The sequence below is a fragment of the Lathamus discolor genome, chromosome 16, assembly GCF_037157495.1.
Source record: "Lathamus discolor isolate bLatDis1 chromosome 16, bLatDis1.hap1, whole genome shotgun sequence".
NCBI classification, from domain to species: domain Eukaryota; kingdom Metazoa; phylum Chordata; class Aves; order Psittaciformes; family Psittacidae; genus Lathamus; species Lathamus discolor.
This window is the reverse complement of record NC_088899.1, coordinates 2,766,809-2,834,412: the sequence shown is the minus strand read 5'-3', so window position 1 is coordinate 2,834,412 and position 67,604 is coordinate 2,766,809. Positions and strand designations below refer to the sequence as shown.

The 67,604-nt window shown below is 53.3% G+C and overlaps 6 protein-coding genes across 13 annotated transcripts in view; 3 read left to right on the top strand and 3 right to left on the bottom strand.

Moving 5' to 3' along the window:
• Nucleotides 1-9,552: 9,552 nt before the first annotated feature.
• On the bottom strand, nt 9,553-36,423 carry CDC42 (cell division cycle 42). Of its 3 annotated transcripts, none has more exons than XM_065696212.1 (6): nt 36,342-36,423; nt 22,823-22,963; nt 18,701-18,773; nt 16,713-16,822; nt 16,409-16,606; nt 9,553-10,967 (listed from the first exon to the last, which is right to left on the bottom strand). In XM_065696212.1, the coding sequence occupies exons 2-6, from the start codon at nt 22,925-22,927 to the stop codon at nt 10,878-10,880; spliced, it is 576 nt and encodes a 191-aa protein (XP_065552284.1). In that variant the 5' UTR covers nt 22,928-22,963; nt 36,342-36,423; the 3' UTR covers nt 9,553-10,877. The 3 variants fall into 3 exon arrangements, with proteins under 3 accessions (XP_065552284.1, XP_065552285.1, XP_065552286.1); XM_065696213.1 differs by lacking the exon at nt 36,342-36,423 and adding an exon at nt 36,229-36,320; XM_065696214.1 differs by lacking the exon at nt 9,553-10,967 and adding an exon at nt 12,332-12,510.
• Nucleotides 36,424-39,006: 2,583 nt separating this feature from the next.
• Nucleotides 39,007-42,878, bottom strand: C16H1orf50 (chromosome 16 C1orf50 homolog). The gene is made up of 4 exons (XM_065696304.1): nt 42,704-42,878; nt 41,867-41,953; nt 40,660-40,791; nt 39,007-39,982 (listed from the first exon to the last, which is right to left on the bottom strand). Exons 1-4 carry the CDS (start codon nt 42,848-42,850, stop codon nt 39,800-39,802), a joined length of 549 nt encoding a protein of 182 aa, XP_065552376.1. The 5' UTR covers nt 42,851-42,878; the 3' UTR covers nt 39,007-39,799.
• Nucleotides 42,879-42,979: 101 nt separating this feature from the next.
• On the top strand, nt 42,980-50,588 carry P3H1 (prolyl 3-hydroxylase 1). Its single transcript, XM_065696560.1, has 15 exons — nt 42,980-43,487; nt 43,950-44,102; nt 44,266-44,455; nt 44,883-45,014; nt 46,693-46,832; nt 47,496-47,585; nt 47,702-47,754; nt 48,081-48,202; nt 48,339-48,466; nt 48,558-48,653; nt 48,766-48,916; nt 49,352-49,469; nt 49,649-49,724; nt 49,897-50,037; nt 50,127-50,588. The coding sequence occupies exons 1-15, from the start codon at nt 43,011-43,013 to the stop codon at nt 50,244-50,246; spliced, it is 2,187 nt and encodes a 728-aa protein (XP_065552632.1). The 5' UTR covers nt 42,980-43,010; the 3' UTR covers nt 50,247-50,588.
• Nucleotides 50,589-51,364: 776 nt separating this feature from the next.
• On the top strand, nt 51,365-56,632 carry CLDN19 (claudin 19). 4 transcript variants are annotated; one of them, XM_065696332.1, is made up of 5 exons: nt 51,365-52,342; nt 53,742-53,906; nt 54,115-54,202; nt 54,610-54,756; nt 56,245-56,632. In XM_065696332.1, exons 1-5 carry the CDS (start codon nt 51,619-51,621, stop codon nt 56,294-56,296), a joined length of 1,176 nt encoding a protein of 391 aa, XP_065552404.1. In that variant the 5' UTR covers nt 51,365-51,618; the 3' UTR covers nt 56,297-56,632. The 4 variants fall into 4 exon arrangements, with proteins under 4 accessions (XP_065552404.1, XP_065552400.1, XP_065552402.1 ...); XM_065696328.1 differs by lacking the exon at nt 56,245-56,632 and adding an exon at nt 55,690-55,955 and having other exon boundaries at nt 51,604-52,342; XM_065696330.1 differs by lacking the exon at nt 54,610-54,756 and having other exon boundaries at nt 51,604-52,342.
• Nucleotides 56,633-60,018: 3,386 nt separating this feature from the next.
• Nucleotides 60,019-62,041, top strand: LOC136022818 (claudin-16-like). The gene is made up of 5 exons (XM_065696606.1): nt 60,019-60,132; nt 60,292-60,394; nt 60,985-61,149; nt 61,271-61,462; nt 61,950-62,041. Exons 1-5 carry the CDS (start codon nt 60,019-60,021, stop codon nt 62,039-62,041), a joined length of 666 nt encoding a protein of 221 aa, XP_065552678.1.
• A 2,397-nt stretch (nt 62,042-64,438) lies between these two features.
• Nucleotides 64,439-67,604, bottom strand: part of YBX1 (Y-box binding protein 1) — a 10,069-nt gene continuing 6,903 nt past the window's right edge. Inside the window, exons 5-8 of one of the 3 annotated variants that reach the window (XM_065696339.1) lie at nt 67,269-67,571; nt 66,643-66,725; nt 66,270-66,547; nt 64,439-64,818 (exon numbers count right to left, since the gene is read on the bottom strand). In XM_065696339.1, the coding sequence (XP_065552411.1) occupies nt 66,301-66,547; nt 66,643-66,725; nt 67,269-67,571 (633 nt within the window). In that variant the 3' untranslated portion in view covers nt 64,439-64,818; nt 66,270-66,300. The remainder of the gene's footprint in view (nt 64,819-66,269; nt 66,548-66,642; nt 66,726-67,268; nt 67,572-67,604) is intronic. The other 2 variants (XM_065696340.1, XM_065696341.1) reach the window with 2 other exon arrangements.

Here is a 67,604-nt window from a genome sequence, read left to right as displayed (position 1 = left end):
GGTCAGAGCTCACATTTCCTAAAGCCCCCTCGAGCAACACAGGAGCATCTCCAAAAGCGATGCTGCTCCTTGTGCACCGCACTGAGCTCCGGTCGGACAGCACAGGCAGGTTCTCAAAGGTATTTCAGCCCTTCATAGCACAGGCTGAAGTGTGGAGGGACTTCCAGAGGCAGCTCTAGGGGCACCTCAGTACCTGCATCCATCAAGCTCCTGAATTACTCAGCACCCTGATAAAGCCTCTTGCTCTGTGCAGAGGCAGCCACAACCTCAGCTCCTTGGGCAACGTTTGGAGCTACTCCATGTCGCATGGGACACATCAGCTCCACGGGTTCAAGCTCCCTCGCCCTCAGGAGAGAGAAGGTGCTCCCACTGCTTCACTGAACACTCAGCATCTTCCCTTCATGCCAGGATGTGAAATGGTCCAGAAGACAAAGCTGGGGAGAGGCACCAGCATCCTCCCTGGGACAGGTTTGTCCCATCCACCTCAGCAATTCCTTTCACCAAAGAGGCCAAATCACCCCAGATTTACCAGGGCTGAGACACCACAGGGTAGAGAGCAGCACTGAAAGGGCTACAAGAAAGCTGGAGAGGGGCTTTGGACAAGGGCCTGTAGGGACAGGCCAAGGGGAATGGCTTGAACCTGCCCGAGGGGAGACTGAGCTGAGCTCTTAGGCAGAAGCTCTTCCCTGTGAGGGTGCTGAGGCTCTGGCACAGGGTGCCCAGAGAAGCTGTGGCTGCCCCATCCCTGGCAGTGCTCAAGGCCAGGTTGGACACAGGGGCTTGGAGCAAGCTGCTCCAGTGGAAGGGGTCCCTGCCCGTGGCAGGGGTTGGAGCTGGAGGAGCTTTGAGGTTCCTTCCAACCCAAACCAGGTTGGGGTTCTCTGACATCTGCAAAGCTGGGCTGGGGCATCTGGGCAGCACCACAGTGGGTTCAGGCTCCTCTAAACCCCAGGTCATGGTACCTGAGAGGTGCTCAGCACTTTCTGCCTGCTCCCTTGTGCCCGTGAAGAAGCTGCCCCATAGGGACAAGCTTCAGGGCAAGCAGTGATGGGATAAGCTCAGCACAGCAGCCTTGGACACCCAGCAAAACCCGGGCAGCTCAGCAGTGCCTGTTAGTGGGATGACTCCCCCACTGAGCCCCTGGCTCCCTCCTCTTCCTCCTGATCCTCTCTAAAGCAGGGTTGGATTCATCCGGAGGAAGCCAGAACCAGCCCAGATGGATGCGGCTCCTTGGGCTGATGGCGCAGCCCCAAAGAGCTCAGCAGTTTGGACACTCGGCACTGCTGATGTTATACAAAGGAGCTGGAAATGTAAATGATGGCGCTGGACCTACAGCCGGTGGCTGCTGCTGCTGCAGATGGCCCTGGCAAAACATACTAATGATAACAACAGCATCTCCATCCCCGGCCTTGGCACCGCAGCAGCGAGAGCAGAGCAAAGCTTTTACGTGTTTGCCATCTAGCGGGCTGGGGAAAGCCTGCACACACCGAGCACAAACCCCTGCGCCTTGGCCAAGGGCAGCTCTGCCCCATCACCCCCCAGCCCTCCGGGCCTCGGCGATGGAGTCAGCACTGGGGTACCTTGCAGAGCATCCTGCTGATGAGAGCCCGATGGGGGGAACACGTCCTGGGACAGCATCCATCAGGGGCACGGGGGCTCTATACATGGCAGGAGCGGTGAGGTGGCCGCATCGCACAATAGCAAGGATGCTGCTGCGTTACTTCTGCTTTGCCTGTCCACAGAAAAGGATGAACACTACTTTTAGGACTAATATTTTCATTTTTAAATGGTTTCCAGAGACAAGGGCTGAACGCTTCCACCATCCTCCTGGAAAACCTGGCTGCCAGCCCCATGAGAAACCATCTGGGCTGCCTGGACCCACAGAGGCTGCCTGCCCCACAGCCCGTGGGCACATCCTTAGGATCGTCAAGGAAAGGGGACGTAAACAGAATGAGAAGCACACTGTGCAGCGGCACTAAGGAGCAAACTGTTCACTTCCACCCAAACAGTAATTCCTGAGGAGGAAAAGCAAAGTTTGCTCAGCTGTAGCTGGGGTTGAGCAAACACAACACGGATCCCTTCTGCTTTGCCTCTTGGAAAAGACTCCACGAGGGTGTCACATCTGGCAAAGCAAAGCCCAAACCAGAGCAGTGCCACCAGCTCCAGCCCCTGGGAAAGCTCCGAGGAGCTGGTGCTGCTTCACCCCACCAAGAGGGGTTCCGAAGCCTGGCTATAACCTGGAGCAAGCGGCCTCCTTGGGAGCCTGCAGCAACCTGGCCTTGAACCCTGCCAGTGCAGACCCAGCGCAGCCACCCAGATCCATCTGCCCAGACAAACACAGGGGACCACCCTCGGGAAGGGGTTGGTAACTCGTTTCTTCCTCCCCAAACCCAGAAACCACTGCAAGTGCTCCCCAGTCCTCTAAAACCAGTGCCCGTGGCAAGTGGTACCTGCCTGGTTTGCTCCAGAGCCCTGTTGGTGGTGCAGAATGTGAGCAGAGAAAGGGAAAAGACTTTTACCTGAGCATCAGAGCCAGCTCTCTGGGTGCTAGAAAGCTGCAATTGCTGCTGCGTGCTCTGGGGAGTTAAACTGGATGAAGGCAACGCAACACAGGACAAGCTTCAGGCAGATGCAGCTCTTTGCTGAGCTCCCATCCATCTTTGCAGGGCTGTGTGCTGCCACAGGGAGCTGATGCCCTCGCTGTGAACATGGGAAATCTCCTCCCCAGGCACTCACGGTGGGTTGGTGAGATGCTGATGTCCTCCCGCATGTTGGCCATCGCCAGGTCATCAGTGTCCTATTCAGGAAGGAGAGCAGCAGGACTCTTCAACAGCAGCACTTGCCACGATGGCAGCAGGGTCCCTGCAGATGTCCTGTGTTTTCATACCCAGGGAAGTACCAGCACATACCACATCAGGCGGACGTGTGTGGGATCAGCACAGCAGGAAGGAGCCCCACAAACCTGCAGTGTTCATCCATCTCCAACCAGTGTCTCCAGGGACTGCATGGACAGGAGCAGTGCACTCCTTGTGCTGCAGGGTCTGGTTTTTGGCTCACACTTGAGCAGCACCTTTCACATGGGCACTGCTCTAGGCTGAGGTGCAGCAGAGGCACAGGAGGGAGCAGATGCTCACACATTCTCTGGATGAAGGGGCAGTAACCGCAGGCTGCACTACGCAGCCCTCAGCAGGGTCCCCATTTCTCCAAATCCAAGGAAAAGCTGGAAATTCAACACTAACAGAAGTGTTTTCCCACATGCAGAAAGTCAGGAACTTGGTAAATACCTCATTCAATTCTATCTTTAGGTAGTTTATCCCAGCACAGATGCTGACAGCACATCCAAGGTGACAGCAAACCTGAGCTTCAGAGCTCAGGCCCAGTTCTTATCAGTGACCATGAAGAATATCGGGCAGAAGCTCTTCCCTGTGAGGGTGCTGAGGCGCTGGCACAGGGTGCCCAGAGAAGCTGTGGCTGCCCCATCCCTGGCAGTGCTCAAGGCCAGGTTGGACACAGGGGCTTGGAGCAAGCTGCTCCAGTGGAAGGGGTCCCTGCCCGTGGCAGGGGTTGGAGCTGGGTGAGCTTTAAGGTACCTCCCAACCCAAACCATTCTATTCTATAAGAAGCTACTGTGAGGCCTTCAGCCAGCACCTTCCTGCCCCAGCACTTCCTGGAACACCCAGTCAGATCCCAACCCGTGTGACCAGGCACCATGGGCAGCACCCAGACCCAGGCACTGCTGCTGGAGCGGAACCCACCGTGCCCAACGCTGCCGGCTCCGCTCCCAAAGGTTCCTGGGTTGGAGCAGGGAGCGCTCGATCCCTGTGCTGCAGAGCCTGACATCCAGAGCAGGCTCATTCCTCCTCCCGGTCCTTCGGGCCGAAGCCGCCAGAGGGCAGCTGGAAGCAGAACAGTGACTGGCCCGGCCATCTCCAATGCTCCATTGCTGAGCACTGACACCCACAGCAACCTCAGAGAAACCCCATAGCATCCTCAGAGACACCCCACAGCAACCTCAGAGAAACCCCATAGCATCCTCAGAGACACCCCATAGCAACCTCAGAGAAACCCCATAGCATCCTCAGAGACACCCCACAGCAACCTCAGAGAAACCCCATAGCAACCTCAGAGACACCCCACAGCATCCTCAGAGACACCCCATAGCAACCTCAGAGAAACCCCATAGCATCCTCAGAGAAACCCCATAGCAACCTCAGAGACAGCCCACAGCATCCTCAGAGACACCCCATAGCAACCTCAGAGAAACCCCATAGCATCCTCAGAGAAACCCCATAGCAACCTCAGAGACACCCCACAGCATCCTCAGAGACACCCCACCACACGTGCTGTGCTGTGTGAAGACCTGACAATGCCCCAGGGAAGCCCTCTTCCCACTGCAAAGTGGTCTCTGCTGCCAGGGGGTCTGTGTGCATTCGGTCCTTATCTCAAGGCTTACTCGGACCCAAAACCTCCTTTGGTAAGGAAAAGGCTTTACCAGTTCCAAGGGACCACTAGATTGGGGGTGATGAGACAAATACACCCCCTTTGTTACCCTCAACATCCAACTGAGAGGCAGGCGAAGGGCAGCAGCATCTGGCTCAGTCCTAAAACCAAAACCAATTATACCCGAGAGAGTCCTCAGTCAGACAGGAACCTGCAGCAGCACCAGGAGCTCCATTCCCCTACTCCTCTGCCTGAGCTGAAGCCAGTTCCTTCTGTATGCAGGCTTTTACCCTGGTCTAAGCCCAGGACAAAGAAGGTTTTTATCTCACCTGACTCAGTGAGGAGCTGCTCAGTTGGCACCAGCTCAGAAGGGAAGAGAAGGGAGGAGGTCTGGACGTGCCAGGGTGTCCAGCAGGATCTCTGCTCACGATAAGCCTGTTGTGGAGCTCCAGCCTGCGCCCTGCCACCAGCTGCTTGCGCAATAGAATCACAGAATAGAATCATAGAATGGTTTGGGTTGGAAAAGACCTTAAGCTCATCCAGTTCCAACCCCCCTGCCATGGGCAGGGACACCTCACACTAAACCATGGCACCCAAGGCTCTGTCCAACCTGGCCTTGAACACTGCCAGGGATGGAGCACTCACAGCTTCCCTGAGCAACCCATTCCAGTGCCTCACCACCCTCACAGTAAAGAATTTCCTCCTCAGATCCAATCTAAACTTCCCCTGTTTCAGTTTGAACCCGTTACCCCTTGTCCTGTCACTACAGTCCCTAATGAAGAGTCCCTCCCCAGCATCCTTGTAGCCCCCTTTAGATACTGAAACACTGCTCTGAGGTCTCCACACAGCCTTCTCTTCTCCAGCCTGAACAGCCCCAACTTCCTCAGCCTGTCTTCATACGGGAGGTGCTCCAGTCCCCTGATCATCCTGGTGGCCTCCTCTGGACTTGTTCCAACAGTTCCATGTCCTTTTTATGTTGAGGACACCAGAACTGCACGCAATGCTCCAGGTGAGGTCTCACAAGAGCAGAGCAGAGGGGCAGGATCACCTCCTTGGACCTGCTGGTCATGTTCCTCTAGATGCAGCCCAGGATACAGCTGGCATGCAGGACGAGTCACCCATGCTCCAGGCAACCCCAGCTCCCTGCTCCCACTTTCTGCTTCCCAGGGTGGGTTTCAGGAACCGATTCAGCTCATGAAAGGGACAAATCACCATGATCAGCACCGGGACTAAGGTGACAAAACCAGCAGGAATGTGCAGCCAGGAGCAGGGACCTGCTCCTTTTGCCACCTACAACTGATTTATTCCTTATCCCTTTGGGATGACTTTTAGAGGGTTTGAAGCAGTATTTCCTTGTTGCACGCTTGATTTCTGTACTTGTTTTACTACTCAGCAGCAGGAAGGTCTCCAGGCACCCAACTGGTGACTTGCAGCTCGCAGAGGAACAGCAGCGAGGAATGGTTCTCAGTGGAAGCAGAGCATAGGCAGAGAGGGGAAGCAAAGCCACAGACATCCCCAGCACAGGACCCCCGTGTAACACAGAGGCTGTTTCCTGCAGGTCCTGGTGACAGGAAGGCTGGGGCCAGGGCAGTGCTGACAGCAGCGCTCCCAGATCCCACTCAAAGCCTGCTTTTAAAAGGAGGCAGCTGCTGCCAGCTGCAAAATGAGACCTCGATGGTGGCCAAGGAGCAGAGGACACTGCTGCCTCTTGGGACCACGCCAACATCAGCAGCCCGGTTTTAGCTGCGTCTCCAGCAGCAAACGGCAGGGGCAGATCTGCCAAGTGAAACCAGACCCAAGAACAGCTTTCCAGGGGCCCTTCAAGTTAATGCCAGCGGCTCCCAGAGACCCAGAAGCCATTTGCTGCTGGAAGATAACATCCATTTAAATGTTACCCCGCACAGATCCAGCGAGGACACTGCAAACACCCTCTGGGATGCGAAACAGAGCTCACAAAGTGTCCTCAACTTGGAGATCTGCACATGGAACGGAGCTAACAGTGCTGAGCTGCACCTCGTCAACTCTCCCACTCTCCCTCTGCGAGCCCCTTTAAGAAGGGAGAGCAGACAGATATCACCCAGGCAGACTGCAGGATGAAGAGGACCATGCCCAGGTCAGAGGAGATGGCAAACGGCTTGGGAAGGCTTTCAGGCACTGGCAGCATTTGCCTATTGGTGCATTGCAGTCCATGGAACCTGCTATGGAGCCCAGGTGCCTCAGTGCTGCTGGTGAAGATGCGGCTGCTCCAAAAAGCTTTTCTCCCTAAGGTGTTATCAGATGTGCTCATCTTCCCTTACACAATCCCAATACACAAGGAGGGCTGCACCGCAGGAAGCAGAATGCACAGTCCTGATGGCAAGAACCAGCACATGACTGGGGAGGAGAGAAGCAAAGAACGTGGCAGAGCAAGCTGCAGGGCTCAGCCTGATCTCCCAGTGCTTAAGAGAAGATGAGCCCAGCTGCAGCCGCTGCTCAGCAGCACCGTTTCTTCCAAGCAATGACAGTTTTCCATTGCCCTGCAATGGGAGAGCACAATAAAGCTCATGGCCACAAACAGCACAGGGAAGCTCCGAGAGAAAAAACAGCCAGCAGCATAACACAACCTCAGCACCAGTCCGAGTTACAGCAGCCACGCAGAGACCATTCCTGCACCAGAAGCTACAGGAACAGCACAATTGGTTACATCAGCTAATAAACAGTGGGACAGATCCACATATTAACTAAATCAGCCAGGGAGGGACTGAGCTAAGGGGGTGTTTGAAGTGACCTCCTGCTCAGGAAAGCAACTGCTGCCCTGGAGCTCTCGTCCCCACCACTCATCAGCCCTGGAGTCCCACCTCTTGTTTTGGATTTCACAAGAGGCAGGACTTTCCTCCACATCCAGTTCTTGCCTATTTACCTGAGAGTCCTCAATTTCCATATTGGCAACAACAGCAGAGTAGGAAAAACAGATTCATGCTGTTTGTCACCACAGCATACATGGGTTTCATAGAATCATGTAAGAGTTAGGGTTGGAAAGGACCTTAAACTCATCCAGTTCCAAACCCCTGCCATGGGGACACCTCCCACTACAGCAGGTTGCCCAAGGCTCTGTCCAACCTTGAACACTGCCAGGGATGGGGCATTTACCACTTCTCTGGGCACCCTGCGCCAGCGCCTCAGCACCCTCACAGTACAGAGCTTCTGCCTTATCTCCAACCTGGACTTCCCCTGTTTCAGTTTGAACCCATCACCCCTTGTCCCATCACTACAGGCCCTGATGAAGAGTCCCTCTCCAGCACCCTTGTAGCCCCCTTCAGACACTGGAAGCTGCTCTGAGGTCTCCACGCAGCTTCTCTGCTCCAGGCTGAACAGCCCCAATATTCTCAGCCTGGCTCCATACAGGAGATGCTCCAGCCCCTGAGCATCCTTATGGCCCCCTCTGGTCTGGCTTTACCTGATGCAGCTGAAGTGGCTGGACTTTGTGAGGGCTCCCACCTCCTCTCTGTCACTTTGGCATCAGCTTGACCAGGAAAACCAGGCAGGAGAATCCACTAGTTCAGCAGGAGAGTATCTAGCAAGATGCTTCTACGCAAACAGTGAATGTGATCATCTCCCTATGGAGCTTAATGGAGCTAATGGGAAGGAGGGTGTAGGAATGCAGCTGAGGCAGGGCAAGGAGTAATCACTGCTTAGAGACAACAAGCACCTGATAAAGACACAGAAGCCAAGGGAAACAAGAGCTCTGCTCACTACCTGCTCTTAAGCAAAACTGGTGCAGAATTAGGAACTGGAGGCTCACAGGAGAACCAAATGATGCCCACAAGCTAAGCTGTTTGAGCTTGTTTAACCTACTCCAGCACCTTGTTCTCTCTCTGGACAGGACAGCTCTGCCCCAGCATCTCCATGGAGCTATCAGACAGACTTCTGCAAAGCTAATGCAACACTGAGAGGAAGGAAGCAGCACTGCTCCTTGAAAAAGATGGTTTTCCAACATTCAGTACCTCCAGCATTCCCTCCAGAGCCAAGTTCAACCTCATGGCACCGATTTAAAAGAACAGACTTTATTGCTTGGCCAAACGGACCTGCCAGAAAGGACTGGCCCAGACCACAGCCAAAAAACAGATGCAGATGGACCAGATAGTGACAACCCTCATGTAAGGATGAAACCGAGAGAAAAAAGCTCAACAGGGTAACCCTGCTACCTAAAGCACGTGTTCTGAAGGGTTCTCCCTCCACCTCAGGCAGTTTCCTGCCTGATTTTGTACAGGCAACCCACTTGTCACAGCCTTGCTGCTGGCTTTAGACAAGTGAATTAGGTTTAGCTCACAGAAGGTACAGAAGCCCATTTCAGCCTCCTATAAGCACAGAGCAGCCACCAGCACTCAGCTGTTGCCAGCACCATGAGCACCAGCAGCACTTCCAACCAGGAGCCACAGCCCCACAGCCAGGCTTCTGCAGACAAACCTGAGCTGCGAAGTGGACCAGCAGCAGTAACCAGTCGGAAAGTGGAACCACACATCTTACACCAAGCTTTTGGATTACAGCACCCACCAAGTCAGCTTCTTAAAATGAAAGTGACCTTTAATGAGACTCTTTGGGATGTGTTTTAATAATTAATATAAGTTATGTAGCAACAATGTGAGACATCACTGGCTCTCTGCAGAGAATGAATAAAAAGGTGTGAACCCTGTGTTGTTTGGGAGGGACATGGGTACAGTGGCAGCTGTCTCTCCAGGGGTTTTGCTGTCTGCCCATGAACAGAGAAGGACAGGCAGCTTCCACAAAGCCTGGCTTCTTGAAAGAAGAGGTGCAGACCCCAATGACCCCCCAGAAGCCAGCTTTTAATACATGGGAACATGCACAATGATGAATATTCCTTTAGCTCAGAGCCACCATCCCTCCCTTCAGAGCTGGGTGCTACAGCAAAGACATTGCTTTGAAGATTAGAGCGACCCTGACAGAAGTGAGGCAGCAGCAGAGATGAGGGAGGACATGAACTGACAGGATTAAGCATGAAGACCCAAACTAACTTGCAAGGAGGAGAGTGGGGCTCGCATGGGATAAAAGCCATATTTACAAGTCCTTCACATTCAAGAGAAAGACAAAGGAAATAACTACCCTCAGGCAGGCTTGTGAAGATACTTTATGTTTAATACATCTGAAAAGAATGCATATACAAAGAACTTAGACATGAAAAAAGCATTGGTTCAACACTACCGAGTCTACAAGAAACCGGAATTTTGGGAGGTGGAGAAGATTCCCTACGTTTTAAAAAACTGAATTTGCAAGGCCAAATTATCTTGTGGTAAACCCCTACGATGGTGCAGTCAGTGTGTGAAGACCCTGCACACACCTCAGCGGGCTGGAGCCCATCTGATGGGTTCAAGGGTACCTAGGAGCCAAACACAGAGAAAGGGGATTCCCTTCACTGGTCCCCGCATGGTGCCACACAAACACCAGAAACCCCTCCCTGCAGCTCCTTCCCACTGACACAGGTCTGCCTTTCCACCCCTCCCAGGAGGATGCTGAGCCATCCAGGAAGAGACGCACCACCAGGGCCAGCTCCAGAACTCATCTGAACCCACAGCAGGTCCTCTCAGCGTGTCCATCAGCAGTGTATGTGCTGGTCACCGTAATTAATTTCTCTCTAATTGAGGATTGGCAGAAGATGGGTTTGTTAAGAGCCAACGGAATCATTGGGCGTGCTTAAGAAGGTGCAGCTCTTTCTCCATCACACGACAAAAGCTTATGATGTCAAAGATTAAGAAGAGACTGGCAAGCTAGTTTCAAGTCTGATGGTGCATCCAGAGAATAGGATTCTCCTATTCCTAAGGCTTCATAACTTAGAGGGTGGGGTAGAAATTTATGACCTGCACAGTGGAAAGCCAGGGGAAGAGATACAAGGCAACTTCAGAGGAGATGCAGATACATTTTCTACACTCCTCCTTAGAGGAGCACCAGCTTGGGACATTTTACTTTGCCGTGTTTGTCTTTAGCCCTCAAGTCTGCTCATACCCAGGCTGCTGGCTGGCTGCAGAACAGCCCCACGAGTTCTTGCCACCAGAACTAAGTCTTGCCAGACCGGCCTAAGGGACAAGGCTGCAGTAAGGCAGCCCAGAATTAGTCTGTTACAGAGAAAGTCATCACAAGCATGCCTGGATCTTAAACAAAAAACAAATTAGAAACAGTAAACAAAATAAAAAAAACTAGTACTGATCAGTGTTTTCTGGTAATAGAGAATTACTCAAAATTAACTAGTTTAACTGAATTGAGGGGGCACTGGGGAATAAACACTAACATTCATCTCACACAGGGCTGGGGGGATGGGAGTGAAGGGCGTTTGTCATTATTGCGAAAAACAAACTTTAAAATTTGGATCTTTAGTTTGATTTTTAAACATTGCTTTTAGTACGACATCAAACACCAGCTCTGCAGAAGGGGCTGTGGAGGGATGTTCATAGCAGCACACACCTGCGAGTCTTCTTCGGCTCCGGAGGCTCCAGGGCAGCCAATATCGCTTCGTCAAATACATTCTTTAGGCCTTTCTGGAAAGGGGCAGAGAGAGAAAGGGGCAGTCTCATTTCAGAGCTTTCACACAAACACAAGCACCGAAAGCCAAGCGGCAGAGAACCCCCTGAATGATGAGCCCAGGTTTGCCACCTACAACTCCCAGAGCCTCCTCTGCTTCTTCCCAGCGTCTTGCTGTGCCTTCAGCACCTGGTTTTCTGAACAGGAACACAAATCCTTTGAGACCAGACCAGAACACTTGGTGTATACTTGTCCCTGCACACGGCAGGGGGTTGAGCTAGATGATCTTTAAGGTCCCTTCCAACCCAAACCATTCCACGACTCTGTACTCCACACGAAGCAATGCACACATACCAAAGTCATTTCCTTAATGCAATTTTTATCATTAGCTGGCTGCTAACACATTTCACATGCTAATGACAAAGCAGAAAGTGCTGCATTCAAATGGAAGAGCCCGATCTGGAGCAGCAGACACCCGTGTGAAGGAGAGGAGACAAGGCAAGAGACATGCAAGAGAACAGCCCCAGTCCCATGCTGGGCAGGCTCCGGTGCTAGGCACCCGCAGGCAGCAGCAGCCAGGCGGAGCCCAGGAGCTGTGGATGGTACCGGAGGAGTCGGGATGGAGGAGCAGGAGCGGGCACCGGACGCAGGGTTAAGTGTTAAACTGAAGCCAGGAAGTGCAAATCAGAATAAAGCTCCATCAGTCATTTATACAAACAACTGCGGTTTTTAATTTCAAAATTGAAAGACAAGCTACAATTGATGTTTTCTCCTTAAAACAATAAAAATCAGAAGCATGATAGTAAGAAGCAGCTTTACATCTTACAGTAACAGGCTTTAAGGTTCTATTATTGAAATGGAGAGCTCTACCATGTTAGTGAAAGCAAGAATTTTAACAGTTCATAAAGCAGTAGCAAGTACATTGAGATTTCCTTCCCCCCAGGACTGACAAATACTCCACCATAGCACAGACAGCCAAAGCAACAGCAACAGAAAAACATCTCACTGCACAAAGGAGACCCAGAAAACCCTTCACGTTACAGCTCACTTGCAGATCACCGGTTCAGGTACTTTTGTCATGCAAATACAGTTAACAAGAGTCACAAGTAGAAATTGAAAACACACCCAGCGGTTTCTTCCAGTTGGATTGAGGAAGATCAAGCATCATGTCTTATTCTTTTGATCTTTCTTTAAAAATGATGTAACCAGATCCTTTCCCCCTGAATTATAAAGCTACCCACATCTGGCAACCCCAGCAGCAGAGAGTTAAGCGAGTCCAGTTCATGTTCCACATCACAACGGTTTACTAGAGATCTTAAGTATTGTTTTCAGTCCAGAGCTAATACAGAGGTTGCTCTAAGGTGGTAACAGGCACAACAGCTTTCAATCAAGGTGGTTTTATTCATGTTTTAACCAGGTTTCTACAGTAGTGGGACAGAGGAAGCAGCAGCAAGAGGGGAAGGAGAGAGTTTAGAATATACAGCACTTCCTTTTGGGCTGAGTTTCCGGAGGCTCGAGGGCAGCTAGGATAGCCTCATCAAACACATTCTTCAGACCTCTCTACAAGACAGAGGGGAGGAGAAAAAACAGCAGCCAGGTTAGAGGATTAGAGAAAAACAAGCAGATACAAAGAGCATTCAGGATAGACCAGGCTGAATTCACAGAGGCAGCAAACAGATTTACTTTGTAAGAAACAAAGTAGATCCCAGGAGGAAATCTCATTTAGATGACCCAGAAGTCAGTGTCAGAGACAGACAGAACATGTGATGGACCAAGTTAGACAAAATGAACCCCAAGAAGGGCAGAGGCACAAACACAGTTGGCAGGAACACAGAGTGGGAGGGACTGCACAAGAAATAGTGGTTTCCACTTCACTGTGGACACACACACGGGGAGATTACAGGGGAATAAACACAGTGGAGAGCAGCTGGTCCCACCACAGGGATCCAAAGGGTCAGGTAAACCTTTTGCAGTCACCCACAGTGGGTAAGCAAGTGCCTGCAGTGCACAGGCTTACTGCTCCCAACCACCCCAGCGAGTCCAGAGCAAAGGCTCCAAACAATTCCTTGTGCTTTGTGAATTCAGCCCCTGAATAACTGAAGATCTCCAGATAGCTGACAAAACAGGATCTGGGATCGAAGCAGAACCTCTCTGGTGAAGCCATCATCACCTTCAGACACTGGATGTCAGTCCCTGAAGCAGCTATGCGACACCTCACCAGTGCTGCTAAGGAGCCAGCATGGTAATGGTGCAGTCAGTTATTCAGCTCAGTACCAAAGCCAGTCTAACCAGTCAAGTCATGGGAAGACAGAACAGCATTAGGATTGGAGGGACTGAGATCCAACAAGCAGAGAGCTGCAAGGGATTACACTGGAACACGAGGCAAGCGCTGCATCTGCGGTAGCACAACGGGAGCTGCAGCTCTGCTGAGCCACACTAATGCCAACGGTGAAACCCAGTTCTGGCTGCGCCAACTGGACTCGCCTAAATCTGCTGTCGTGAGTGCAGCCTTCTGAAGTTCAGAACTGCTTGAGCCCAGCTCAAGACAAACAGAAACTTCAATGACTTCCTGACAACAACAGCAGTCTTTGCAAAGTGAAGATTAACTTTTCTAATCATGCAAATGTAACTGGTTTCTCCCTCACAGGTTGGACTGGTACAACCCTTTTAGAAGGTCTTTAATCTTGTTTTACATGGGAGATCTTTCGGGCAATTCCATCTGGAAGCATTTAAATCCATATTGTTACAGGCAAGATTATACTTGAGAGAACAGAAGTTAAGGAAATCACCATGTGCAGCCATTCTGTACATCCTCCCAGCAGCTCTTTTTAAATGAGCTGACAGAAGAGCTGGAGACTTGAGATAAATCATACAATAACGCCTGTGGGAAGGCTGAGCACTAATTAGATTTTCTTGCCCTGCAAGAATAAAGCTGGTGTATAAACTCATTATGTCCTGTTAGATAGATTAAGGATGCAGGCAGGGCAGGAGTCAGGGAAACCATGCTTCCTTATTTCTGCTCAGGGACTCTGCTCTTGTTTTCCTATTGCACAGGAGAAATTAATTTGGAGAACAGAATTTGGGATTTATTTTGAAGAATCCAGAAAAAAATAATGGAGAAGGGAAGAGGAGGAGGAAAAAAAAAAAACCAAAAAAACCACAGGAGAGAGACAAAGTATTTGTGGAAGTGGGAGTGGGCTTAAAAGCCTGGATGAGACAAGAGTAACCACAGGAAGGGACCTGGGTTTGATACCACTGGCACACGGGCCTCGATACAGTGGTTAAAGTACCACAGCTCCTGTGCTGCACTGGGACCAGGCTGAGGTCAGGCTCCTTCACCCACCTTTACAGGCCATTTAAGACACTTTATAAATCTGACTGTGTCAGAACTGTCAACCCAGCATCAGGGGGAGGAAAGGAGCTGAATTCAAAGTTCTCCTTGTGTTAGGTACCAGCACTGAGCTTCAGGAAGCCCACTCACACATTTAACTTAAGTGTTACAGTCTGTTTACTTGTCATGTCTGTCAGTCACCATTTCCTAAAGCAAAGCGTCACCCACTTTTTACAGGGGTATTTAGTACTGTTATGTAGAGAAAAAGACAGACATTGAAAAGTGCTTTCATCACAAAAAGGGATTTCACAACCCCAGGAAAGGAGGGATAGACCTGTTTCCTCAGTGCTGCTGGCATCCAGCCTCAGGGAGGAGATAACTCAGCCTCTTGACTCCATAACGTTGGCTCTTCCACACAACAAGCAAATTCTTACTCCCAGGAAAAACAACAAAATGCTCTGGCTCCATGATTTTATGATCATTTGCTATCATGGTGTCAAAGTCATATGTAAATTATCTGGGAAGGAAAAAGCCAACCTGGACTGCTAAGCTGAACTGTGGAGATGAAGGCCAAGGTAAGGAGAGACTGAACTACCCAACTGAGTCAAGCTTCAGTTGAAACCAGCTACTACGACACTGCTTTGTAGCCAAGAAAACCACCCTCCTAAAACCATCAATGGGTACATGAGCACTAGTGCTCTGAAGGGAATTCAGGCTGAGCTTCTAATTCATGAGGCTGTTCTCTGCAACAGACAGTTTAGTCTATCTGGAAACGAGAATGGATAAACACTGACATTTTTAATTGTATCACCTCTTTCTCTGGTAATTCTAATTGCTTCCATGCAATTTAAGCAGACTAAACAAGGCAAGTTTAAAGCTACAGAGGAAAGGATCTCAGTAAGTAGTACAGGACAAAACGGTCCTGGTACGTATTAATCCAACTGACAGGTTCTAATGAGCAGCAAGATTCAGGATGTGCCAGACACCATCTAAAAATGGTACTCTGGGGGTGACCAGATCTAAGAGAAGTACAGCTCAAAGCACAACTAACTCTCAGCTTGCACTTGGGCAGTAGGGAAGCACAGCCAAAAGCACCTTTGGATCAGGGGTTCCCAGGATGGACTGTGTGCCTCACCACACCACCTCCTGCACAACTCCATCAAAGCCTCTTCCTCTTCAGCAAACAGCCAGGCAAAGCTTTGTTAGTCAACATGCAATCTGGGCAAAAGGTGCAAGACAGGCAGGACTTCAGGCTTCTTTAAGCTTAGCGATAAAGCTTTGTGCTGAAGATAGAGATGAACATAACAAAACCAAAAAGGGTGAGGGACTTGACACTGTGCAGCCCTAATTCCATGCACATCAGGTAGGGACAAGTTCTTTAGAGTAGCATTAAGGAATCTATTGAAGAGTTGTCACAGTTCTGCAAGACCAGGCACGCAAGATCAAGTTCCCAGGGCATCCAAAGTCAAAGCCACACATCAGCGAGGCAGCCGATGGCTCCCATTCACCCCACCCTACTAATCCTAACTTAAAGGGAAAGGATAATCAGGTTTCCTGGCCTCAAAGCAGCTATTTTTGTTGGCTTTAAACTCATGTTCACAAGTCAGTTCACTCAACATCACCATGTTTACATCTTAAGAGCTATTTTATTGTTAGTTTCTGTTTCAACAGAACTTCCACCTTAAGGCAGGAAACAGCTCCCCACCAAATGCACAGGAAGGGAAAGCAGCTCACAACTGCTCCTAGCCTCAGAAGTACCAGAACTGACTTCAAGAAGTTTTTTGCCTTTGCCTGCTCTCTTCAGCAGTGAGCTGCATTCTGTGTCCCACTTATTATCCATAACACACCTAAGTTTTCAGTAGCTATTTTCCTCCAGCACAAAAGCCATCACAGCAAACACATCCTCCTCCATCACCCTCTACACTGTGCCTAATCTGCACAGGCTGATATTCTTTGTACCGCTGCCAAGCCCTTGTGCCTTAGAACAACAGGACAAAGAGAAAGCTACAATGTCAACACCAGGCACAGAGCTTATACCCTTTCACATCCATACTACGCTGGTTTTCCCCATAACTGAAAAAAGCATGGAATATAAGCAAGTAATAAGGGTCCAAGACCAGTCCTCACCTGTGTCAGTGCAGAGCACTCCACGTATTTGACAGCCTTCAGGTCCCGGGCCAGCTTTTCAGCCGTCTCTGGAGTTATGGGCTTCTGCTTGTTCTTGGCAAGTTTCTCAATTGTTGAGGGGTCATCTCGTAGATCAATTTGGGTGCCAACAAGCAGGAAAGGAGTCTTTGGACAATGGTGAGTAATTTCAGGTACCCACTAAAGACAGAGAAGACACAGTATTTGTTACTAACCACCTAAGGTAACTCCTGACATACTTCCAAACCACTGCGGCAGTTGCCTCTCTAGGCAGAGCTCAACCAACCTTTTCTTTCACATTTTCAAATGAAGAAGGAGACACCACTGAAAAACAGACCAGAAATACATCTGTCTGTGGATAGCTGAGTGGTCGTAATCTATCATAGTCTTCCTGACCTAGAGAAGAGAAAATTAACGCACTATTAGACCCAGACAGTGAAAATCTGCCCTTTGCAGGCAATCAGAATGCATATTCCAGCACAACAGCAATATTGTGTTTAATCCTAACTCTTAAGCAAATACACATGCCCTGAACCCAAACATTCAAAGATCCTAGTTCTCAAATCCAGAAATCATTCAGTCGCTGGGTAACAATGAGCAGCTTAACAGCACAGAGAGCTGGGAATCTGGCAGAAGCATGTGTAATAAATGCTTAGATCAAACACCCTCAGAGTGTATCACACTCTCCTCAGTTATAAAGAACAGTTGCTGAACGGGAATCTGCTTGTAGATAAGGTGTTCTGCACCTCCTCCATTCATTAGAGGTATTGTGCCATCGAATTTCATCGCCCTGCAAAAAACCCTGCCGTTTGGAGGAAGAACAGTCACTAGGAGGTTCTGACTTAGCTTGTGAACACTGAGGAAGGTATCCCCCAAGCAGCAAGAAGAGAACGCTGCCATTACAGGCGAGTGTGTTCAGGCATCCAGCAGCATTCCCCTAGAAACACACAAACAATCCAGCCCAGGCTGTGCTCCAGGGGAAGCCAGGCTCCTCCCCTTGGGTCCAGCAGAGGCAGAGAGAGCCTGCAGGGCACTGCCCCACCAGCCCAACACTGCCCACTCACTCTTAAGCCTCCTCCTGCTCAGTTCAGCAGCACTCTGCTTTCAGAAGCAAACCTGCCTGAAGAAGCTGTTGTATTTCACTGAGAACCAAATCAAAAACTTGTGATCTAAGGCATTTTGAACAACTGATGCTCTCTCACCTATCACAGAGAACAAAGACCTCTGAGATCCTAATGGACCTGACTCAACACCTGGGACAGCTCAATGGAGGCAGATCTGCAGCTGGAATATGGAGGTCTACACAGCTCGTTCCAGCCCCATGGACACAGAGGAGCCAAGCACCGATCATCTTATTGCAATTAACCAAGCATCTTATTGCAATTAAAAGGCTACTCCAAAGAGCTTTGTCTCCACAGTATAAGATCAAAACAAAGAATTTCTTTTTAATTTAACAGTTAGCAATAGGGGGTTTAATCATATAATGGCTTGGGTTGGAAGAAACCCCAAAGAAGGGACCTTAGTTCCAACCCCCTGCCATGGGCAGGGACACCCTCCACTAGAGTAGATTTCTCCAAGCCCCTGCGTCCAACCTGGCCTTGAGCACTGCCAGGGATGGGGTAGCCACAGCTTCTCTGGGCACCCTGTGCCAGCGCCTCAGCACCCTCACAGGGAAGAGCTGCTGCCTAAGAGCTCATCTCAGTTTCCCCTCGGGCAGGTTCAAGCCATTCCCCTTGGCCTGTCCCTACAGGCCCCTGTCCAAATCCCTCTCCAGTTTTCTGGTCAGCCGCTTTAGGCACTGGAAGCTGCTCTAAGGTCTCCCTTCTGTCTTAACATTTGGTCAAAAATAGGCTGTTTACTAAACAAAACCCACACACAATCCATATATTTTATACAACACAATTTCCTCCTTTAGTCTTGTTGAAAAATGAACAAACCCTTTATCTTTCAGGTAGCACTTTGATTAGATGTGAAAGCTCCAAAGTTGTCATCTGGTGTCACACAACAGAACAGCTCTATAAAGCGAGTGGAATGTTTTCTTGGTTGGAATGTTTTCTTGGTTTGGTATTTGGTTGTTGCTGTAGTTTGTTTGGGGGCTTTATTGGTTTGTTTGTTTAAGAACTCAATTTAGCAACCCCCCAAAGGTCAAGAATGTAGAACCAAGAAGTACCTTTCCCTTTCGTAAAAAACAGAATCAACTGTATGTCTTCATGGTCAGCATCACCTCAACTAAATCTTGGGCAGTCACAAAGACCCAAGAGGTTGATTTCTCACCTGCAGTATCAAAGAGGCCCAGGGTGTAAGGCTCTCCTCCAATCATCACCGTTACAGCATAGTTATCAAAAACCTGAAAACAACAGAAACACATTCAAGAGGATGTGAATAAGCCACTTCTCAAACCAGCACCCCACTCACCTTGCCAGGGCTCCTCCATTTTGTGCAAGTCACCTGCACAGGGTCAGAGAAGCCACGAGGCTCACAGTGCTATTGTCATTAAGGCTGTTAACAGGACAATTCAGTCTGGAATACGGATGCAGGAGCTGCTTCCATGAGGCATCTAAAGCAAGGGAACAGTGGGCATATGACTGCAGGTAACAGGGGAAAAGCCACTGAGTAGAGCACCTGCAACAGCTCTTGCCTGTAATTACAAAGAGATTTCCCACATTGCCATACAAATCTCCATCTTCACACTTGGTCTGACACATAGAACACGTCCCCACAGAGACTGAACTGATAAACTTCAGCACTGCCCTTCAGGGCACAGAGCTGTAGGGCTGCTTCTGACAGGACCTGACCCCTCTGACGTTCATCTCTGCGAACATCCAAGGAATTCCATACAGAGCCCATCTCTTCAACAGGAATTTATCTTTCATCTTTGGAGGAAGCACTACAGTTGGTCAAAATCAGTCTGTGTCAAATTCACTATTTAAGTAGAGAATCTGGCTCCTAAGTTATATTGTCTCTGTAGAGCATCTGGCACAACAGTCCTGCCCTCAAGGGCAGATCAAAAGCTAATGCTGCTGAAAGGGTTTCACCCAGTAACTTGTTTACAGCACAACTGAGCATAGGGAGCTACCCAAAGCTGCCTTCTTCAACACCCACATAAAGGAGTAAAATGTCTGAGGTCAGTATCCTTCATTCAAGAACCGTTTGATCTTCAGAACCACAGCAGACAGCATTTCAGAAAGTACCCTTGGCAAAACATCCTTCCCCCACTGTCACAAAAAGACCCACCTTTACCTGTGCTGTGCTGCAAGGTCACCCCGAGCCAGCAGAGAGCTCTGAGTGAGCACAGGGAAGTTCTGCTTCAGCACCAAACTGAGTCTGAGCAGCTCCCACAGCAGAAGGAGCCCACAACACTGAAGAGGCCAGCAGCCATCTCAAAAGCTTTTCATGCAAGTGAGGGAGAAATAAGCAGTCACATGCACCTACTAACACAGCTTTAGGAAAAGCTTAGGTCTTTGGGGAAAATCCCACTAAAAACAGAGGTAAGACCAGTGAGATGGTGCTTCAAAACTGAATTCCAAGAGCTCCATCTGCCTCCCCTCCACCCGACTGTCCTGGTCACAGCAGTACCTGACACTATGCTGACTTCTCCCAACTCTTCACAACCCACAGCAACTGAGAAAGCAGCTGCATGTCCCCAGGAACAGCAGCAGAAGCAGAGGTCCACCCCTCACACACAATTCTGGACCAACATTCGAGACTTTAAATGTACAAGAGATTCCAATCTCCAACCTGCTACCTGCAGCCCAATCTTTCACACAGCACACTGGGTTTGCCTCATGGAGCACCCCAGACTAAGGCCCTGAGGCTGAGGAGGGTGGGAAGCACTTCACAGAGCACGTTCAGTATGTCGTGACTACTGCTTCAAGACTCCAAAGGACAGACCAGGATGGGAACTCAGCTACTGCCAGGGTCAGAACAAGAAACTGGTATGGTCCATGGTGAAGGTCAGAGCATCTGCTCTTTCAAAGCATCTTTCGGATGTCAGAAGATGGTCAGCAGCTTAATCCCCCAAAGACACTCCTCCTTTCGCAGTGGACAGGGAGTCAATAATACTACTTGGAGCTGCCCTTTAGGGGAATCAGCATTCCCTTGCATCAGGATTTATTTTTCAAGCTCTCTATCTACAGAATGGGATTTTTAATTTTTGCTTTTTAAGGTACAGCTACTACTGAACAGGTCTGGGGCTCAGCCCCAAGTTGGCCAGGGTTACAGGGCTGCCCTTCAGACAGACCCACTGCAGTGTCACAGCATAATCCACAGACAACTTCACCCGCGACTGTGCCAAACAGGCTAAAAACCAGAAGAAGAATTAGCCCAACAAGAAGCTCCAACTCCTGCCAGTGCCAGACAGCCCAGAGCAGGCAGCATGAGCTTTGGTGTGACAGAACTCACCCCAACCTGCCCATACCTCTCCACAGACATGCCCCTCACTGCCCTTTCTGGTAACAACAATGGCAGAAAGAACATCCAGGTGACAAATCATGTGTAACCACCAGTATGAAGCCCATCTCCTACTGGGAAATAGCTTCAAACAAGAGAGAGGCCTGCAAAATGCAGAGCCAAGTTAAAGAAACTCATCCATCAGTCTGGACTGGTGCATTCTCCAATGTTTGTCCAGAGAAGCTGTGGCTGCCCCATCCCTGGTAGTGTTCAAGGCCATGTTGGATGGGGCTTGGAGCAACCTGCACTAGTGGAAGGTATTAGCAGTGATTTTCAGACAGTACCACCATCTGCAGGGCAAACTCAGAAGCTTTCAAAATACATACTGTAAGATGATAGCATTTTTCAACATAATTAAAGGATCATTTCACTAGGCATAAGTATAGAAACACTCACTGCCTGAACTCCCACTTACATTTTGTCTTGACCATAAAGAACAGCTTAAATAGGGCAAGCAGCGCTCCACAGGTCAGCACAGGATGTGGTTGTCCCAGAGCATCACAGCAGGATACTTAACACCACTCTCAAAAACTTGAGCACAGCAATACACAGTTTCAAACACAACTTCGACTGGTCTGTACCAAAGGACCTCCCATGAGAGAGGCTGAACCTGGGTCCCCATGCCTGCAGCACAACCCTCAGGCTCCTGACAGTGGCCACTGCATCCAACCTGAACACAGGTCTGGGAGTCCTTTCGTCTTTAGTTCCTGATCCACAACTAAACACAGTCATTTTTGTTCTGTGGAAGCCTGTCCTATTCTTAACAAACCTCAAATTTGGCAAGTTGAAAAGCTTTGGGTAGTGGACAAAGCCAATACCCCAAAAAGAGACAACGATGTTCATTGCAACTTCTTTTCCACAGAGGATATCTTTATAAAGAAGTGACTATTCCAAAAGAGCTATGGGCAGAGCTACCTGGCACCTCAGAGGAGCCTTCTGCTCTTTTAAGTTGCTTTATAACAGCACAAAAGATGGTTGATCCTTTCACCAGCTGGTGCTGAACCTCTCTGTGATGCATTTCCAGATCCAAATTTATTTGAGGTACCTCAATAAACTCTTCAACTCATTTATCAGCAGATGATGGCCTTTCTGGGTCATAAGAGAGAAAACTCATGAAGAGATGTCAAAGTGTCTTGCAGCAACCTCACTAAAAAACTGAACCACTTAAGTGCCCGAGCTGTATCAGCATATGCAAGATTAAGAAGAAAAGCACTTTTCTGTTAGAAAGATAATGCGCACACCACAGGCAGGCAGCAAACTGCTTCCACCTTGAACTTTACATAAGGCAGGGATTCAGTATCTCAGAATGACAAGCCTGTAAAACTCAAAAAGATTACTCAGAAATAGCCAAGGACTACACAGATATTTGGAAGTACAAATGAATGAGGCAGCACAGTCTAAACCCAAACCTATTTCTCAAGCTTAGCTGCAGTTAACCAGCCACACTTTGTAACTCACAGCAAGACCTCTGGATCTTAGAGTTGCAAAGCAAAAATGAGCATCTAAAAATAGACCCTGGCTATTCTAGTAACATAAATACTGTTTTCCCTAAAACTGAAGGTGTAGCAAGGGCTGAGGGAGCAGGCTGAGAGCTGGTGCTCCTGCTGCCTGCTCTCCACTCACAGCCCTGACAACTGCAAATTATCTCATTCACAGAATCCCATCTGGTGGCATCAAAGAGAAACCCAGGTTCTGAGGAGCAGTCAAGCAGCAAGAACTGCCTAGACAGAGGACAGGCAGCCCAGCACCACCAGGCAGCATGAAAGATGGGCAGCAGTAGCATATCAGAGCAATCATTACTCTCCCATGATGTATTAGTTAGCCTCCAAGAGGAAAGCAGGCTGTACGAACAACCATTAGGATATGCGCAAAGGTTAGTTAGGAAGGAAGCTCCTGCTGCCCTACCCCACTGTGACCCAGGACAACGGGAGCCATTGGCACACTTACCGTTGGTACATATTCCGATGGGAATTTATTTGTTGTGTAAGAGATTAAGAGACAGGTTTTACCAACAGCACCATCACCCACGACTACACACTTGATCGTCTGCATAGCTGAAGTCTACTTGAATATCAGCTCCAACAGAACCTAGGGAAAAAGGAGATACACACATTTAGATGTTTCTCACACTCACTAGATAGCAGCACACGTCATCAGTGAGCTTCGACCGGAGCCCAAACCACCTACAGCACACATCTGGGATCTCAAAACAAGACATTCCTGGTAGATCTGTGCCTCCATCACATACCCAATAGGAAGTTTCTCATTTTCATACATGCAAATACCTCCTCTCAACACCAGGCCCCTCCCACAGCATACATTGCACCACCTCGGACCATGTTTGGCGCAGTCACTTCTCTGCACTGGGATGGAGCACTGGGTGAATTCAGTCACTGTTTTTACCTACTTACCCAGAGGTGGGCAAAAAGGTCTTTAGGCTTTTCCAGCTTTGTTTTTAATGCAGGGAAGCATCCAGCCTTAGAGGCATTGAAAGTCTGAGCTGGGGTCCCAAGAGCTGCCCAGTAACACACGTGCCTCCCAGGAGATGTGCCCTCTGGAGAGCACGTGGGTAAAGCAAGCTCAGCAAGAAACACAGCAGCAGCAACTTTCAAACTAGGTTATGGGATAAAAATAAGCAGGTACAGACAGAAGTAAACATGACTAATTCCTCCTCCCCTCACCTTTTTTAAGGCCTAAGTACAGTTCTACAACCTTCTGGTTCAAGTTGCTATTTAACATGTACATTTATCCCCACTTTGAAGTGGCCAACAGCCCTGAGCAGCTCAGCAGGGTGCCAGTTCCCAGGGAATCCAGTTACTCCCACGACATTACAAAGCCATCATGCACCCAGTTACCTTCACACTGCCCCAGCACAGACTTCAGCACAAGAACTAGATCAGTATTTGCCATCAACACCTCCTCCAGACATTAGATACAGTGCCAGACACTGCTGCCCTTCATCAGTATATGACTTCAATGCAAGAAGTGCAAGGCCATTCACCCACATAGAGGTGTGAAATCCTGACCCCACAAGCCTCAGGCAAAGCCCCCACAAGCCTCAGGCAAAGCCCCCACTGACTTTCAACATCTCCATATTTGAGTTACAGCAACACAGATTTGCAAACTGAGTTACCCACTGCCAGGGTGTGGGGGAGAGGACAGGAAGGGACAGCCTCTGCAGCAAATTCACCCTCAGGCTGGTGGCAGTGCTTTACCCTCCCAAGGATGGTACCACAGCTCTCAGGCAGGGGTAACTGAATTAAAACTGAATTGACTCCTGCTGAACTCTGCATGGGGGCACTTCCTGGGGGCTGCATGTCTCAGAGGGATCTGGAAGTACAATACAGTTCCAGCTTTTTGAGTGCTCTGGTCCCAGCTGCAGCATGACTTGATACTATACATCACAGCATCACACCTGCAGGGAAACATAACTGGTAACAACTCTAAACTTCTAGCACTAGTTTTGATTCAGATGCTGTAGGAATGCTCAGATTTACATGAAGCCAGTTACCTTCATAATAAATATCTTCAGGAGTTCCTACAAACAGTACTTGTAGAAGAAAACTAATCACCACCATCCCCACCAGCCACAGGGAGATCCACAAGCAGTCAAGTACAGAAAGGGGCAGCAAAGGCTCTCGGAGCAGCACATCAGGCAACATCTAGAATGTTACACTCACAACACCTCTGCCACTGTCTATGCATTCCCATTTATACAATCTTCTTTAAACATATAAAGATGATGGATTTGCACAGGCAAATCCTCTGGTACTGGCTCCCCTGTAAGTGTTTCAGTATCAGAATAACAGAATCCATTGATTTATGCAGCAAACCTCGGTTGCAGCCAGCACGTGACCAACGAAGCGTATCAACAGGCACTTCATTAATGCTACAAAAAACGGAACACGTTTACTCAGATGGACAAAGCAATTGCTTCCATTTCAAGAAACATTTTCTGCATACAGGTCAGGTTTGTATCTAAGCAGTATTAGACAATATTGCCCCAGCTGTGAAGGTGCTCCATAGATGAACCTTGCTATGCTGGTGGCATTGAGCAGAGAAAACATTTTAGACTAAAAAAGGCACCAGGCAGGCAGTGGAGCAGCTCAGTCCCACAAGGAGATAGGCTTCTGCTCACAGCAAAGGTGGAAAGGGAAGGGTCATTTGTTCAGTAGATTTCAGAAGCAAATTAAGACACGTACCAGGCACAGGTAACAACTCAAGCACACTCCCATTAAAACCAGCCCAACTCACCAGCCTGCCCCGCTGCCTCCCCTGTGGAACAGGGCGCCACCACCAGCCATTAGGCCATGCTGCTGCACAGTACAGGGAGCAGCCTCCCTGAACCCTGTTCAGAGCCAATACGTGAAATACAAAACATCTCTCACACTGCTGTCCCTGCCACATCTCAGATGCCTTTTGAATTGAACTGGAATTCATCACATTGTCCCCCCAGAGCCGGAAACCCCTGTCCCAGCTGCCCTTGCCCACCCAAGAGCTACCATCAGAGCCCATCCACCTCCAGGTTAACAGCCCCTTCAGAGAAACCAGGCTCCCTTCCCACCCCTCAGCAGACATCCCATCCATTCCCTATCCTTCCCCTCCTTCCTGCTCTACCTCCTTTCCTACCCTCTTGCCCCAGCTATTTCTATTTCCTTGTTTATCCATAACTTCGGTTTCATATCCGCTTCAGCCTCCCAGAACCCACGCCAGAGGAAAAGTCCAGACTCTGAAGCACTTCCTATGCTCACTGCTCCATACCAATCCACGATTAACTATACATCTTAACACTCTGTACTGTGTAAGAAAAGCTCCCATGTGTTCACATAGCATAAACGTATGTTTAGTGTTACTCTTTAAAACTTCTTCCTCCAGAGAGCATTGAGCAAACAACAAAATGGAACCACAGCATCAGAAAGCTCATCAGCTCAAACAAATATGCTGCAAAACTCCATGTCCTTCCCCACCTCAGCACAGCCCAGTGCCCACACTGGCTCTGGGGGAGAAGCTGCTGGGCCTTGGTAAGGGCTCAGGGCAAAGACAAGGCACAAGCTGCATACACACACACACACTTTGCCTGTGGATCCCATTAGTCCTGTAGCAGCCCTTCACAATGAACACCAACTTTATGTACACAATTATCATCACACTGCAGAGAACACCAGCAGTTCACATTAAGAATATCTCCTATAAAAGCAGGGCTTCCTCTCAACTCTGCACCCCAAGTTCACTCCTGTTTGGTTGTTGGTTTTCTTCCTTTCTAAAGGAAGGTATCGACAAAATTGACCATTAAAAGCACTGAACCGGCTCACAGAAGTTCTATATGTGCCACGCAACTACCACCCCTCTCATATCACTATTTAACTGCCCCCCACCCCAAGAGACACTTCAGGATCACATCTTTAAAGGATCAAGGATTTAGATTGGGTATAAGGAGGAAATTCTTTGCTGTGAGGGTGCTGAGGCACTGGAATCGGTTGCCCAGGGAGGTTGTGAGTGCTCCATCCCTGGCGGTGTTCAAGGCCAGGTTGGATGAAGCCTTGGGTGGGATGGTTTAGTGTGAGGTGTCCTTGCCCATGGCAGGGGGGTTGGAACTAGATATCTTGAGGTCCTTTCCAACCCTAACTATTCTATGATTCCATGATTCTAAATGCATTTACGCACATATCCAGGTAAAGGGATCCCCTCACCTTTTTTTTTTCTTAATGGATATATAACTTTATCTTTAAATACTGAAATAAGATGACCTAAGGTTAAAACAGATACGAGTCTGAAGCATAGGGCTCCAACAGCTTACCAGTGGGAAAGTGGAGCTGTTGAATAAGTTGTTTTCCTTGGATTAGTTGGCTTTCTAGATTAGCTGGATGAGCCACTTCATGATTTCCACTTCTAAGAAGTCCACAGCAGACAGCTGAAAACATGCTCATTTTTGAGCTTAGAGCCTGGGACCTGCTCTTCCATAGGAATAGCTTTGAAGACACATCATGGACTTGGGGTTTAAAAGTGATTTAATCCGACATGAGCTACAACTACAGAATAAGTCATTCCGAGTGCAACACCAAAAGAGGCAGAAAGAAATTCCAGGGTTTGGGTTTTGTTCCCCCTCCAAAGCAGCTAGTAGGAAGTCTACATTGACAACACTCAGCAGGACCAGAAAACACCAAGTAGTTTCAAATATCTAAGGGAACTGAAACAGACTGGAAAGCGCTGAAGTCATCCCAGTTTGAGTGCAGGGAGTGGATTGTAACCATTTGGCCAAGCCCAGAGAGGAGAGCTGATAAAGACCAGGAAGGCTACACCAGTCAGTGTGACTTAGGGCTGCCCAGCAAGTTCTAAAGACTTAAAAAAAGCCCCACACTGAACTGATTTCTCAAACCTCTCTGCGTGGTAATCAAAAACATCCGTGCTTCACTACAGCACATGTTAACTGACCATACTTCTAACATTTCTTGGATTTTAATCTGTTCAGCACGTGGTCACACGAACAGAGCTTCACAGAACTCAGCAGCACCCAGGAGAACTGGGAGCCAGCATCCTGGAAACTGGACTACAAAGCCTTGGGAGCCGGAGCAGACTGATTGGGTGGCCCTGCTCCAGACTGAACTGGCCCATTTTACAGCCTCACACTTTCATCAGAGAGCTGATCTGCACTTAGGGTTAATCCCAAAACGCGGCAACAGAGATGCAAGCGTTAAAGTCCCAGCAGGATGCGGTGTAGATCTGTAATCCTTCCTAGTGCAAAGTTGAAGTTCTGCTTTCTTGCCCTGTGCACACACCAAGAGACATGGATAGATCACAGAAAGCTGGAGATACACAATACCTACAGCATGTTCCCATTCACTAAGCCCAGGTTGCAAGAAACCCTGTCCCACATGCACCCCAACACAGACGGCCACAACCCCCTTTGTGCAAGCCTCAGCTTCCCGCCTCAGTGGAAGCACATGAAACACGGTGTTACTACAGGAGCTCTTCAGTTCTAAAATCAGTCCCTAACTCAGAGTAGCTGCAACGCATTCTAGAAGCTGTAGGAACTACTGACTAAAAGTGAATTTTTGTGGCTCTTTGTACACAATCAGTGTTCCCTGCTACACCAAGGGGTAAGAATCTGCAGGATCTTGCCTTTAACTCCTGCTCTACATGCAATTTGAAGCAGAAACCATGAACTTTCATGCTTGTTAAGATTCCTTTTAATTTTAAGCTACCCAAAGCCTGTTTTCAGGTTGAAATGTGCACGTTCTCCTAGGCAAAGGAAACCCAGCTGTCAAATCTGTCTGCACATCCTGCACTAGCTTCCTGTCAAGCCTCAGCAGCACCACAACTTCCTCTTTCAGGCAGGCCTGAAACTGCTGCCATTTCATCACAGGTACCACTGCAACCACCGCCTGATGACCCAGAGCCATTTCATGATGCTCTTTAGTATACATCATTACCTCAGGAGGCCAAGAGGAACCAGTCCCTCGCAGCTTCCAGATCCTGTTGGAAAGGATCAAACAGATCCATTTCTGAAAAGCAGGAATAAGGCTTTTTTTCCCCCTCCCAAACAAGGTGATTTTATACTAACAGGTCACTCAGGCAACTACTGTGGGGCCAAAGCACTTGGGAGTCCACAATGGGAGAAGCAACATTCACAGGATTTTACTCATGATCTGCTAACCACTTCACCCTTCCACACTGCTTTCATACCTTATAACCCCCACACACATTATTAAAGACATGTCTGTATTTCATCACTGGTTCCTAGGTTAATCACACCAATTTCAAGGCACCCTCGCCCTATCACTTCAAGGTCCTTGCCCTCTGCCACCTCCTCTATCCCTACTACAAACTAACACTGCTGCTTTCCAAAGCGACAAGTCTGCCAGATCAAGGGCATGAGGGAGATAATCAGCTACTACAACCCCAGCAGTCATGCTTTCCCCACCAGAGATATCCACCAGCATTATGCAGAGAAGGCTCTGATTGCGTATCTGCAACACAAAACTGGCACAGCAAATGCTTCATCACAAAGATCACTGCAGACAACACACCAGTTCCATCAGAAATCACAAAGCTCTGGTGAAAAGACCACACTGGTGAAGTTCAGCTGTCAACTAGAGAGTTAAAGGACCCTGAACTTCTCAGTGCATTGATATTACCACAAATCTGTGATGCAAAACACCAGCAGAAGCTGCTCTCTGATTAAGAGCTGAACTCTAGAAAGACAAACAGGCATAGAAGGCAAAACCAGCCTCAAGAGCATGGCCAGTATTCTCCTTGGCCAGCACTGGCCATCTTCCCCACAGCTGATGTTCTCCTCCACAGGTGTCATGGGGCCATTTACAGACATCACCTAAGTCTTCCAGCCCAAAGCCCACCTTTCAGCCTGCTAGGAATCATCTTCTTCATGGAGCTCTCACCCCAGATCTGCACATATCTGCCACTTCTATGGTATTAATGTGGTAAATGAAATTTAAGAGAATATACTGTGATGTGAACCACCTGGTGACCAAAGCCACCTGCCTGTTGCCCCCAGTTCAGACCTTGTCAGGCACACAAGCTCAGTACACGAACGCATCTGCTCCCAAAGCTGAGCATAAAGCCTGAGTATTTAAAAAGCTGTCGAACTACAAACCAGCACAGGAGTTGCACTCCCTTAGAGCAAGACAAATGGTGAAGTCCAAGGCAATACCTGCAAAAAGCAGAAGGGGCAGACTCAAGAAACAGTCTTGTACCACATCAGTTCAGGATCTTGAAAAACATATCCTTTTTAAATATTGTTTGGTTGCTTCGGGGTTTGCTTGATTGCCACTAACAAGTCAGACAATCCTTTAGACCTTACCTTTTGCACTCCACAAGGGAGAACTGCCTCCAAAAAACAGTATGGCTATTTGGTTTAGATGGAAGATGTCTAACTGAGAGACACAGGGCCAAAAAGTTCAGTTGTGCTACAAGTGGCTGTCAAGACAAACACAAGAATTGGGGCGAGGATTCAGATCCACAGTGTCCTGGTTTGAGGTCTCCTAGCAGCGGAGCACGCTGGTGGGCTGTGTCCCACCTGCCCACACCCACAGACTCAACCTGGCGTCGATACAAGAACAGAAAACACTTGGTCACACAAAAGCCAGCTCTGTGAAGAGACACGGGATTATCATCATTGGAACTGGACGATCTTCAAGGTCCCTTCCATAGGATCACAGAATACGGCTGGAAAGGACCTTAAGATCATTTAGTTCCAATCCCCCTGCCATGGGTAGGGATGCCTCACACTAGACCTTGTCATCCAAAGCTCTGTCCAGCCTGGCCTTGAACACTGCCAGGGATGGAGCATTTACCACTTCTTTGGGCAACCTGTTCCAGCGTTTCACATCCTCACAAACTTCCTTATACCTAACTTGAACTTCCCCTGCTTAAGTTTAAACCCATCTCCTCTTGCCCTACTGCTGCAGCGACTGCAGTCAATGATGAAGAGTCCCTCTTCAGGACCAACCCATATCATTCTGTGATCACCACTGACATAGCCGCACCAGCACCATGACAGCCCCAATTCAGCTCTCAGGGTGATGTTGCTCCTGAAAGCCACAACATTTGCTGTCATTACAGCAATCCCTGTTTGAGATAAAGTATGTGTCTGGGATCTTGGAACATCCCCAACTCTGCCACTTAACAGAGCTTGTGTATCCCAACAGCTCTGTGGTTCTGAAGCACACATTTCTGGACAAGTTACTCCAAATTACCAAGGAGGCATAAGAGATCTCTCAAAAACGAAGCTGAGATCAACTGATGTTTTCTATGCTTAATGCAACTTTCTTTTTCTAACCATGTAAGAACTAACAGCTGCTTTGTCCATCTTCCTAAAGGCTCCTCAAAACAACCTGGTAAAGCAGACACACACCAGATAAGTGAAGATAGCTGGGCGGGGGAATTTCAAAAGCATGAACCTCAGTTACCATAACATGTTTCTACAACTCCAACAGAAAGGGAAAGACTTCTCAATCCACTGTAGTCCTAAACAAAAACAAGCTGCCCATGCAGGCTGGTTGGTGCAGCCATGACCACATCTGCCCACTGCCTCAGCATCAGCACTGTTGACCTGTCCCACTTCAGGGCTCAGAAGAACAACCTTTCCTTTACCACCACCTCAACAGGAAATAGCAGAAGTGTCAACTCCTCTGTTACCACTCCAGGTAAGGTTACACTGCCAAAACAGTCAACACTGGGAAAACCTGCCCCAGATTAAACACTGGGAAGTATGTGGGCCTACATTAAGTCCTCTTCTCCCAAAGGCATTTTAATCTTTCATTATTACTCTTCACTTTTATACCCTACACAAGAAGCTGTCTCACTAAAGCCATGCAACAAAAAACTGTTCAGTTTTTTAATACCACATTGAAAAGAACTATCTTTATTAGCCTAGTCTCATACTGTTAATAGTTAAAAATACAAGCTGGACCTTTTTGCTTATACAACCATATCATGGCACCCACCAGCCTCAATGTTTCTCTCCTCATACCCACGGCCTACTACATTTAACAGCAGTAAAACAGACATTGGCAGAAGTTCTTCTGTTCTGAGGCACATTTTTGCACAATGGGAAGCACCCTGAATGCACATCAGCTGTGAGAGGTCACCTCCACTCCATTGATCACCCCCCACTACTGCCATGGCTCAGTGAGTGAGACAGTTGCTGATGCTCCATGCACCACAGGAGGACACAATGTGCTCAGGGATGACTGAGACCGAGTAGCACCACACTCTCTGAGGACTAAAGAGATAAAGCTCTGTTAAAAAACACTGCAAAAGCCACTTTTCCCAGACAGTGACAGCTTTAAACTGACATAGGGTAGATTTAGTTGAGACACTACGAAGGAGTTCTTCCCTGTGAGGGTGCTGAGGTGCTGGCACAGGGCACCCAGAGAAGCTGTGGCCAGGTTGGACACAGGGGCTTGGTGCAAGCTGCTCTAGTGGAAGGTGTCCCTGCCCGTGACAGCGGGTTGGAAGTGGATGAGCTTTAAGGTCCCTTCCAACCCAAACCACACTGGGATTCTATTAAAACTAACAAAGTAGCTGAAACACTCACCAGCACCAGGCCTGAAGCAGGAGAGGTTGCCCTGTGCTCACCTAACCAGAGGAAGGAACCAGAGCAGTTGGAACCACCCTCCCTTGTGCAGCACAAGACACAAGATACCCACAGCACCACAGCCAAGGCAGCAGGACGAAGACCCCATCAGGCAACCAGGAGCTTCTCAGCAGTAAGGAGATGGAAGAAGATGCTTGAGAGGAGCTACTTAGCTCAGCAACATTTCACAAGCACTAAAAAACCTCAGATCTCTGAGATCCAGCTCAACCACGAGCAGAGAACACCACTGCCCAAGCCAAGGCCAGCACGTAGCCCTCCCACAACAAGCCCTTTGCACTGAGCTGTTTACCAGCCCCAGCTGCCCCAACACAAACAGCTACACCACTTTATGAGGTGGCAGATGCCTTCTTTCCTTCCATCCAGAGCTGAGGAGCATTTTTGTCATTTTTCCCCCCCCAAACAGAACACTCGTTATTGGCCAAAGACACAGCACAGCATCTTTCAACTTGAGAAGAGCTGAGCAATTCAAAACAGCTCCTTACAGACTAAGACAATTCTGGCAGCCTTTGCTATAGCTGCGGAATGCCAGGATCCCCTCCCGCTGCAGAGCCTGCCCCTAACACTGCACGAGCCTGGTAAAGCCTTCCCCTGCCATTGCTGGGTCTAGACTTAATAGAACACGCACCGAGACCACCAACCTAACCAGAGAAGTCTTAGTAGTGATGAGCCAGTCCCTGCACACTCCTTCTACATATAAAGGCTCAGAGGAAGCCCCCACATTACCTTTTTAATGATGGGTTTAGTCTGGGTTTTCACAAGACAAGAGAGAGCACAGACCAACTCTCCTGCTAGGAATTACTCCGTAACATGCAAAAGTAGCAGGGTGATCAGCAGCACAAGAGCTTAAAACAGAACAACAGGGTTTAGAAGCTTTTGCAAAACTAACACTTTTGTTTTCTCTTTATAAAATGTCACTTGTTTAGAAGAAAGGTCCATCCAGCTCAAGAAAAGGACAGCTCAAAACAGGCCAAATAGTATCCTGAAGGTTTGAAACTCTTCAAAACAGACATCACTATTTGAAAGTCAACGGGAAGATAATAAAGATTAATTACACAACAACATGGAAAATCTGCCTCTTGCACTCACTATTTTCAGGTTTACTGCACACCCAGGGCTGGATAAACAAACCCAGCTCTTCAACCAAGGAATAACCTAAGGAATCCACCACCAGAGTCTGGGAACACCATGTCTTAAAGTTACCCTGTCACCCACCTCAGACATTTACCTGCACCCATTACTCCAGCAGGGGCTGGAGGAAGCCTGATGTACACAGGGAAGGATAATTCTGTGCTGGGCATTAGCCCCAGGGGAAGCTCTGGAAAGGGTTTTTTACCTGTCATTCCTAGGGGTAGTCCTTTTTGATGCATACCATTAGCTATATAGTCTAAGCTTTTATAAACAAGGATTTAAGGAAGCCACTTAATCACATAACAGGCTGCAGAAGTATAAAGATACCTTGAGTATCTTCAAAACTCAGCATAAAAGCTTACCTAGTCAAGAAGTTGGTTTATTTGTCGTATATTAAAGGATAAAGGGGGGAGAGGGTTCACCTGCATTTAACAAGTAGGGTGAGAGAAGCCAAGACAGAAGTTTACAATACACCAAGTGGTTAAAGAGAGCTTCTTGCTACTTGGATCTAAGGAGGAAATTCTTTCCTGTTAGGGTGGTGAGGCACTGGAATCGGTTGCCCAGGGAGGTTGCGAGTGCTCCATCCCTGGCAGTGCTCAAGGCCAGGTTGGATGAAGCCTTGGGTGGGATGGTTTAGTGTGAGGTGTCACTGCCCACGGCAGGGGGGTTGGAACTAAATGATCTTGAGGTTCTATCCAACCCTGACTATTCTACGATTCTATGAAACCAATTTCAGTTCCATTTAATTTGACAGCACCTTCATCTTCTACAAAAAAGGTGGTGTTCTTTCCTCAGTGGAGCCTCAAGAGCAAGGATACCAACATGTCCCACAACTCCTTCTTGCAGGCTAGGCTCTAGAAGCTCAGACCACTGAAATTTGTATGACTGAGCCTAATGACAGCGTGAAAGCGGTGACCACAAAAGGCAGGCAAAAAGAGGGCTAAAATACACAAGTCCAGGGATGACTTTCAGAAGCTGTGAGCACCCACATCAGCAGGCAGCAGGTTACACACACCTCGGCTGCACTGATGCATCTTCAGTTCTTGTACAAGCTCTCAAAAGCCAGAAGCAGAGCTGGAACCCGTTGGCACCACCACACTGTATTAACTCTGAAGCTTGCAGGGAAAGAGGGAGCTGTTGAGAAGGTTTTAAGATGTCCATCTGTCTGTGCTCATACAACTTAAGAGATGTGTTTTAGTACTACAGCTGCATTTTAACCAGGAGGAACTGTCACATCAGGATTTGCAGTCAACTTCAGGCTGCATTTAACACTTTGCCTTTCACAGGCTTTCCTGTAAAGTCAGAAAAGCCCAGTTGCACACTCATCAGGGAAATCCCAACCAGTTTCAGATGGGCTCCATTTCTGTTTACTATTGTTCTTTCAGTAGCTCTGCCATTTCCATTTTAGATACTCCACGACTTCCAGGGCATTTCTATTCTACCGTGAAAACACCACAAACTTCCCAGAACTGGCCACAACTTTGAGGCAACCACCCACCCCCAAAGCAGGGCCTATAATGTATGTAGAGCATCACTGGCAGGTCATGAATAGCCAAGTTCAAAGTATGCAAATCTAATGATTAAAATTTCTGCCTACAACACGTTACCAAATGACAAACATGTTTTATCTTGCATCGCAGGTTTTATTCCTTGCCAAGACTTAGAAAACCCTTTCTTCATTGTTACTGAAGCATACACATGAACAGCTTAAACGCAGAACCACTTCTAGTTAGCAATACACTGATTCAGGTCTTACGTGCATCCACAAGACCTGTGTCTCAGGTATACATTTGCCTATTCTGCCTTCCCCATCATCCTACCCTAACCAGAAGGAACAGTTTACAAAGCAGATTTTCCACATACAGCTAGCCAGATACAAAGGCTTTCTATGTAAAGTTGGGTTTGCATAAGACCCTGAAAGAGAGAGAAGCTTTAAGTGCTTTCCTGAGTTATTCCTATTAGCAATACAAGGAGCTTGAGCCAGATTTTAAATACCTTTGAGGGAAAAAAGGCAAGAAAAACCAAGGGCCTCTGGGGCACTGAGTCTGAACACTCTGAATGAAGGCAGTGAGCATCTCCCTTCCAAGAAGGAGAAGCACAGACGAACACAAGACAAAGGCAATCACAGATGGCCAGACCAAAGTGCCCCTGACTACCCAGTTGTCATCTAACATGGCCTCCTGGTTAAGGCCATGTCTTCCCAGTGCTTTTGCCCAGGCACAGCGAAGCGGCTCGGGCTCCCCTGGCTGTGGTACCCACACAGCCAGGGCACCAGGAATTCCGTCCATGTGCAATCCTCCACTGAGCCCAGGTTTCACAACGCCGCTGCTTGTTCCAGGTTACCTGACCAGAGAGTGTCTCCCACTGCTGCCACCAGCTGCGAGCTCGACCCGCACAGGCAAACCCGCAGCTGAAGTCCAGGTCGCTAAACCAAACCTCTAAACCGCAGCCGGGTGACCGTGCTGCTGCAGCATGCACCTCGCCATGAGATTTCGAAGGAGAAAGACAAACACATGTCAACACCAACCCTCGAGGCAGCACCGGCTCCCTCCCTAACCAAAACCAGCGGCATCACCGGCGCTCTGACGGCCTTTGAGCGAGCCAAAGACCTCGAACCGAGGGAAGCACAAGCCCAGAAGCGCCTCCCAGCTCCTTCTCTTGTAGGAACGGACTTTTCGCAGCGCATACAGCTTAGGCTGAGCCTTCAACAGCGCCCGCAGCCCCGCCGCGGCTCAGCGCTACCACAGAGCTCGACGGAAGAACCCGGCCCTACAGCTGACCCCACAGCCCCCGAGTCCGCAGCCGGGGCAGGGCCGGGCCGCGCCATGGCCGATGCACCCCGCGCAGGAGCGCTTCCTGCCGCCGCTCCCAAGCGACGAGGGTCCGGCCGCCGCGCCAGGAAGCGGGGGAGGGGAGCGGAGGCGCGGCCGCCGCCCCCCGGGAGGGGAGAGCCGAGCCCGAGCCCCAGCCCCAGCCCCGGCACCGGCGGCGCGGCCGAGCCGCACCCCTCCTCCCTTCGCGGCGCTGGGAAGGGCCGCCCCCCCCACCGCCACCATCACCACCGGCGGCCCGGGAGGGCCCCCCCCACACGCCGCAGAGGGCGGCTCACCGCGGCGCGGACGACACCGGCCCACGGCAGCGAGGCCGGACGAGGGTGCCCGAGGGCACCGGGTACCGGCGGGGTCGCAGCGGCTCCGCGCCCGCCCCGGCGCGGCAGCTCACCTCAGAGTCTCCGCCGGGCGTTGGCAGCTCGCTGCGGGGTCTCCTCGGCTCGGGCGCAGGGGCACGCCGCTGACGTCACCGCGCAGCGCACGCCGGGCGGGGCGCGGCCGCAGGGGAGGGGCGGAGGAGCGGCCGGCAGGGGGCGCTGCACGGCTGGCGCGCGCGCGCGCCGCCCCACCGCGGGAACGCGCGCGGTTTCCCGCGGGGTGCGGGTTGGGGGGGGGGGGGGGGGGGAAGGACCCGTACCCGGGACCCCCCATCCGCAGCCCTCTGTGTGCGCACCCCAGGGGCCAAAGAACCCCTTCACCCCACATCTGCACCCCCTTGTGTGCACCCCAGGGGCCAAAGAACCCCCTCACCCCGCATCTGCACCCCCTTGTGTGCACCCCAGGGGCCAAAGAACCCCCTCACCCCGCATCTGCACCCCCTTGTGCGCACCCCAGGGGCCAAAGAACCCCTTCACCCCGCATCTGCACCCCCTTGTGTGCACCCCAGGGGCCACAGGAACCCCTCTACCCGGCACCTGCACCCCCTTGTGTGCACCCCAGGGCTGCAGGACCACACTGAGCGCGCAGTCTCTCCTACAGCACTCAGTGCAGCCCTGCATCACTGCTTCCAAATTCCACACTTTTCTTCTGCCTTTTTCCTTCTCCTTGGAGATGAAGCCAAAAGGACCAAAGAGCCACAACTCCGCTTGCTGAGTGACTCCTCCTGGCCAGGGGATGACTCTGTGGTGCAGCGTGAACTCATGATGGAGTTATACTCAACCCCCCTAAAAAGCTAAATAAAATCAAAACTACCCTTCAGGAACAAGACCACATGGGGGAAAACCTGCAGGAGCTGCCAGTTTGAGAAGCAGGAGCCAAAATCTGGCCTGAAACAGGCAACCTGATGGTCTCAGGGCATCCAGGGCTGGCTTAGACGTTAACAGCATCCTTCTGAAGAGCCTTTATCTGTGTGTGAGCAAAACCTGCTCTGCCCAATGCCAGTGGTGCCAGACGCACATTTGTGCCCTCAGCAAGCACTATTCATCCGTGTGGGCTTCAGAGTGAGCAGTTGCCTTTGGACCATGCTCACTGCAGCATTGAGTTCTCATGGAAGAGCGAAGGGAGAAGAATGCTTTCAACATGATTCTTCAAGATGAACTCATGAGTGGAAACGAAGCTGCGCAGGAGATGAGTGATTTTTCACCTCTTCATCTGGGAAATGCTTTGCCTTCTGCAGCTGGAACCATCGTCAGCCTCTGGTTCTGCTGTGTTCACTCCTTACCTACATGGTGGCTGCTCTAAGCAAAGCACAGAGCACACGCTCACTGAAATGAAAGGCTCAAAAACCACACTGGAGCAAGACAAAACCCAGACCTCTGCAGTCAACCTCTGTCCCCCAGCTCCATCTTCGCCTGCTTTCCAGAGGATGGGATGCTGAGCTCTGCAGAGACATCTTCCAGTACTTCCAACACTGCCTCTTTGGGTTTAATTAGATCCAAAACCAGCTGAGATGGCAACACTGGGCAAGCTGCTTGGGAAGATGGTCCCCCTCTCCAGCATCACCTCCCTGCACCACAGCAGAACCATTCAGCAGCTGCATCCCTGCTGCCTGCAGTGCAAAGAGCACACAAGGATGAAGACTAGCACCAGCACTTCCACATCTGGCCTCTTGATACCTTCTCATACAAATCTATGGCCCTGGTGGGGTTGCTTTCCTGGGCCAAATCCAAGCAAAAGCCTTGCCAGCACCCAGAGGAACTGCAGGACATGGACAGGTTGTGGGGTCCAGAGGGCCAGGGTGTTTCTTTGAGATGTGAAACCCCACCACAGCCCAATGCATGAAATCACAAGCTATGGAGGTCTCTGAACATCACCCCGATCCCTTTGCACATGGATTTTCATGACGAGAAACAGGTAAAACTGGGGCAGGGATCCCCTCGTCCCAGAGGAGCATAAATGAGCACATGTGAAGGTCTCTGATGTTGCTGTAATTAGCACCATGGCAAAGCCCATGCTGTAATTAACTTTCTCCCTTCCAAGTTCACATTTAATGACATGCAGTAAAATAAGACCTGGGGCGATGAAACAAGCAGGGAAAGAACCATCAAATTAAGACACTTGTGACTCGATAAGGAATTAACTATACCCTGGCCTAATAATAATAATAATAGTAATCATACATTGCTTTTAATCTGCCCTTGTGCTCCAAATGATGGAGGGCACTGGGAAAAGGTGACTGGAATGTCCCTCATTGACTCCAGGACCAACCACACTGGAACGGGGCTGAGCAGAGCTGGGAGAAGAAAATCCAGGACAAAACCACTCCTGGGCTGCCAAGGAGCTGCCTCAAACCTCCCATCCCTCTGCGATCCTTGCACGGACTGGCTCTTCCCACAGGGAACTGGTGCTTCCAGCAGCCTCCAGCATCTCTCAGGGTGTACCAGGGGTGCAGAGAGGTCCTCCCTCCCCTTGGCAGTGACCGCAGCACCAAACCCAAAGCAGTAGGTTCAGGCATCAAGATGGGGAGGTGTGAGTTGAGGGTGACCTGGGAGAACACTGCAGGACTCCGATGGGGCACCCAAACCCTTGCCAGCAGCAGGCAAGGGCCAGGAGGCACAGGATGCTCTGGGGACCTTGTGTAAGACAAACAAACCAATGCTAGAAAGGGAACAAGGAAGTTTAGAGGAGCTGAAGAGATTATTTTGAGAGCCATGCCATGGAGAACAGAGGACACTGCTCTTCCACCACCACCCTGGAAGGCAGGAGAGCCCAACCACAAATGCAGGTGGATATGATGCTTCTTGATGGAGCCCAACTGCAAGTATACTTGGTGGACTCATAATTCCCTTTCCACAAGCAGTCCCCAACCCTCACACATCTCCAGCAGAGGAGATGCACTAAGGCCAGTGTGCACAGGCAATGCCTTGAGCAGCACAGATCATCTTGTCATCTCAAGGAGGTGAACAAGTCATGGGAAGGAGCAACCACACTGATGATACAGGTTGGGATCCAACCTGGACATCTCCATCAGCACATTCCCACCTCAGCTCCTCATAGAGCAGCTCCACATGCCACAAAGTCTCCCTGTGCATTTTAACAAGGGAGAAAACCCATCCCTGAACTCAACCTGCCACAGGCAGTCACAGTGAGGAACACCAGAGCTGGACAGGCAGGACATAATTCAGGGCATTATCACATTGGCCCCAAGCACTTTTTACCCCAAGTCCTCTTGCAATTGACTCCACCTGATCTCCTCCACCTCTCGCTACAGCTTGGCATAATCAAAGATATAAATTACTCAATTACTAGAAAATCCAGTAAGGCTGAATGCAGAATGAGGCTCTTTAAAGCACAGAGCAAGTACTGGCAGCATCAGCATCTTCATTCCTTGGTCTCTTTCCTTGCCCTGCCTTTGGCAGCATGCAGGCACTTCGTGTCCTCAGGCTCCGGGAGTCCCGTATGGTGCCTGTGTCACTTGGTTAGGCCCTGGAAGTTGGGCTCAGTGCATGGGGGCAGCGCTGCCTGGCGGCTCAGCAGCTTCTCCAGGATGTTGATTTCAGCATCTCGTCTCTCCAAGTCCTCCAACGGAGTCCAGGACATGTCGTGCTGGAGCTTATAGGCACCGAGAAATTCATGGGGACTGGTCCCCCACTCCTGGAGGAGAAAGGAGAGATTCACATCATTGCTCAGCTTCCCTTGTGCTGTCCCTCTGTCCGTGCTGGATAACCCTCCTGCCTCTGAGGCAGTCCCAGCTATGTGATCACCTCATTTTCTAATCTCAAAATAGGTTCAACTAGACCCGAGGACTAAGACCAGCTCAAGCTATAGTGCTGTTGGCACAGGAGGCCTGGGGATACAAGATCTCCTTGCCCTGCACAGAGCTCCTCTACACGCTTGGTGCTTTCTTCTGAAGCCTTCCCCCTGCATGTAAGAAAATGGGTGGCCTGAAGGAGGATACCCTCAGGAGCACTCTACCAAGCTGCAGACAAACACTCTCTGGGCTGAAGCACCTCAGGAGACACAGGCAGCCACAGTGGTAAGGGAAGGCCCAGGGCACGTTTGCATTTCTTTACTTCTAGAGGAGGAACCACTGGGACCAAAAGGCAGAATTCATGCACCAAGGTCTTCTTGCCCACCATCCACCAAGAGAACTTCACAATCGGGCACTGAGACCAGCACAGGAACTCATACCAAGGATAAAAACCAGCTGAGCAGGGGACCAACAAATGCCCCTGTTAGGCTGGTGCTTTTATCTGAGGTCCAGAAGTGCCCAAGCACCAGAAACATCAGTTTTTCCCCTCCCAGCTTCCTCTGGGGCTGTAAGCACCCACCTTAGGGGACAGGATGGAGAAGTATCGCTGGCCACTCTCCCGCCTGTACATGTAGTAAATGTTTCCTGGCTTCTTCACGAGGTTACAGGCCACGTGGTGCAGGTCAGCATCTCTGTTAGCTTCATCCAAGACCTAAAAAAGGACAAATATAACATCTCCACACTTGAAATAAAACAACACCAGGCTATGGCCTCTCAGCCAGAGCCTGATACGCAGCACGTGGTACGCTGCTCACGAGGCCTCATCCTCCCCAGTGCACGTCTGGCTTCATGCAGCAGATCTCGACTTGCCCCAGGCAGGAGATGCTTCCCAAAGAGATAAAGTTTTCTCCCAGTTTCCCCTGTCAGCTGGGCCCCAGAGCTCCTGCAGCCCTCCGCAGAGGTGGAGATCCCTTCAAGCATCACAGCCCTCTTCACCACAGCCCCAGGTTCACCTCTGTGTTGGACCCCACCACATGCTGGACTCGTTCCTTGTCTCTAGACACAGCTGCCATACCCTGGGAGCTTCCCTGCTGTGGTCCCCAAGGGAAGGGACAGCAAACAAAGAGGGATTCATCTCCCCAGCTCCACAGCTGACTGCTCCACAGCTCCGGCCCCACCAGTGACCGATTATATGACACAGTGGCCTCGAAGGCAGCCGGCCAGTCGCAGTGACTGGCAGATCCCTTCCCACTCAGGCTCTGAGATTTCACCCCCAAGGGTCAAGTGTGAATTGAAGAGCACAGCTGAGCCCTGCTGGCCTTGCTGCCCGGGCCAGCTGCTCCAGTAAATGAGCTGGGATGAACTAGAAAGCTAAACCCATTGCCAGGTAACAGCTCAGCCCTCCCAGGGGCTCAGAACCAGCCAGAGCCCTATCGTCACCCCACTGCACCAAGCCCCGCCAGGAGCACACACTATAGGGATAGGTCTGTCCCCAGACTGAGATATCTCTGTCCTCCCTGATACCTCAGCTGGAGGAGCCGTCGCTTCTCCACCTTAACACACAGGATATGCGCAGGACTTGGGGAAAGCACCAGGAACAACCCCCCCATCCTCAGCTGATACCACACAATAAACCCGCCTGATTTTCTCACTGAACCTGCTCTACTTGGCTCCTGGCCACTCTTCACATCCAGCTCAGAGCTCTTCCCGATGTCTGGCAGTTCAGACGCTCAGCTCCCTCCCTTTGCAAGCAGGAGGCACGAGCCTGCTGGCAGCTGCTTCCTCACCTTGCGAGCCTGCTCCTGCAAGCACCGGATCTGCTCGGCGATGACGGTCAGTTTATTGCAGGCATTGGCCCGGATGAAGTCATCCGCCTGGGAAGAAGAATGAGGATCAGGACAAGAACCTCGCTCAAGGCTTTGTCAGGGCTGTGGGTGATGCAGGAGCTGCCCCATGTGCAGCTGTGGGGCAGTCGAGGCACCCCTGGGCAGTGGGGTGACACCCGGGAAGCAGGGCCCAGGCACTGGGAATGCCTGGACATGCTGGGACGCAGCCAAAGGGAGCAATAGGACATACTGGGAGGCAGTGGGATAGAACGAGAGGCAATGGGATGCAATTGGAGGAGGCAGTAGGACTTAAAGGGAATCGTTTAGGTGGACTGAGAAGCTCTGGGGTACATAGTGGGCTGGGAGGTGTTACTGGGAGGCATAAGGATGTACCAAGAGGCACTAGGGGGTAGTAGCACATACTGGGAGGCACTGGGATGGACTGGGAAGGGCAGCAGGATGTATTAGGAAGAACTTGGGTGGAGTGAGAGACATTGGGACAGACTGGGAGTCACTGTAGGGAGAACAGGGAGATGCTGGGATGGACTGGGAGGGGCGCAGGACGCACCGGGACACACTAGGAGGCAGCTGGGTGGACTGGGATTGACTGGGAGTCAATGGGGAGAGCAGAAAGACACATGGGGAAGCACCGAGGTCCGGGCTGGGGGCTACGGGGAGCACGGGAAGGCACCGGGAGGGCACAGGGAGGCCAAGGAGGGCAGCGGGACACCGGGACCCCGCAGCGGCCACAGGCCCGGCCCTACCGCCGCGGTTCTGCCGCCGAGGCCCGGCCCTCACCTGCTGCACCTGCCGGGCCAGGGCCACCAAGTCCCCGGGGTCCGCGACGCGGGCGGCGCGGCCGGCGCTGCCCTCCACGAGGGACGGGGACGGGACCGGCACCAACGCCGCTCCGCCACCGGGCTCCGCATCCCCCTCCGCCGCCATTACCGGCCCCCCCCGCGCCCCGCCCCTTCCGCGCCGAGGGGCGGAGCTTCCGCCGAGGGGCGGTGCTGATTGGTGGGCGGACGGGGCGCGGCGGAGGGGGCGGGGCGCCGGTGCCCGGTTCGGGGCGGGGCGTCCGCGGGCGTGGCCCCGGGGCTCGGCCATGGCGCTGCCGCCGCTGCTGCCGCTGGTGTTGGTGCTACCGATGGTGCGGGCCGCCACGCCATCGGGGCTGGCACCGGGGCTGGCACCGGGGCTGGGGCCGGCCGAGGTCCCGTTGCCGGCCCAGCCCCCGGACGCTCTCTTCGCCGCCGGTGCCGAGGCGTACTCCCGCGGGGACTGGCCCGCAGTGGTGCTGCAGATGGAGCGGGCGCTGCGGGCCCGGGCTGCCGTGCGCGCACGGTTGGTGCGGTGCCGCCTGCTCTGCGCCAACTCCACGGCCGGCGTGGCGGAGGGGGCCGATCCGCAGCTCGAACCGGTGCTCCGGGACCTGCTCTTCTTCCGAGGGCTGCTGCGCCGTGCCGCCTGCCTGCGGGGCTGCGGGCCCGCCGAGCCCTCCCGCTACCGCCTGGCCGAGGAGCTGGACCGCGAGTTCAGCAAGCGCAGCCCCTACAACTACCTCCAGGTCGCCTATTTCAAGGTACGGGACCGGTGGTGTTGGGGAGTGGGAGGGGGGGGATCCTCCGGGGGCAGCGGGACCGACCGGGAACGAAGAGGGGGTGTCCCGGTGCGGGGGGATCTATTGCGCCTGGTACGGGACGGGCGGGATGCCCGGAGGGATCACGGAGCCGGGGCAATGGGTTGGGATGGGACGGGCGGAACCGGGCTGGGGCGATCCCCGCGGGGTGTCCCGGGAGCCGGGGTGAGTCCCGCTGATCGCCCCGGCGGGGCAAGGGGGATCGGACGGCGGCCCCGGGCCCTGCCCGCCCCTGTCCCGCCCCCCCCCCCCATAGTGCCACGTAGGAGCTCGCCGGGGCCGTCCCCCCTCCCCGTCACTGCCCTCGTTCCGCTGCGGGACCCCCGCGCCCCCCTCTCCCCCCCCTCCATGTCCCGGTACCGGGGTTCCCCCCTCCGGTCTCAAGCCCGGCCCCATCCCGTGCAGATGAACCGGCCGGCGCAGGCGGCAGCAGCGGCTCACACCTTCTTCATGGCCAACCCCGGGCACCAGGAGATGAGGCAGAACCTGGAGTACTACCAGGCCATGGCGGGTGTGCGAGACGATGACTTCACCGACCTGGAGGCCAAACCCCACCTGGTGAGACCCCCCCCCCCCAAAACACCCATCCACTGCTGGGCTTGGGCCAGTCACACCATAGCCCATCAAGCTGATGATGCTGTGAGGGCAGTCCCATGGGGACAAGGCACAGGGATAGAGGGAGGTGTTGAGCCTCCCCTCATCCTTTCTTATCCCTCTTCAGAGCGAGTTTCGTCTGGGGGTCCGGTTTTACACAGAGGAGCAACCGGGCGCTGCCATCCTGCACCTGGAGAAGGCGCTGGAGGAGTATTTTGTGGCAGACACCGAGTGCCGCGCGTTCTGCGAGGGACCCTACGACTACGAGGGCTACAACTACCTGGACTACAATGCAGACCTTTTCCAGGCCATCACAGGTAGGAGCTGCATGGGCTATGTCCTACCCCGAGAGCCGGGGACAGCGTTGGGGGGTGGTTGTCCCCAGAGAGGTTCCCGAGGACCCTGGGGGTGGTGGGTCCCCAGAGAGGGCAAACCCCATCCTAGGTTTCACTAGGAGGTGTATGGCCAAGTAAGTGGTAGGAGGTGTTTGCCCACACTCAGCACTGGGGGTGATGCCCAGGAATCCCCCAAAGTCCAGAGGGATAGGGAAAAACAGGAGAGGAGCCAGCAGAGGGTCACCAGGATCCAAGGGTGGGAGGCTGAGGATGGCAAAGGTGGGCAACCACCACCCTTGAGGGTTCCCACTGCTGCAAGCAGGAGGTGGGAGTGGAGACCCCTCGAGGTCCTGTCCACCAGCCCTTGGGTGCCCACGACTGGTGACACGGGGGTTTTTTTCTCCACCAGATCACTACATGCAGGTGCTGAGCTGCAAGCAGGGCTGCGTTACGGAACTGGCCTCGCAGCCCGGCCGGGAGAAGCCTTTGGAGGATTTCCTGCCCTCACACTTCAACTACCTGCAGTTTGCCTACTACAACAGTAAGCAGCTCCTTGCCCCGTCCTCCCTTGGCCGTCGGTGCTGGATATTGTGCTCTGCATGGGCTGCTCTTCACAGGCAGAAATCATGGGTTTCATGAATCCATAGATTTGTGGAATGGGTTGGGTTGGGAGGGACCTTCAAGGATTATCTAATCCAACCCAGGGTGCAGGGATATCTTGCTCTAGAACAGGTTGCTCTGAGCCCCATCCAACGTGGCCTTGAGCACTGCCAGGGATGGGGCAGCCACAGCTTCTCTGGGCACCCTGTGCCAGCGCCTCAGCACCCTCACAGGGAAGAGCTTCTGCCTAAGAGCTCAGCTCAGTCTCCCCTCGGGCAGGTTCAAGCCATTCCCCTTGGCCTGTCCCTACAGGCCCTTGTCCCAAGCCCCTCTCCAGGTTCCCTGCAGCCCCTTTAGGCACTGGAGCTGCTCTCAGGTCTCCCCTTCAGGAGCCTTCTCTTGTCCAGGCTGCCCCAGCCCAGCTCTCTCAGCCTGGCTCCAGAGCAGAGCTGCTCCAGCCCTTGCAGCATCTCCATGGCCTCCTCTGGCCTCGCTCCAGCAGCTCCAGGTCCCTCTTGTGCTGCTGCCCCAGAGCTGGAGCAGGGCTGCGGGGGGGTCTCCCCAGAGCACAGCAGAGGGGCAGGATCCCCTCCCCAAGCTGCTGCTCACTCTTCTTTTAATGCGGCCCAGGATACTCTTGGCTTTCTGGGCTGTGAGTGCACGCTGCTGGGTCAGGCCAATTTTTTGTCCATCAGTGTCTCCAAACCCTTCTCCTCAGGGCTGCTCTGAACCCATCCATTCCCCAGTCTTCACTGATACTGGTGCAGGACTTTCAACTTAACCTGTTGAACTTCACGAGGTTCTCACAGGCACGCTCCTGCAGCCTGCAGTGCTCTGCAGGAGGTCTGGATCTGGCTGTGCCTGGCCGCGGTAACCCTCCACATTGCTTTAGATGCCCAATTCCCCAGCAGCTTTGCTTTCCAAGTGAAATAACAGCCTGCAGAAGCTTGGTTTTTGTCTCTTGCCGTCTCTCCACCTCTTGCTCCAAACCACAGAGGCACCTCCCCTCCAGAACAGTTGGTTATAACCCAAATGCACCCAATTTAATTATTACTTTGTTACTACCTCCTTAGAAAAATCTAAGCTGTTTCTGTGCAAATTTCTCCAAAAGGAGTGGAAAACCCACATGAAATCCAAGAAAACTGACAAGGTGGAATCGTGTGCATCAAGTGGGTGCTTAAGTGGCTGGAAATTGCAGGTTAGCCTGGGAATGGTTGGGTCTTGCTGCCTGGAAATAGGCTTCGAGATGTTCTCCAAGCAAGAAACCTACCCAAACTGTGGCCCTGGTTTCTGGTGATTTGATTTTGGAGGCAGGAGAGCTCCCTTGGAGTTGTAATGTTGCCTCTGTGGCAGCAGCTCTTTGCTCCTGGATACCTGCCCTGCTGGGGAGACCCTTTGAACACCAACAAGGACTTCCTCTCTTATTTCTCCTCCATATCAATGTTTGCTCTGTCTCTGATGCTGTTGATGTGCCAGGTTGGATGGGGCTTGGAGCAAGCTGCTCCAGTGGAAGGTGTCCCTGCCCGTGGCAAGGGGTTGGAGCTGGATGAGCTTTAAGGTCCCTTCCAACCCAAACCCGGCTGGGATTCTGTGATTGACATCCCCGTTTCTCTTGGCAGATGGGAATTATGAAAAAGCCATTGAATGTGCCAAAACCTATTTGCTGTTCTTCCCAAACGACGAGGTGATGAACCAGAATTTGGCCTATTACACTGCAGTCCTGGGGGAGAACCTGGCAGGACCCATCCAACCCCGAGAGGTGAGTGACCAGCTGGGATGAGCCATCGCAGGGATGTCTTGTCCCCTTCTTGGGGACCTTTGCAGGGGTTTTGGGGCTTGCTCTGGTCCACCTGGCAAGGTTGAAGAGGAAGAGGGCGGCAAGACCCAACAAGCTGGAAGATAGCTAAGATGAAGAGCATCACCTTTGGCCAAGTGAAGGCTTGGTGGCTTGCACAATGGATCAGCTCCAGTGGGAGAGACTTTTCAGGAGGATCAGAGCCCACCTCTTCTACGCACTTCCACAACTGAAGTGAAATTGCTTAAAGAGGAGAGGATTTGGCTTTGAAATAGCTGGATCCGGATGCTCAGGTGCTGCCTGGGAGGTGGTAGGCAGGGATGGAGGTCTCTGCCCCACATCGGCTGGAGCAGGAGAGGGAATCTGCTTCTAAAGAGCTTCTTGCAGGAGGGGCACATGTGCCTCTGTCTCCCCCATCCTCTCCCCAGGGCTCATCCATATGGGAAAGGGAAGCTCATGCAGGATGGGGAAAGCCACTTGCTTCCCATCTGCCAGAGGGACCGGGAAGCCAGGGTCTGGAGAAAGGGCTGCAGGAATGATGTAAACCCTGTACCCTGCTGTGCTTGGTCAGGGTCTTTCCAGAGCCCCCGTGCCGTGCCCTCACCTGTACCTCTGCCCATCCCACAGGAGATCCAGGCGTACCGCCAGCGCAGCCTCATGGAGAAGGAGCTGCTCTTCTTCAGTTATGATGTCTTTGGCATCCCCTTCGTGGACCCGGTGAGTGGAGCCGGATCAGTCAGGATGCAGTGGCAGATGGAAGGGGGATGAAGGGTCTGCATCCCAGCCACATCCTCACCCAGCTCCTCATGATGATGATGTTGTTCTGGCTGTAGGACACATGGACACCTGAAGAGGTGATACCAAAAAGGCTGCGAGAGAAACAAAAGTGAGTGCTCTCCCAAGCTGGTGGCCAAGCCTACCCAATGTGGGGACCAACGGGACATTCCCCTCTTCCCCCATGGGGCTTGAGCCACAGGCCATGGAGCTGCTGGTTTTGGTGTTGGGCTGGAAGAGGCTGCTGGAGGGCAGAACTCTGCTCCCCATCAGCCCTTGGGTTGATGGGCATGGGTAGGTCATCCCAAGAAGCTTGGGGTGAGGGGTGCACTGACACTCAGGCTTTGTCACCTGGAGACAACTTGTCCTGCCCTCATCCTGGTGCCCCCCAGTGTGGGGACAATGGGACAGGGGAGCTGATGGTTGCTGTGTGCCCAGGGCGGAGCGGGAGACGGCAGCGCGCATCTCGGAGGAGATCGGCAACCTCATGAAGGAGATCGAGACGCTGGTGGAGGAGAAGGCCAAGGAGTCCGCTGACATGAGCAAATTCATCCGGGAGGGTGCGGAGGGCTGGGAGGGGAGGTGGGATGGGGCCCTCCACGTGAGCTCATGTCCCTCCACGTGGGTGGTGGCAGGACCCAGCGCTGTACCCCAGGGTTGGTGGCACCCATCGCTGTGTCTGTTCCTGTTCCGCAGGTGGCCCCTTGGTGTACGAAGGAGCCAGTGTCACCATGAACTCCAAGGCTCTGAACGGTTCCCAGCGCGTGGTGGTGGACGGAGTCCTCTCTGCCGAGGAATGCCGGGAGCTGCAGAGGCTCACCAATGTGAGCGCAAGGACAGGATGGGGCAGGAGATGCTGCAGGTCGCATCCTACGGCTCTCAAGCCATCCTGGTAACCCCGGTTGGGTTTTGCAGGCAGCAGCCTCAGCGGGGGATGGCTATCGTGGGAAGACGTCTCCTCACACCCCCAGTGAGACCTTCTATGGCGTGACTGTCCTCAAGGCCCTCAAGGTTCGGGTGGCCGCAGGGAGAGAGGAGGAATGGGCTTTGGAGAGAAGGGGTTCCGAGGGTTGTGCTTGCCCAACCCGCCTGGCCTGAGCCCGTGTCCCCTCTGTCCTTGCAGCTGGGCCAGGAGGGCAAAGTGCCCCTGCGGAGCGCCTACCTCTACTACAACGTGACGGAGAAGGTGCGGCACATGATGGAGTCCTACTTCCGCCTGGAGGTCCCGCTCCACTTCTCCTACTCCCACCTCGTGTGCCGCACGGCCATCGATGGTGAGCATCCCCCGAGGAGCACATCTCCTTCAGCCCCCTGTCTGGGTCCTCTCCACAGCTGGGGTGGTCTGGTCTTGGAGCTTGGAGACCTCCTTGCTGCTCCTTGTCCCAAAAGGATGATGTGGGGAGCTTGTCCCTAAGCCTGGGTTGGGAAGATGAGGAGCTCTGGTGGCTGCTTCTGATGGGGCAGGTGGTTTCATGCCGCTCAGCATTTGGGATCAGGTGCCGGGAGAGGACCATGGAGATGTCATGGGACAAGTCAACGGAGGTTTTTGCCACCCAAACGGCGTCTCATGGTCCACTCTCCAGCAAGGGGAAGGGCTTTGGGCTGCAGGTGACTTTCTTACCACCTTCAAGCACATGATGCTTGGGGGGACAGACCCTGGTCCTGTAGGGACAAAGGGTTCTGATGTGCCAGCTCTTGTTCCACTCTAGAGAAGCAAGAAGGCCGGAGCGACAACAGTCATGAGGTGCACGTGGACAACTGCATCCTCAATGCAGAGGCTCTGGTGTGTGTGAAGGAGCCTCCAGCCTACACCTTCCGGGATTACAGGTATTGGTGGTGTCTACCACTTGAGGGCACCATGGCTTGATGGGTTGGGAGGAGCGGGATGGGAGGCCAGCCCAGCTTGGGCCCTCCTGCCTCTGGCTCTTGCTGTGGTGTTGGGGGAGCTCCAGCCTCAGCCGCTTGCTGGAGCTGTGGTGATGGTGGTCACCTCCTGCTCCCTTCAGTGCCATCCTCTACCTCAACGGGGACTTTGAAGGAGGAGCTTTCTACTTCACCGAGCTGGACGCCAAGACTGAGACCGTAAGTAGCTCAGCTCCATGTGCAGCACCCAGCCCAGCTCCTGCCTGCTGGCCCTGTCCCCCTCACCCCACCATCCCGCAAGGGATGAACTTGGGTCATGGGGACCAAATCCCCCCCCCCGCCCCGCCTTGCCCATGGGGTGCATCCCAACCGGGGTGTCCCACGGCGGCAGGCGGAGGTTCAGCCGCAGTGTGGTCGGGCCGTGGGTTTCTCCTCCGGCTCGGAGAACCCCCATGGGGTGAAAGCCGTGACCAAGGGCCAGCGCTGCGCCATCGCGCTCTGGTTCACCCTGGACCCCCGGCACAGCGAGCGGGTAAGCTCCCTCCCCACAGCGGGTGGGCCTGGGGTTGGGGGGCAATGGCCATGCTTGGCCATGCTTACCCCTGCGGGGCTGCCCCACAGGAGCGCGTGCAGGCGGATGACCTCGTGAAGATGCTTTTCAGCACGGAAGAGGGGGATTTGCTGCCGGAGATGGAGAAGGAATCAGCGGCTGTTGTTGTGGTGGCGAAGGACGAGCTGTGATGTCCCACTGGGACCGAGATGTCCTATGGGGACCAGTGCCACCAGCATCAGGCTGCTCAGCTATGGGGCTGCCAGCCCCGACCCTCCTCACCCCCCAACTGCTGTGGGATGGGGGACGGGGGGATGCCCAGCACCATCCCTGGGCGTCCAGCATCCCTGTGCAGTGCTGAGCTGGGGGCAGCACGGACACTCTGGGGGTGACTTGGGGACGAGGGAGGGATGCTCTTTATGGGATGGGGACCCGGTGCTGCAGTAGCCGATCCGTGCCTTTCCGCTTGGCTCAGCCTGTGGCTATTTAAGTGCCTTCTACAGAAAATGGGTGAATAAAGGTGGTTTTTCTAAGCTGGTGCTTGCTGCTTTGCCCCCACCTTGCGCCCTTGGCTGCAGTCTCGGATTCATCCATCCCTCCTTGCAAACACCCAAGGGTTTTGCAGCCCCAGGGGTTTTGCAGCCCCAGGAAGGTTTGGGGGGGGACGGACAGAAGGGGCTGTTGGGGGGCTGAGCGTGTCCTATGGGCACCAGGGAACTTTTGGCATCCCCTGGACCCCACTCCTGCTGCGTGGGGAAGGGACCCACGATTGCAGGGAGGAGGGAACCGTCCTTGAACAAGAAGGACATTGAGCACCAGGGCACCCCGGAACAGGGCCTGGAATTGTTCTGCCCTGACCATTACCATAACCATCCCGGGAATGCGAGTAAATGCATCCTGCCCCACGCACCGCAGGCCGGCACCCCCGGAACACATGGAGAGGGCGCAGGGCAGGACCCCGTGGGTGTCGGGGGGCAGAGAGGAGGGGGGGTGTCTGAGGGTTTCTCCGGGATGGAGGCATGGTCCCGGTGCTCATTCCCCACCATCCCGGTGCCCGACCCCGGCCGGGCGGGCGCGTGAGCTGACTGCTGATGAGGCCGCTGTGGTTAACGATTGCCAGGTCCTGGGGCTGCCACCGGCTTGGTGTCACCGGGGTGGGGACACGTGTGTGTCCCCCACACCCGCCCCGTGTGTCCCCCCCATCAATGGCCGCTGTTGTTGGTGCTGCGCTGGCGGTCCTGGATCCCCCTGCGGAGAGGCGAGGGTCAGGGCTGGCAATGGGGGGGGGGGGGGGGGGGGGGGGAATGACCCCATTCCGTGCTCCCAAGCCAAATTCCTGGAGCCACCCCCAGGGTTGGAAGGGGGATCTGGGCCCAGGGCAGGGTGCAGGGGTCATGGCTGGGGGCTCCCTGGGGGGACCCCCATTTTCCTATCTCCACTGCTCTTTGGGGGTTCCCCCCCAACTCTCCTCCCCAAGGCCCAGTTCTCCCCCAGATCTCATCTTCCCTCCAGGACCCAAATCCCCTCAAGCCCCAGATCAGCCCCCCCCCCCCCCCCCCCACCATGTCACCAAATCTCCCCTCCCCAGGCCCTAAATCCTCCCCCCCCCCACAGTCTTCTGGTACCCAAATCCCCCCCAAGCCCCAAATATCCCCCCCCCCCGCCATATCCTCAAATATCCCCCAGGACCCAAATCCCCCCTCCCAGAACTCAAATTTCCCCCCACCAAGCCCCAAATCCTATCCCCGGGACCCAAATCTCCCACCCCCAGGCCCCTGCTCTTCCCCCCTGGTACCCAAATCCCCCCCCCCAGCATCCAAATTCCCTCCCCCCCAAGCCCTCAATCAGTTCCTCAACCCCCAAATCTCCTCCCCAAGCCCCAAATGCCCACCCCAATTCACCCCCCCCCATAGGACCCATCACCCAGCCCCCTCCTTCCCTTTATCACCCCCCCCCCCACCTCCATCCGCCCCGTCTATGCCGTCGGGGCGCGGCCGGTGCCAGGGGCGTGCCCGCGGCTCCGGTGCCGGAGCGCTGCGGGTCGGGCTCGACGCGACGGCGATGGGCGGCAGCGGGGCTCGGGAGCTGGCCGGGTACCTGCTGGCGCTGGGCGGGTGGGTGTCGGCGCTGGCGGCCGCGGTGCTGCCGCAGTGGAGGCAGAGCTCGTACGCCGGGGACGCCATCATCACGGCCGTGGGGCTGCACGAGGGGCTGTGGATGAGCTGCGCCGCGCAGAGCACCGGGCAGGTCCAGTGCCGCCTGCACGATTCGCTGCTCTCCCTCGACGGTGCGTACGGGGCGGGCGGGCGGGGATGGAGCTGCCCTTGAGCCCCCCGGGGGGGATTCACACTCCCCCCCCCCCCCCCATATAGGTCTGAAGCCCTCTTTGAGTTGGATCCCCCCTCTGTGAGTCTGAGCGTCCCCAATATGGCTTTGAGCCCCTCTTTGGGTTTAACACCCTGCCCCCAGTGTGGGTTTGGGCTCCTCTGTGAGGTTGCCAAACTCCCCACCCCATATAGGTCTAAATCCCTCTTTGGGTTGGACCCCCCCTCTGTGAGTCTGAGCATCCCCGATACAGACTTGAGCCCCCGTATGGGTTTAACACCCTGCCCCCAGTATGGGCTTGAGCTCCTCTATGAGGCTGGCACACTCCCCCCCCCATATAGGTCTGAAGCCCTCTTTGGGTTTGAACCCAACGCTGTGAGTTTGACCCCCCCATATTGGTCTGAGCCCCTGTATGGGTTTAACTTCTTGCCCCACATGGCTCTGAGCACCTCTAGGAATGTGAGCCCCCATCCATGGGTTTCAGCCCCTGTATGGGTTTAACACCCCCCCCCCACCCCACCCAGTTTGGGTCTGAACCCCTCTATGAGTCTGACACACACACACACCCCTTATGGGCCCGAACCCCTCTTTGGGTTTGAACATACCTCTGTAAGTCTGACCACCCCCAATAGGGGTTTGAGTTTGAACCTGTTTGGGTTTGACCACCCCCAAATGGGTCTGAGCCCCTCTATGAATTTGAACTCTCCCTCCCATGGGCTTGAAACCCCTCTACGGGTTTGACATCCCCCCTTCCATGGGTCTGAACCCCTCTATGGGTTTGACACCCCTCAATGGGTCCATACCCCCTCCACTTCTGAGGCCTCTCCCTGAGGCTCCCCTGGCCCCTCCAGTGTTCTGAGCCCTTGCACAACCCTTCCCATGGCTCTGAGCCCCCCCAATTGCACCTCAGCCCCCTCAAAAGGCTCTGACCCCCCTTTACTCCTCCTCTCATCTGAGCCACAATGTGGGTCCAGGCTCCCACCCTGGGGAGGGTCTGAGCCCTCTTGTCCCTGTGCCTTTGAGCCCCTTTGTGTGCCTGCGACTCCCCCAACCCCATGGGTTTGAGCTCCAGGGTGGGCATCACATTTGGGGACCCACAGTGCCCCATGGGGACACCGCAACCCCGCCTGTGGTGCTGCTGTAGGCAGGGTGGCTCTGGCGAGGATGAGTGTGGCAGGAGGAAGGTCGGGGACAGCACCGGGAGAGGTGGCCTGGGCTGGGGAAGGGGCGACACCGGCGCCGCGCAGCGAGGACAGGGTTAAGGACAGGTTCATCCCCAGCGTGGGCCGAGGTGACCTTGCTTTGGAGACCGGCTGTGGCCGAAAGCACCCGGTGAGGGCTTTCCCCCCCTCCCCTTGCAGTTCACATCCAGACCGCCCGCGCCCTCATGGTGATTTCTCTCCTCCTGGGCTTCTTCGGCATCATCGTGAGCGTGGTGGGCATGAAGTGCACCAAGGTTGGTGAAGAGGACCCCGTAACCAAGAGCCGCATCGCTGTCGCTGGAGGCGTCCTCTTCATCCTCTCGGGTAAGGCGGCTCCAGCCCCGGCACCTCTCTGATGCAGAGCACCTCAAAGGCCTTTTAAAAGCTGTTTGATGGAGGGGGAGGTTTGGTGACGGGCTGGGTGTTGCTGGTGTTCGGGGTTGAAGTTGTCCCTGCTCACTGCAGGAGGGTTGGATTAGGAGACCTTTAATGGTCCCTTCTGACCCAAGCCATTCCATGATCCTATACCCAGGTCTGTGCACGCTGGCTGCCGTGTCCTTGTACGCAACACGGGTGACCTATGAGTTCTTCAGAGAGAGCAGCGTCCCCATCAACGCCAGGTGAGAGCCCAGCTGGGGGATGCTCTTTGTCTGAATCCCATCTTATCCCTGCACTTCCCATAGGATCTTCCTGTGCCATCTGGTTATAAGCGGATGTGCCACACGGGGTGGGACCTATGGCACCCCACAGCTGCCGTGGTGCAGGAGGTGTCCCCAGTACTAAAGCTTTGGTTGGTACCGCCACTGACTTAGTGCTGGGACAGAGCAAGAGGAGTTTCAGCCCAAGGGAGGATTAAAACATGGGGAAACCCACAGCTGGATCCATCCAATGTGAAAGAATGGGGATGGCCACAGAGAAGAAGGCCCAGCATCCGCCTTGACGTCGCCCATAGCCCTGCCAGGGCTTTGAGCATCCTTGTGCCCATCACCTGCATCTCTGCCACGCTCCCCCCTCTCTCTTGCTGCAGGTACGAGTTCGGCTCAGCTCTGTTCATCGGCTGGGGAGCCACCGGCCTCATGATGCTGGGGGGCTCCCTCCTGTGCTGCTCCTGCCCCCCCAAGGAGCGGCGAGGACAGCGCAGCTACCGGCAGTCCCAGCCTTCCACAGCCCGGGAGTACGTCTGATCCCTCACCCTGCCCCGCAAAGCCAGGCGAGACCCCGGCGCTCCCACCCCGCTGGTCCCTGGGTGCTCCAGGAGACCCTTCCTCCTCCTCCTCCCCATCTTCCAGGCTGCAGCACATTTCATCGGATCCCAGCCTGGTTTGGGTTGGAAGGGACCTTAAAGCTCCTCCAGCTCCAACCCCTGCCACGGGCAGGGACCCCTTCCACTGGAGCAGCTTGCTCCAAGCCCCTGTGTCCAACCTGGCCTTGAGCACTGCCAGGGATGGGGCAGCCGCTTCTCTTCAACCATTTGCAGCTCCATGCTCTCAAACAGGGATCTTTAGGGCACAGGCTCCCTCCAAGGGCTGTCACCCGCAGCAACCTGGGGTGGCCGGGCTATGGGTGACTGGACCATGTCCATCTGTCACATGGGTGCAGCAGTGATGCTGGTGCTGTGGGGGTGATGCCATGCCCCCCCCCCCCCCCCCCCCCATCCCATTTTCAGGAGCAAACAGGGAGCTTGGTTGTCCTGGGATGAAGCTGCTGTCCATGCCCACCAGATCAGCTCAACCCGAGGCTTGAGCATCCCATGCCCCAGCAGAGGGATGCTTTCAGGGTGTGCAAAGCGTTGCCCTCCCTCATCGCTACCCAAACCCAGCATTTCTTGTAATTATTATTAAGACTTGACCGGAGCCCGGTCGCTGGTGCTCTGCCAGCTAAAACCTGTCCTGCCCTTATTGCTCACCAGGAAACAAGTATGTGGCCTTGTTAAGCAGAAGAATAAACGGTGTCGGGCAAATTAAAGCAGGCAAAAAGGGGGCTTTGAGCACAAAGCAGTGATTTGTTCCTCGTTCCGGCGCCCAGCGCGGCCCTTTCGGGTGGCAGATGCACGGAGCCCGGCTTTCGATGCCTCCCCGCTGGGTCCAAATCCCTCTTCCCCCGACAGGATCCCCTGGAGCGGGCGGTGAAGTCTCCAATGCCAGCGTGCCGCTTGCTTCCTTGTACCTCGCCTGACCGCGCTAACTGCTCCGCCAGCGCCGCTGCTCCCGTTCCACCCCTCCATCCCTCCATGTACTGCGTGTGCCGTGCCAGCTAACCTGCAGGGAAAGCAGTGGAAGGGATCCAAAGAGCCTGATTATCTGGGTTTTTAATTACGACTTCATTTTTTAACCCCAATTAGCTGAAGTAGCTGATTCGTTGGATTTTATTTGACTCCGGTTTATTTTGGTTGGCTCTGTTTTGTGCCATTTTATTGTGAGGTTTGGTTTGGTTTGCTCTATTTTAGTCTGTTTTAGGGGGTGGGTTTTGTTCTATTTTATTCCAATTCATTTTATTCCATTTCACTCTATTTTATTGAATCTCCCTCTATTTTATGCCCATGCACTGCTTGGGGTCCTGGTCCATGCTGGAGGGGAAGTGATGCTATTTTCACCCACGGGGAGGGGGTTGATTTCTCTCTCACACATAGGACTAACCACCCTCTTTCTCTTTTAAATCGCAGACCCCCTGTAAAAATGCCTTCTTCACCCATCAGGGGAGAGCAGTGCTTATAGTCTGTCTTCACCCATCAGGTGCTTGGTTGGCTGAACCCAACTTATGGGGTCCCCCCCCAAAAATACACCCCCAAAAGCTACTGCAGTGAGGATTGAAAACGAACCCTCGTGCTTTGAACCCCCCCCCCCCCAAAATCTATCAAAAAGGCGTTTTTATACCAAGAGAACAGCGTGATGTAGAAGAATGGTTTTATTCTTTGAATCCAAAATCCCATGAAGTTTCCAATGGGATGCATGGCCGTGGGAATGGGACCGGTTGGGGTTTTTAAATGCATTTTTTTTTGCTGATTGTTTGTACTAAAACTGGTGACTCTGGTATTAAAGTATTTCCAATCATGGGCATCGGTCTCAAACCATCTCTTTGTTCTTTCCCCTTCCAAATCTGGGTCAGTCTCTCACAAGTGGCTCCTTTGCTGGGTGGAAGCGGCTCCTGCAGCACGGCCCAGGCAGGGCCATGAACGTTGGTTTCCCTCCTGGGCAGGTGCTGGTTAAATGCTTTGGGTCTTTCCCCATGTGTTGTTCTCAAAAGGGGGGAATTTGGCCTTTAAAAAGGCTTAATTTAAGGTGAAACCCATGGGAATCCCAATACCTTGCGCTTGGTCCCTCTGTGAGGCTCTTCCCAAGGCTAAAATCCACCAGCATCTTCCTCTCATGGACCCTCACAGCTGGGCTCTCCCTTCTTGTCTCCCATTTTCCATGGATTCGGAGCTGGCTTGTCCCTAATTGGGCATTTTGCTCGTTTGAGCTGGTTTTTGCTTTCCCCACGGAGAGGCAGGACCCCGCTCCGCGATGCTGTGCCTGGTTTTCCTCGAGGGCCAACACATCCCAATCGGGTCCCTGCACAGCCGCTGCCTTGTGTCAGCATCCTCCTCCTGCCCACAGCGCGTGGTCCATAGATACAGCCCATCCCACCTGAAAAAAGCAGGAATTTGGGGCGGTTGGTGCCTCCCGTGACATCTCCACGGGTCACCCGAGGGCTCCTTGGGGATGGATGCTCGGGCTCAAGCAGAGAGGAGCGGGGAGGGAGGGGGGAATAGCTGAGCTGTGATAATGTGCTCGGGGGTATAAAGGCCCCCACTGTCCTCCGGACAATCCCTCGTGTGTTTGCACAGGGCAGAGCGGGATGAACGATGGGAACAGGCCGCCGGGCTCGCTGCGGGACGTGGGCTCTGCCTCCCTCCGCATCGCATCAGGCGACAACAGAGTTTGCCACCCCCCAGTACGCTCCTATTTAATAGCACCAGTGTGATGGGTAACGTTTAGGTGTCTGCTCATCCCTCTTGCTTGCATCCAAACCCCTGCGAGATAGCACTAACAGGGGAAATTCCCACTAAATGAGGGAAAATTCCCCATCCCAAAGACAAAATCATAGCAAAGGTCACCACGACACTGAAATTCCGTGTAAATAATAGCGTTGGGAAAACCCAAAATCACCTTTTTTCTTAACAAGTGGTTAGATGCATTAAAACCACACACTTGGTGCCTGTTGTATTGAGCACGATGATGTCTCTGTGGCAGCACTGCCCTGCATCCTGCCTGCATGCACACGGGCCTTTCTCACACTGCGGAGCCACGACTGGTTTAATTCAATGGTGGTTTGATGAAGTTTTATCTCTTTTTATTCATTTTTATGCCCTGCCCTGCCCCAATGGCATCTGCAGGGTCCTCTCCACCTCCGTGAGATGGTCCCATCAAAGAAAACATCTTTATTCCTTCATTTTTGGGGTGAAAACACAAAGATTCGGGTCTCCCTGGAACACATGGGTTTAAAAACCTGGGGGACACAAGCTCTGGTTTTCACCTTCATTAACCACGGAAATGATCTTCATTATTCAACTGCCGATAGCTCTGCCCCTCTCCCTGCATCTTTTCAACCCCCCTCAAAGGTTTCAGCTGCGAATGGAGAGCTCAGATTAGTTTGAGATGCACTGAACTGTTGAGCAGTGACAATAAACCTGTTCCATAGGTGTCACTGGGACACGCGGCTGCTGGTTCCTGTTGCTTGGGACCCCGTCTTGGATGTCCAAGTACTGCAAGCTCTTGAGATGCAAATGGTGGCAAATGAAGGCGCACAAACCCTCCCGGATGCTTTCAGCACTAATTCATCGCTGCGTGCTGAAGTGCTGGACCTGCCGTGTGCCAAAATCCCGGGAAAACAGGATAACCCAGCCTCACACGCTTTGCCAAGCCCCCGGTGTGCTGCCAAAGCCCTGCAGTCCGGTGCTGCAGGGGATTATCCAGAGGGAAAACAACCCAAACCTGACAACTCAAGGGCGTCTTTTCAATAGAACCCATGAAGCGGGCCCATGGATGTGTGTGTTTTCCATGGCTCCAGGAGGTGAGGGTGCAGCGATGCCTGGGCACAGCTGAGCCCAAGGATGCTCCGAGGGTACAAGAAAGTGAGAGGAAGCGATTTGATTTTAGGTCCACCCTTCTGACATCCCCTGGGGTCCCAACACATCTTGCCCCCTGCAACAGGCAGGAATTCAAAGGTCTCATTAAAGAAGTGGGGATATTCCCCCAGGACGCAGAGTCCCCCCGCTTTGGGAATGTTCCCAGCAGGTTCCGAGTTTTCCCCACGTGGTGTTCCTTGGGGAGGTTCCATTCCCAACCTATCGCCGTGTTATCCGTGGAGCTCACAGCCTTGCAAACACCTTAAATAGCCCAGCGCCGGCTCGCGCAGGGGCTGCATTGCCCCGCTCCATCAGGTGCGTCAGGATCGAACCCCATCAGCCCTGGAAAGCCTCCCAGACACAGCCCCAGTCGTTGGCAACAGGGAGCTCTCGCCATCGATCCCACCCCAGCAAGGATGAGCCCGTGGTGAAGGTAACGCTCCCCCCGAGCCCCTTCTCAGTGAGAACGCTCTTTATTTCGCTTTCTGTCTCTGCCTTTTCTTCCTTCTCTCTCTCTCGCATTCTTTCCTTCCTTCCTCCTTTCCTTGTTTTTTCTTTCGTAGTTTTTCCTTGTTTTTCCTTTCCTAATTTTTCCTTGTTTTTCTTTGGTTTTCCTTTCCTTTCCTATCCTTTCCTTCCCTTCCTCTCCCCTCCCCTCCCCTTCCCTCCCCTTCCCTTCTTTTCCATTCCTTTCTCTCCTTTGCCTTCCATTTCCCTTCCCTTCCCTCCTTTGCCTTCCCTTCCCTTTCCTCCTTTGCCTTCCCTTCCCTTCCCTTCCCTTCCCTTCCCTCCTTTGCCTTCCCTTCCCTTCCCTTCCTTTCCCTTCCCTCCTTTGCCTTCCCTTCCCTTCCCTTACAAATGAAAGAGACAAGCAAGAAAAGCCAGATCTTCCCACCAAATCTCACGGCTGCAGGGATGGAGGCACCAAGGGAACTTCAGGATACACATGCTCAGACCACAGGTTATGACCACAGCAGTTGCTGGACAAGGGCTTCCAGCAGCGCTTGATTCCAAAAGGGCAAGTGCTGATGGCTGCCAGCTTTAGATGGTCCTTTGAGAAGAGAGGACACCCAGAGAGCAACCCAGTGTGGGTACGTCTCCAGTGCAAAGTTAACGCATCCCTGCAGGCCTTGTCTACACGAAACCTGGTGGCCCAGCCTCATTAAGGGTATCAGAGCATTTTGAGGACCACGAGATGGGGCCCGGATAACTCACAGGGATCCAGAGGACACCCTGGCCTAGGTGGCCCTTTGCTCTTGGTGGACCAGGTACCTGGGAAGCGGCCGGCGCAGCGGTGATGGACGCCCCTGTGCCCCTGCAGGTCACCCCATGGGCGCAGCCCTGCAGATGACAGCGTTCGCTCTTGCTCTTCTCTCAACCCTCTTCCTGCTCCTGGCCACCTGCACTGACTGCTGGATGGTGAACGCTGACGACAGCTTGGAGGTGAGCAGAGCAACCACTCTGTGGGCAGCAACTGGGAGCAAGGTGGGTGCCTTGACACCCATGGGTGACATCCCCACGTCTCCCCGGGCTTGGAAAGGGGACAAGGTGGGGTAAACCCATTGCTTTCCATGATGCTCTGTGACTTTCTCCTGCTTCCAGGTGAGTCACAAATGCCGGGGGCTCTGGAGGGAGTGTGTCACCAACATGCAGGACGGGGTCAGGACCTGTGACCAGTACGACTCCATCCTGGCCGACCATCCAGGTAAGTGCCATGGCCTGGAGGCGTTCCTTTAAGTTCAGAGCCAAGAGTTATCCCTCTTCAAGACGATCCTCATTGCAAAGGGCTCACCCCCACCAGCTGGTGATGCAGGAGCAGGGCTTCTCCTGGCCTCCTGCTCCATCAGCAGGGCTTTGCAGGGAGAAGTCCCCTTGCTCACAGCTATGGTGTCACCCAGGCCACCTCTCCTGCTTTTCACCCCTCTGTTCACATTTGCTGTTTTAAACATCAACCTGGAGACAAAACCAGTCTGGGCAGCAGCATCCCCTGCCCAAGCCTCTGCAAGGTGGTCTCGAGGCCACATCCCGGTGCAGATTGGTGCACCTTAAGTTGCTTGGGGTCTTGAGCTGGTCTAATAATGGGCTCTCTAAGTCCTGTTGCAGGGTCGCTGGTGAGCTCCTTGCCTATGGCAATGGCAGGCATGGGGTTAGAGAGCCCCAGTGTAGGTATCTCCTATGGACACGGCCGCTGCAGAGCTGGGTCTAGCAGGGACACACAGGGAGCAACCTGGAGCGGGGACACCAGTTCCTGGGACCATTCCTCAGGCTCCTGTGGTTTTCCCCTTCCTTGCCCAGTGAAGATCGTGGTGACACGGACCCTGCTGATCACAGCAGACCTCCTGGCTGGCCTGGCTTTGGCCACGCTGCTCCTTGGGCTGGATTGCATCAAGTTCCTTAAGGAAGACCCCGGTGTCAAACTGAAGATGTGCTACGGGGCCGGCGGCATCCTCGGCGTTGGGAGTGCGTGGCTGGAGCGCTGGGGGGGGGCAAACGGACCTCGTGTCCCACAGGCACCCCCTCAGAGGGGTCTTGGGGGGCACGAGGGGGTTGTGTGGTTCTCAACCAGCCCCGTTCCCCTCAGGCATCCTGGGTCTGGTGGGCTCCGTGTGGTACGCGGTGGACGTCTACGTGGAGAGGGCCACGCTGGTGTCACACAACGTGTTCCTGGGAGTCCACTACGACTTCGGGTGGTCGTGCTGGCTGGGCATGGCTGGCTCCATGGGCTGCCTCGTGGCATCGGTGCTGCTGACCTGCTGCCTCTGCTCCTGCACAGGTCAGTCTGCCCCAGCCCACCCCAGCCCACCCCATCCAGTAACCTTCTGCCCTGCCCGTGGCTGAAGGACCAGCTCAGGGGTCCAGCCAAACCAAGGGGAACCCCTCTGATCCAGCCTGTGCGCCCTGGCTGGGTCATGCCAAGGACCCCAGCTGGGTCCCATAAGGGCACAGAGGAGGTGCAGAAATGCTCCTTCCACATCGCTGGGACCTCGGGGTCCTGGTGAAGGTGCAGTGGTGCCTACCCAAAGCAGTGGCTGTGCTGGAGCTGCATCACTGCGCCCAGTCAAAGCCTTGCGCTGGTGGCCGCATGGATGTGCCAGTGGAAACCTGGCATCACCATCACAGACACGGGGCAGGTGATGCCTCACCAGATGTTACCTCCAGCCCTCACGCCTGGTCCCTCTCTTGCCATGTCCCCAACACTGCAGCACCCCAGGGTCCCTGCTATTGCCAACCATGCCCCAACCCCACCTCTCTCCCAGTAGATCTCAGCAGCCACCAGCAACCCCAGAGGCCTCCCCAGCCCCGGGTCCGAACGGCCACCAGCAAGATGTACGCCATGGACTCCCGCGTGTGATGGGCAGCAGCACCTCCTGCACCCAGCACCACTGTGGGATGCTCTCCCCCTCCGACCTGACCGCATTAAAGCACCACCTTCTATACTGGGGCACGTCTGCAACTGGGCTAAGGCTCCCACTGCAGGAGCAATGCGAGCTGCGGCTGCAGGAGTAACCCACAGGGGAGGCTGTTTCCCATAGAGTCCCAGCCTGGTTTGTGTTGAAGGGACCTTAAAGCTCCTCCAGCTCCAACCCCTGCCACGGGCAGGGACCCCTTCCACTGGAGCAGCTTGCTCCAAGCCCCTGTGTCCAACGTGGCCTTGAGCACTGCCAGGGATGGGGCAGCCACAGCTTCTCTGGGCACCCTGTGCCAGCGCCTCAGCACCCTCACAGGGAAGAGCTTCTGCCTAAGAGCTCAGCTCAGTCTCCCCTGGGGCAGGTTCAAGCCATTCCCCTTGGCCTGTCCCTACAGGCCCTTGTCCCAAGCCCCTCTCCAGGTTTCCTGCAGCCCCTTTAGGCACTGGAGCTGCTCTCAGGTCTCCCCTTCAGGAGCCTTCTCTTGTCCAGGCTGCCCCAGCCCAGCTCTCTCAGCCTGGCTCCAGAGCAGAGCTGCTCCAGCCCTCGCAGCAGCTCCATGGCCTCCTCTGGCCTCGCTCCAGCAGCTCCAGGTCCCTCTTGTGCTGCTGCCCCAGAGCTGGAGCAGGGCTGCAGGGGGGGTCTCCCCAGAGCGCAGCAGAGGGGCAGGATCCCCTCCCTGAGCTGCTGCTCACGCTCTGGGGGTGCAGCCCAGCACAGGGGGGGTTCTGGGCTCAAGCGCTCACTGAAGCTGGGTCATGGGGAGTCTCTCACTGACCAGCACCCCCAGGTCCTTCCCAGGCTCCGGTTATTTCCCCACTTCCAGACAGGCTTCATGAAAACAAGCCCAGAAACGTGCTGCTTTAAGGAAAGATGTCCCCAGAGCCCCGGGGAAGCCAATGGAGCTCTTGACATCCCTCCAGAACTGAGCCCATGCTTTGGAGGCATTCAGGGGAAAGCCGGTTCTGCACAGAGCAACACTGACTCCACGTGGCCCGGGTCAGGCAGGCACCAGCCCTGCTGCAAACACCCCTGTGCTCCGAGGTTTGAGAGCTGGGGCAGGCAAAGAGCCCAGGGCAGCAGTGGAAGGGTTGGGCACTGGAGGAAGGCTGCAGGGGGTCAATCTGAAGCCCATTGGAGCTGCTCTACCACCAAAGTCGGGTTTTATGGCCACACGGAAAGGGAATTCTGTTTTCTACATGAACTATAAACCCTTCCTCACTTGCGAAACCCTGCAAAACCAAGCCAGAGCCCCAAACCATTGCTGGTTTTATCCTAATTCCCCTACTTCTCCCCTTGAGGTTAGCACAGAGAAGCTGCGGCACCGCAGGGAAGCAGCTTTGTGACTTCAAGACCAAGCCCCTGGCTGGAGCAGACCCTCCTGCAGGGCTGCAGCGGGGCCCTGCAATGAACAGGGGCAGAGGAGACCCGCAGCAGCGCTGCCACGGCCTGGGCTCGCTGCACATCAGCACCTCCAATCCAACAGCTCAGGGACCTGGAGAAAGGGATGTGGTCACTAAAGCTGTGTGATGGAGATGAAGAACATGACCAAGAGCTGGTCTGGTCCAAAGGATGGGCACGGTGCAGTCAGAAGGGGGCTGGAAGGTATTTAACGAGCACAGAATCACAGAATGGTTTCTGTTCGGGTGGACCTTAAAGCTCCTCCAGCTCCAACCCCTGCCACTGGAGCAGCTTGCTCCAAGCCCCTGTGTCCAACCTGGCCTTGAGCACTGCCAGGGATGGGGCAGCCACAGCTTCTCTGGGCACCCTGTGCCAGCGCCTCAGCACCCTCACAGGGAAGAGCTTCTGCCTAAGAGCTCAGCTCAGTCTCCCCTCGGGCAGGTTCAAGCCATTCCCCTTGGCCTGTCCCTACAGGCCCTTGTCCAAAGCCCCTCTCCAGGTTTCCTGCAGCCCCTTTAGGCACTGGAGCTGCTCTAAGGCCTCCCTTTGGCACCCACCCACTGGGAGCTCCTCCACAGCCCTCATGTTCTTAACCAGCAGCTTCCAGCTGGTGTTGAGGAGCCGTGGGGCTGGGCAAGGCTGAGCCAGCAGCGACCAGAAGCAGCAGCTCTGGCACTGGTGGGGCAGCCCCAGAGACGTTCCGCAGTGAGGCACAGCTCTGCTTTGTGCTCCATCACCCCCAGCATGAGCCGCACTAGGGCTGGGCTGACACCAAGCCCCTTCCCACCCAGCACCTCAACTACTTTGTAATGATTTTTGTGTTTCACCCCCAGCCTGTGTTCTTAAGAACTAAAGCAGTCCTTTCCCATCCCCAAGACCCTTTATGAACACTCAAACCCTACCACACAAAAGAGGGTTTTAAAAGGAGCAAGCGCACCAGGTAATTCTTTAAGACCTTTATTAACAGATGCTTGCAGTTTGACTTGAAAAAATCAGGTGTATATTTCATACAAATTAAAAATGAGGTTCTTAAAAATCTCAACTTGACCAGATATGAAACAATTTAAAAACCTTTAAAGGTATATTGAGAAAAAACAGACTTTTAAAAAACGTGTTTATCGTTTCCAAAAGGAGACTTCTTTAGGTAAAAATAATAAAAACCCCATGCTGCATAGACAATGCAGATAGTTCTAGTAATCTGGTCAACAGCAAAAAGCAAGCACTTAAGGTCTTCAGTTCCAATTCTTTTGTTCATTTCTTATTGCTGGAATTTCATTTTCTTTTCTTCTTCATTTCTTATGTCTTTTCTTTGATGACTAAACTGAAAAAGAGGAAGAAAAGGACGATCAGACCCGTGCCAGGGGTCACACGGATGCTCTGTCTACCAAGACTGACCCCAGAGCACGAGTCCTCACTGAGCCACCTCTCACACACAAGAAACCCTCCCCAGCTGCACCCGCTGCCCCCAGCCCACCCCAGGGACCAAACCAGGCGCCTTCCACACAAAACCAACCCAAAGGGCTCCAGAAAGGGAAGAGGAACCCCATCACACCCATCCCCTCCGGGGCAGAGCTGCTGCCACTGGGCTCTGCACACACACAGCTCAGGCAGGAGGACAGGGAATGTCTCGGGAAGGTGATGGACGAGCAGATCTACCCACACTTAACAGAGGCAGCTGTGGTAAGCCACTGCCCAGACCACAGGAACCACAACCTGCCAATACGATCAATAGACAGAGCAACCAAAAGGTCCCTGCGGCGTTGTGACATGAAGAATGCATTCAGTGCATGTTCACCATGGACACCAGGATAAAACCAGGGCTCGTGTCCAGCACACAGAGAACACCACAGCAAGGCTTGAACCCGTCATGTGAATCCATCAGCACCCCAGCCCCTCAGCCCTCACAGCCAGAGACGTCTGTGGCTGCTGGCACCAAACTCTGCCCAGCTCCTGCTCTCCCTGCTCATCCCACTAACAGAATGGGTCCCATCAGAACCCAGATGTGCCCTTCTGTTTGCCAGCCCTCCAAGGCAACAAGTGAGGAGTGAGACACAATAGAGTGGGATATGAACCCTGGCGAGAGGAAATACATAGAGGAGGAACAGGCAAGGATGGTGCCAGGAAAAGCACAGAACAAGTACAGAGTCCAAGCAATGAAAACATTCCCAGTTCAGCAGAGCTGCCCAGCAGAAGACAGCTCAGACCACCAGAGCCAGAGTCAGATCACAACCCATCTACCTCACAACTAAACCCACCTTTCACATCCGTGCCATGGTCCCTAGTGGCAAAGCCACCGGTACCACAGTGCTTCAAACAGGCACCCTACACACTCCACAACAAAGTGGCCAATCTCTGCCAGGTTTTCCAGCACTTCCTGGGGAACTTTGCGTCAACTTTCTACACATCAGTGCTGAGAGTATTTAACCGCTCCGCCTTGGGGACCGAGTGACGAGAGCTCAGACACCCACAAGGCAGAATAAACCCCTGTCCCCATCTCTCCTGGCTTTGCCGCTCCACCAGCACCACCTCAGTGACTATTTCTGGGTGGACAGAGGCAGCTCCAAGTCTCACTTACTGAGCACAGCCAAGGGTCTAAGCGCAACTCTCCCAAGCAGTGACTCCAGCAATGCCCATTAAAGCTGCTCACTGAGGATCTGCCCTGCCGGGCCCCGCAGCTCAGCCCTGTGGCTACCGAGTCACACCACGCGAGCACCGACAAACAGCACCGAGCAGGTAAGGGCCGGTGGTGCTCCGGAGGCACCGCACACGCACCCGGATGATGGTAGAGGTGGAAAGCCGGTGTTTACTCAGCCCCGCCCTGCTCGGCCTCGGGAGCGGACGTGTTCTCAGCTGGTGGTTCGGCTGCCTTCGTCTCTTTGCCATCTTGTGGTTTAGGGTTCTCCGGGCGTCTGCGTCGGTAGTTGAAGTTACGGCGGTACCGACGTTGAGGTGGCTGCTGACTTTGGGTCTCGTCCCCTTGGTTCTCTTTATCTTCTTCGTTCCCATCCTCTCTAGGCTGTCTCTGACGAGGAGGACCCCTGAAAGTCAAGCTAGGCTTTAACAGTGCAGCATCTGACCATCGCCATGTTCTGTCTCTGTTGCTAAAAGGGAGGGTTAAAAGGGAAGAAGTTGATCTGCAGCATACCTGCGAAATCGTGGTCTATAACCTCGGTACATGTTCTGCCTGACTGGTCTGCCTTGTTCTCCTGCACCCTGGTTGTCAGCACCCTGGAAGACATTCAGCAACAAACCACCTTAGCCACCTGCAAAAGTGCGTTAAGGCTACAACTAGTCAAGCTGTGAGGAAGAGGTAGATACAGATGAGACCCTTAGTGGCATGGATCAGTGGTGGCCTTGGGCAGTGCTGCGGAACTGTTGGGCTTGATGATCTTAAACGTCTTTTCCAGCCCTTTTGAGGGGGCTGGCAAGTTAAGCCCAAGGCACACAAGGTGGGCAGCGGTCCTAGCGCACAGCAGCACGCATAGAATGAATCACAGAACAGTTTGGCTTGGAAAGGACCTTAAGATCCTCTAGTTCCAAGCCCCAATATGATGTAGAAGTTGTTTTCCTCATGTCAATCATACGGTAAGCTAACCCGAATCCAAACTGTTTTAAACTGTGACATTGAGACTTTCAGTTCATTGGCTGCTGCAATGCAAGAACCTGCTGCAACCTCTTCATTTTGCTCCCAAACCTCACCCAAACCATCCCTTGTACAACAAGAAGTGGCGTCCCACCACCCAGCGTAGCCTCCCTCTCAAGCAGAGTTACCTCCACTATCTCTCCCTGCACGGGAGGGTTGGAATATTGTGGTCGACGCCCGTAGGGCCTACGCATGTAGTAAGGTGGGTACCGCCGCCTGCGATAGGGACGGCGTTGCTGGGCTTGACCTTCTGGTATGTTCTCTGCTCCTTCGTTCTTTTCCCCACTCTCACTGTTCTGGTAGTTCTGCTGGTAGTTGCGTGGAGGACCCCTGCGACGTGGGTATCGTCTGTAATGGTTACGGTCTGCTGCGTATTTGCTGCCTTGCACTGGGACTCCACCAGGACCGGTAACGTTTGCTGCCTCCGCACCCTGCAGAGCGGGGATGGTGTTAGGGACACAGTC

Bases quoted from the DNA above. Each gene is read 5' to 3' on its own strand.
- CDC42 (XM_065696212.1), bottom strand. From the start codon at position 22,927: ATGCAGACGATCAAGTGTGTAGTCGTGGGTGATGGTGCTGTTGGTAAA. The intron at 16,607-16,712 runs GTTGGTTGAGCT...CTCTGTCTTTAG, and splicing joins TTGAAAATGTGAAAGAAAAG to TGGGTACCTGAAATTACTCA. The intron at 10,968-16,408 runs GTGAGGACTGGT...GCCCCTTTCCAG, and splicing joins AGTGCTCTGCACTGACACAG to AAAGGCCTAAAGAATGTATT.
- C16H1orf50 (XM_065696304.1), bottom strand. From the start codon at position 42,850: ATGGCGGCGGAGGGGGATGCGGAGCCCGGTGGCGGAGCGGCGTTGGTG. The intron at 41,954-42,703 runs GTGAGGGCCGGG...TCTTCTTCCCAG, and splicing joins TGGCCCGGCAGGTGCAGCAG to GCGGATGACTTCATCCGGGC. The intron at 39,983-40,659 runs GTGGGTGCTTAC...TTTCTCCTCCAG, and splicing joins TCTCCATCCTGTCCCCTAAG to GAGTGGGGGACCAGTCCCCA.
- P3H1 (XM_065696560.1), top strand. From the start codon at position 43,011: ATGGCGCTGCCGCCGCTGCTGCCGCTGGTGTTGGTGCTACCGATGGTG. The intron at 44,456-44,882 runs GTAGGAGCTGCA...TTTCTCCACCAG, and splicing joins CCTTTTCCAGGCCATCACAG to ATCACTACATGCAGGTGCTG. The intron at 46,833-47,495 runs GTGAGTGACCAG...CCCATCCCACAG, and splicing joins GACCCATCCAACCCCGAGAG to GAGATCCAGGCGTACCGCCA.
- CLDN19 (XM_065696332.1), top strand. From the start codon at position 51,619: ATGTCACCAAATCTCCCCTCCCCAGGCCCTAAATCCTCCCCCCCCCCA. The intron at 52,343-53,741 runs GTGCGTACGGGG...CTCCCCTTGCAG, and splicing joins TTCGCTGCTCTCCCTCGACG to TTCACATCCAGACCGCCCGC. The intron at 54,757-56,244 runs GTACGTCTGATC...TTTAAATCGCAG, and splicing joins CAGCCTTCCACAGCCCGGGA to ACCCCCTGTAAAAATGCCTT.
- LOC136022818 (XM_065696606.1), top strand. From the start codon at position 60,019: ATGGGCGCAGCCCTGCAGATGACAGCGTTCGCTCTTGCTCTTCTCTCA. The intron at 60,133-60,291 runs GTGAGCAGAGCA...TCCTGCTTCCAG, and splicing joins ACGCTGACGACAGCTTGGAG to GTGAGTCACAAATGCCGGGG. The intron at 61,463-61,949 runs GTCAGTCTGCCC...CTCTCCCAGTAG, and splicing joins CTGCCTCTGCTCCTGCACAG to ATCTCAGCAGCCACCAGCAA.